Source organism: Oncorhynchus gorbuscha, linkage group LG13, assembly GCF_021184085.1.
Source record: "Oncorhynchus gorbuscha isolate QuinsamMale2020 ecotype Even-year linkage group LG13, OgorEven_v1.0, whole genome shotgun sequence".
In the NCBI taxonomy this organism is placed as follows: Eukaryota; Metazoa; Chordata; class Actinopteri; order Salmoniformes; family Salmonidae; genus Oncorhynchus; species Oncorhynchus gorbuscha.
Window position 1 is genome coordinate 37,615,043 of NC_060185.1, and position 62,850 is coordinate 37,677,892.

Here is a 62,850-nt window from a genome sequence, read left to right on the forward strand (position 1 = left end):
CTGGGTTCCTCCTGGGTTCCTCCTAATGCAAGACAATGCGAGACCTCATGTGGCTGGAGTGTGTCAGCAGTTCCTGCAAGAGGAAGGCATTGATGCTATGGACTGGCCCGCCCGTTCCCCAGACCTGAATCCAATTGAGCACATCTGGGACATCATGTCATAGCATTCCGGCGCCGACAGAGATGACTGCCTCGCTTCGCGTTCCTAGGAAACTATGCAGTTTTTTGTTTTTTTTTAACGTGTTTTTTACGTGTTATTTCTTACATTAGTACCCCAGGTCATCTTAGGTTTCATTACATACAGTTGAGAAGAACTACTGAATATAAGATCAGCGTCAACTCACCATCACTACCATCAGTACGACCAAGAATATGATTTTCGCGACGCGGATCCTGTGTTCTGCCTTTCAACCAGGACAACGGAATGGATCCCATGCGGCGACCCAAAAAAACGACTCCGTAAAAGAGGAAAACGAGGCGGTCTTCTGGTCAGACTCCGGAGATGGGCACATCGTGCACCACTCCCTAGCATTCTTCTCGCCAATGTCCAGTCTCTTGACAACAAGGTTGATGAAATCCGAGCAAGGGTAGCATTCCAGAGGGACATCAGAGACTGTAACGTTCTTTGCTTCACGGAAACATGGCTCACTGGAGAGACGCTATCGGAGGTGGTGCAGCCAGCGGGTTTCTCCACGCATCGCGCCGACAGAAACAAACATCTTTCTATTAAGAAGAGGGGCGGGGGCGTATGCCTTATGGCTAACGAGACATGGTGTGATCAAAGAAACATACAGGAACTCAAATCCTTCTGTTCACCTGATTTAGAATTCCTCACAATCAAATGTCGACCGCATTATCTACCAAGAAAATTCTCTTCGATTATAATCACAGCCGTATATATTCCCCCCCAAGCAGACACATCAATGGCTCTGAACGAACTTTATTTGACTCTTTGCAAACTGGAATCCATTTATCCGGAGGCTGCATTCATTGTAGCTGGGGATTTTAACAAGGCTAATCTGAAAACAAGACTCCCAAATTTTATCAGCATATCGATTGCGCAACCAGGGGTGGAAAAACCTTGGATCATTGTTACTCTAACTTCCGCAACGCATATAAGGCCCTGCCCCACCCTCCTTCCGGAAAAGCTGACCACGACTCCATTTTGTTGATCCCTGCCTACAGACAGAAACTAAAACAAGAAGCTCCCACGCTGAGGTCTGTCCAACGCTGGTCCGACCAAGCTGATTCCACACTCCAAGACTGCTTCCATCACGTGGACTGGGATATGTTTCGTATTGCGTCAGATAACAACATTGATGAATACGCTGATTCGGTGTGCGAGTTCATTAGAACGTGCGTTGAAGATGTCGTTCCCATAGCAACGATCAAAACATTCCCTAACCAGAAACCGTGGATTGATGGCAGCATTTGCGTGAAACTGAAAGCGCGAACCACTGCTTTTAATCAGGGCAAGGTGACTGGTAACATGACCGAATACAAACAGTACAGCTATTCCCTCCGCAAGGCTATCAAACAAGCTAAGCGTCAGTATAGAGACAAAGTAGAATCTCAATTCAACGGCTCAGACACAAGAGGTATGTGGCGGGGTCTACAGTCAATCACGGGCTACAAGAAGAAAAACAGCCCAGTCACGGACCAGGATGTCTTGCTCCCAGGCAGACTAAATAACTTTTTTGCCCACTTTGAGGACAATACAGTGCCACTGACACGGCCTGCAACGAAAACATGCGGACTCTCCTTCACTGCAGCCGAGGTGAGTAAGACATTTAAACGTGTTAACCCTCGCAAGGCTGCAGGTCCAGACGGCATCCCCAGCCGCGCCCTCAGAGCATGCACAGACCAGCTGGCCGGTGTGTTTACGGACATATTCAATCAATCCCTATACCAGTCTGCTGTTCCCACATGCTTCAAGAGGGCCACCATTGTTCCTGTTCCCAAGAAAGCTAAGGTTACTGAGCTAAACGAATACCGCCCCGTAGCACTCACTTCCGTCATCATGAAGTGCTTTGAGAGACTAGTCAAGGACCATATCACCTCCACCCTACCTGACACCCTAGACCCACTCCAATTTGCTTACCGCCCAAATAGGTCCACAGACGATGCAATCTCAACCACACTGCACACTGCCCTAACCCATCTGGACAAGAGGAATACCTATGTGAGAATGCTGTTCATCGACTACAGCTCGGCATTCAACACCATAGTACCCTCCAAGCTCGTCATCAAGCTCGAGACCCTGGGTCTCGACCCCGCCCTGTGCAACTGGGTACTGGACTTCCTGACGGGCCACCCCCAGGTGGTGAGGGTAGGCAACAACGTCTCCACCCCGCTGATCCTCAACACTGGGGCCCCACAAGGGTGCGTTCTGAGCCCTCTCCTGTACTCCCTGTTCACCCACGACTGCGTGGCCACGCACGCCTCCAACTCAATCATCAAGTTTGCGGACGACACAACAGTGGTAGGCTTGATTACCAACAACGACGAGACAGCCTACAGGGAGGAGGTGAGGGCCCTCGGAAAATAACCTCACACTCAACGTCAACAAAACTAAGGAGATGATTGTGGACTTCAAGAAACAGCAGAGGGAACACCCCCCTATCCACATCGATGGAACAGTAGTGGAGAGGGTAGTAAGTTTTAAGTTCCTCTGCATACACATCACAGACAAACTGAATTGGTCCACTCACACAGACAGCATCGTGAAGAAGGCGCAGCAGCGCCTTTTCAACCTCAGGAGGCTGAAGAAATTCGGCTTGTCACCAAAAGCACTCACAAACTTCTACAGATGCACAATCGAGAGCATCCTGGCGGGCTGTATCACTGCCTGGTACGGCAACTGCTCCGCCCACAACTGTAAGGCTCTCCAGAGGGTAGTGAGGTCTGCACAACGCATCACTGGGGGCAAACTACCTGCCCTCCAGGACACCTACACCACCCGATGTTACAGGAAGGCCATAAAGATCATCAAGGGCAACAACCACCCGAGCCACTGCCTGTTCACCCCGCTATCATCCAGAAGGCGAGGTCAGTACAGGTGCATCAAAGCTGGGACCGAGAGACTGAAAAACAGCTTCTATCTCAAGGCCATCAGACTGTTAAACAGCCACCACTAACATTGAGTGGCTGCTGCCAACACACTGACTCAACTCCAGCCACTTTAATAATGGGAATTGATGGGAAATGATGTAAAATATATCACTAGCCACTTTAAACAATGCTACCTAATATAATGTTACATACCCTACATTATTCATCTCATATGCATACGTATATACTGTACTCTATATCATCTACTGTATCCTTATGTAATACATGTATCACGAGCCATTTTAACTATGCCACTTTGTTTACATACTCATCTCATATGTATATACTGTACTCGATACCATCTACTGTATCTTGCCTATGCTGCTCTGTACCATCACTCATTCATATATCTTTATGTACATATTCTTTATCCCCTTACACTGTGTATAAGACAGTAGTTTTGGAATTGTTAGTTCGATTACTTGTTGGTTATTACTGCATTGTCGGAACTAGAAGCACAAGCATTTCGCTACACTCGCATTAACATCTGCTAACCATGTGTATGTGACAAATACAATTTTATTTTATTTTATTTGATGTCTCGCTCCATCCACCACCACCAGGTTGCCCAGCCCGGCGGTGATACAATCTTCGGCAAAATCATTCGCAAGGAGATTCCTGCAAAAATATTATTTGAAGATGAAGATGGATGAAATGGATGCCGCCTCTGCTGTAAAAATAAAGAGAGGTATTGATAGAACATCAGACCTCATTATCCTTGGGTTGCCATGTAAAACATCTGAGCAAGATTTGAAAGACTACTTTGCCACTTTTTACACATACAGAGATCACCCGTTCACCGACACTGTGTCTCACAAAGACACGGCCGTTGGAACCAAAAATCTCAAATTTGGACTCATCAGACCGGTCTAATGTCCATTGCTCGCATTTCTTGGCCCAAGCAAGTCTCTTCTTATTATTGGTGTCCGTTAGTGTTGGTTTCTTTGCAGCAATTCGACCATGAAGACCTATTTCACTGTCCCCTCTGAACAGTTGACGTTGAGATGGGTCTTGCACCACAGACTGTCCAGGAGTTGGCGGATGCTTTAGTCCAGGTCTGGGAGGAGATCCCTGAGGAGACCATCCGCCACCTCATCAGGAGCATGCCCAGGCATTGTAGGGAGGTCATACAGGCACGTGGAGGCCACACACACAACTGAGCCTCATTTTGACTTGTTTTAAGGACATTACATCAAAGTTGGATCAGCCTGTAGTGTGGTTTTCCACTTTAATTTTGAGTGTGACTCCAAATCCAGACCTCCATGGGTTGATAAATTTGATTTCCATTGATAATTTGTGTGTGATTTAGTTGTCAGCAAATTCAACTATGTAAAGAAAAAAGTATGTAATAAGAATATTTCATTCATTCAGATCTAGGATGTGTTATTTTAGTGTTCCCTTTATTTTTTTGAGCAGTGTATATATTCCTTGCAGATCTGAGGGAGTAGGAACTAGGGAAGGGGACTAGGGGTATGAATGGAATGTGGCCAGCCTAGCTGTGGGTTCTGTCTAAGAAGGGGACTATTGGGTTCTGTCCTGACAGGAAACATTATCTCCACATGTCAAAATCACTACTACTACAGAGGTCCCCTCCATATTCATCTCTATCGCTCTCATTCTCTCTCTTTCTCTCCCCTCTTTCACATACACTTCATCTCATTTGCTCTGCCTGTTTGTTTTAATTCTGTCTCACTTCTCCATACTACCCTTCGTTCTATCCCACACTCATCGTGTATCAATCTCACTCTTTGTACAGTGCATTTGGAAAGTATTCAGACCCCTTGACATAACATTTTATTACATTACACCCTTATTCTGAAATGTATTAAAGTGTTGTTGTTTTTTCCCCCTCAATCTACACCCAATACCCAATAATGACAAAACAAAAACAGGTTTATAAAAAAATAAAAAATAAAGTGAAATATCACATCTACATAAGTATTCAGACCCTTTATCAAGTACTTTGTTGAATCACCTTTGACAGAGATTACAGCCCTGTGTCTTCTTGGGTATGACGCTACAAGCTTGGCACACCTGTATTTGGTGAGATTCTCACATTCTTCTCTGCAGGTCCTCTCAAGCTCTGTCAGGTTGGACGGGGAGCGTCGCTGCAGAGCTATTTTCAGGTTTCTCCAGAGATGTGAGATCGGGTTCGAGTCCGGGCTCTGGCTAAGCCACTCAAGGACATTCAGAGAGTTGTCCTGAAGTCACTCCTGTGTTTGTCTTGGCTGTGATTAGGGTCATTGTCCTGTTGGAAGGTGAAACTTCGCCCCCAGTCTGAGGTCCTGAGCGCTCTGGAGCAGGTTTTCATCAAGGATCTCTCTGTACTTTGCTCCATTCATCTTTCCCTTGATCCTGACAAGTCTCCCAGTCCCTGCCACTGAAAAACATCTCCACAGTATGCTGCCACCACCATGCTTCACCGTAGGGATGGTGCCAGGTTTCCTCCAGACGTGACGCTTGGCATTCAGGCCAAACAGTTCAATCTTGGTTTCATCAGACCAGAGAATCTTGTTAATCATGTTCTGAGAGTCCTTTAGGCAGTGGTGTAAAGCACTTACAGTACCAGTCAAAAGTTGACACACCTACTCATTCAAGGGTTTTTCTTTATTTTTACTATTTTCTACATTATAGAATAATAGTGAAGACATCAAAACTATGAAATAACACATATGAAATCATGTAGTAACCAAAAGTGTTAAACAAATCTAAATATATTTTAGATTCTTCAAAGTAACCACCATTTGCCTTGACAGCTTTGCACACGTATTTAATTTTTATTTAACTAGGCAAATTAGTTAAGAACAAATTCTTATTTACAATGAAGGCCTAACCTGGACTACGCTGGGCCAATAGTGGGCTGCCCTATGGGACTCCCAACCACAGCTGGTTTTGATGCAGCCTGGAATCGAACCAGGGTCTGTAGTGACCGCTGCGCCACTCGGGAGCCCACGGCTGTATTGTTGTCTCTACCCTTTTGCCCTTTGTGATGTTGTCTGTGCCCAATAATGTTTGTACACTGTTTTGTTCTGCTACCATGTGCTGCTGCCATGTTGTGTTGCTACCATGTTGTTGTCATGTGTTGCTGCCATGCTATGTTGTTGTCTAGGTCTCTCTTTATGTAGTGTTATCTCTCTTGTCGTGATGTGTGTTTTGTCCTATGTTTTTAATCCCAGCCCCCGTCCCCGCAAGAGGCCTTTTGCCAGGCCGTCATTGTAAATAAGAATTTGTTCTTAACTGACTTGCCTAGTTAAATAAATAAATAATGGAGCGAGCGTCACATTAGTCTGTAACAATCAGCTAGCTACTCGAACCACAACACCAACCCAATGTTAGCGGAGGGTGTGACTGGCATGGTGTGAGGGTGTTCTCAGGCAATAACACCGAAAGACATGGTACAGACTGAAATGGCAGAGACAAACTATACTACAACGTCTCTTTGTTCACAGTTCAGTCCCCATTTAACATACTCAAGAGTATAGGACTGAAAAGAATATTTGAGTCCTACATGACTCATCAGGCTTTAGAACTTGTACTGAGGAGAAATGAGTTGGGGATGGAGAGAGAAAGTCAGGATTCATAACAGACCTCCACAGCCTGGGGCAAAGGTAGTAGCTCTGCTCAGTAAGTCTAAACACATTTTACAGACTGCAGCTACTGGGGGGAAAGAAAGTGTATGTTCTGCTTTCCTGCAAGTGAGCTAAGCATATCAACCACACCCACAAATAGATAGTAGACTATTGAACTGAACTAACGTCAAAACGTGTTTGTTTTATACTTTCTGAAGACACAGCAGTTGGTAGCCAAGTAAAACTCAACTCCACGATGTACTGTACTTCACATCAACGGAGTTGCGCTACATCTAGTGTGGGCTTCGACATCACATAAAATGCATATTTTTGTATTTTTCTAAAATACTGCTTTTGTCCTGTGTAAATGTGGGCTATTTTTAGGGTTGCTGAAATACGTCGTTTTTTTATTTAAAAAAAAAAAAATATATATATATATATGTAACTTCCGAGCTCCAGTCCGCATACTCGCGTCTTCACTCGTCTTCGCTCAACTCCGTTGATGGTCTACATCGTGGAATATAATTTAACTGGGCTAGCAGCTGGTAAAATCGTATGCTCTAACAAAAGTTGAAATACATTCACACAGAGACAAACATATGCATAATTGCTGTGGGCTATGCTCTACAAAAGATTAAATAAGTTCATTCATCATCATTCATTTCCGTAAAACCGACTGGCTGCTTTAGTTTGGGGTAGTTTACCTTGGAAGAGTTGACTCCCTCGGTGACGTATTCGTTTCTCTCCGGTACTACTGGGGCTTCAGTCGGTGAGACCCCTGGTTCGCTCCTGGAGGCTGCTCTTCTGATGCACGAGCTCCCCAGGGCTCGCTGTCTCTTTCTCACTCTTTCTCTCTCACACACAGGGGAGGGCTGAGTCTTACGGCGGGAGCTGAGCTCTGGCTACTCCTGTTCCCTGACCATGTTGATCAGAATCATGTGGTCCATTTTAGTGTCGACTAGACCTACTGCTCCAATGACATGATCAAGTTGAATCAAAGCTCTTGAAAATATTCATTGGAGCCTACTGCTCTTCACATAAACCATTTGAGAATAAATCCACGTCTCTTTTGGAAAGTGCCTATTTCAGCTAATTTCCAAACAGTAATCTATTTCTGCCTTGTCATTAAAAAAAGTGTGATGTTAAAGCAATAAGGCACGAGGGGGTGTGGTATATGACCAATATACCATGGGCTGTTCTTACTTGCGACGCAGAGTGCCTGGATTCAGCCCTTAGCCTTGGTATATTGGCCATATATCACAAACCCTCCAGGTGCCTTATTGCTATTATAAACTGGTTACCAACGTAATTAGATCATAAAAATAAATGGTATATGGTCTGATATATCACGGCTGGCAGCCATTCAGCATTCAGGGCTTGAACCATCCAGTTTATAATTATATTTTGATTCTGGGCAAAACTCCTCACCTTACTCTTCATAAAGAATTGTAACTAAAGCAACTTCGCAAACTCAATATTTTATTTTTCTCCAGAATTAGGTCTAATTCGTTTCAAAACGCACAAAGAAAGATAGAATGTTGCTGTACAATGTTTTTGAAGATGTATGTCTGATGGCACAGTGGCATGCGTTTAGGCTGGGTTCACACAGGCAGCCCAATTCTGATCTTTTTCACTAATTGGTCTCTTGGCCAATCAGATCTGAAAAAGCTCTAATGTGAAAAGATCTGATGTGATCGGTCAAAATAAGAATTAGTGGAAACAATTAAAGAATTGGGCGGGCTGTGTGAACAAATCAAATTGCAGCCAGTATGCAGCAGATCAATCAATTTGCCAGTCTGGAAACACTTTCCCTATCCCAGTCTGCTGTCCCCACATGCTTCAAGATGGCCACCATTGTTCCCGTACCCAAGAAGACAAAGGTAACTGAACTGAATGACAATCGTCTCGTAGCACTCACTTCTGTCATCATGAAGTGCTTTGAGCGACTAGTCAAGGATCATATCACCTCCACCTTACCTGTAAACCTAGACCCACTGCAATTTGCATACCGCCCCAATAGGTCCACAGACGATGCAATTGCCGTCACACTGCCCTATCCCATCTGGACAAGAGGAATACCTATGTAAGAATGCTGTTCTTTGACTACAGCTCAGCATTCAACACCATAGTACCCTCCAAGCTCATCATTAAGCTTGAGGCCCTGGGTCTAAAACCCACCTTGTGCGATTGGGTCCTGGACATCCTGACGGGCCGCCCCCAGGTGGTGAAGGTAGGAAACAACATATCAACTTCGCTGATCCTCAACACTGGGGCCCCAAAAGGGTGCATATGCTCAACCCCCTCCTGTACTCCCTGTTCTCCCATGACTGTGTGGCCATGCACGCCTCCAACTCGATCATCAAGTTTGCAGACAACACAACAGTAGTAGGCTTGATCACCAACAACAACGAGACAGTCTATAGGGAGGAGGTGAGGGCACTCGGAGTGTGGTGTCAGGAAAACAACCTCTCACTCAACGTCAACAAAACAAAGGAGATGATCGTGGACTTCAGGAAACAGCAGAAGGAGCACCCCCCCCATCCACATCGATGGGACAGCAGTGGAGAAGGTGGAAAGTTTCATGTTCCTCGGCGCACACATCACAGACAAACTGAAATGATTTACCCACACCGACAATGTGGTGAAGAAGGCGCAACAGCGCCTCTTCAACCTCAGGAGGCTGAAGAAATGTGGCTTGTCACCTAAAACCCTCACAAACTTCTACAGATGCACAATTGAGAGCATCCTGTCGGGCTGTATCACCTCCTGGTATGGCAACTGCACCACCCACAACCGCAGGGCTCTCCAGAGGGTGGTGCAGTCTGCACAACGCATCACCGGGGGGGCAAACGACCTACCCTCTAGGACACCGACAGCCACCCGATGTCACAGAAAGGCAAAAAAAGATCATCAAGGCCAACAACCACCCGAGCCACTGCCTGTTCACCCCGCTACCATCCAGAAGGCGAGGCCAATACAGGTGCATCAAAGCTGGGACAGAGAGACTGAAAAATAGTTTCTATCTCAAGACTGTTAAACAGACATCACTAACACAGAGAGGCTGCTGCCTACATACAGACTTGAAATCATTGGCCACTAACAGATGGATCACTCGTCACTTTATTAATGCCACTTTAATAATGATGTTTACATATCTTGCGCTACTCATCCCAGATGTATATACTGTATTTTATACCATCTATTGCATCTCATCTATACTGATTGGTCATGGCCCATCCATATATTTATATGTACATATGCTTATTTCATCCCTTTATTTAGATTTGTGTGTATTGGGTAGTTGTTGTGAAATTGTTCAATTACTTGTTAGATATTGCTGCACTGTCGGGAACTAGAAGCACAAGCAATTTCACTACACTCGCAATAACATCTGCTAACCATGTGTATGTCACCAATACAATTTAATTTAATCGGCATAAGGTTACAGTTTGTTTAGAAACAACACGTTTTTCACGTCTCTGCTATTTACAGTACTGCAGCGCCCACCTGTGGCCACCGTGTAAAAGGACCGCAGCGTAACGTACTGCCAGTGGCCGTGACCGAGGTGGCGAAGTGTCTGTCTGTCGCGCTGTGTCATTAATGTTTAACACTAAGGGACTGGAGTCACCGGAGTCATGTGAGAAACTGCACTTTACTGAACTGAAGAAAGACAACATTCACATCAGACAACGGGAGAGATGGACATGAAACATCTAACGTGTTAGTTAAAATGAAGACGGTTTGTTGTTTAAGGAGATACACTTACAACAAACTATACAGTAAGTTATAATGATATTATGATGAGGAGCAATGTATTGAAATATAATTTTTCACACAAGGCTATTACTTATTCGCCCTGTGTGTTTTAATTAAGGAGTATACCAAGAGAACCCATGTCAGATACTTGATTGTTTAATTTATTGATCGGTTGATTGCTTTATTATTTCTCTGTGGAATATAAAAACATGTTACTCAACATGGGTCCTCTGGGAAACATTATCCTTACTCTGTGTTTGTGTGTAGTGGTGGGGATGGGGAGAATTCCGGGGTATGTACTGATTGGCTCAGCACTCTGTATGGGTGTGGTCAGTCAAACCCTAAGCTACACCTCCAGGGTCAGAGTTCACAAAGAGAGGAGCCTCACACTGTCTTGCATGAACACAACACATGCAAGTGAGATAATGCACACAAAAAAAGACTACCTTTTTGGAATGTCCCCATACCCCTGTTTATACTGGTGTGTGTGTGTGTAGCAGTTCAGTACTGACAAACCCCATTTGGTCAGGTCCTGAACAGCAGTCTTCATGCCGACCAGAAAGATGTTGGTTACTATGCAACGAGATGGTAGCCTGCGGATCACATTGCCTCTCCTCACCACAGCAGCCTGTACTACTGCCTCCTACTGACCGGAGGACAAACTACACTCATCCTACCAGCTGTAAGTACTGTTGTAAGGCATCCATGTTGTGTTAATAAGACATGCACTATATAATAGGTTGCCATTTGGGACTCACACATGCATTCACTCCCTCATTTAATCATCATCAACATTAAATACAGATACAATTTCCCACACTCCTAAGGTGTGTGAATTGGGAGCGGTCGCTAGGACAGGGACATCGTAACCATGGTGAAACAGTCAGCGTGGCATTCCGGCAGAATGTGGAACAAGAGGATGAGGATAACTCTGCCTCGACGACAATCATTATCATGGACAAAGTCAGCCCATCTCCACCGGCCAAAACTCAGAGAAGCTTCAGGAGCAAATGTCATGAAGAGAACAGTACTTATCCCCCGCCCAAGCAGTGCTCGCTGTCCCTCACCAGGCTCAACACCATCATGGCTGCTGCCAGCGCCAGCCCCCTCGACACCCAGAGCCCCCCGGGTAGAGACTCAGACCCTGACGAAAGGGATACAGCCAGTCCATCCCAGGGCCAGGAGAAACCAGTCTTTCAACTGGAGATGTGACAGTATTCATAAAGCGTCTCAGTATGGCAGCTGATAAATGATCCCATCCTGACCGGTTCATATAAATCTTAATCATTACGAATTAAATCGCGAAACCTTTTCTAGGTCAGCCCTCCTAGTCTTGATAGATGCAGCCCCTAAGCAGGAAGATCAGGGTCATGTTCAATAGGGCATACAGACACACCGTACCAAAATAGTTTGGAACAGAAAAAAATGAGTTTCTTACTGGACAACTTTAACAGATAGTGCCTTGCCATTTCACTCCATTGTAAAACATTTACTCAATCACAAATTCCCAGACAAATTTAAGATTTTGACATGTCATCAAATCCAGCAGATTCCATTAATATTTTGTTAAAGGAATTGGAAATAAAACATTAAAAATACGTGTTAACTTTGGATGATTGTGTTGTTAATCCCAGTGTATATGGTTCTAACCTTGTCCCCAGGTTATAATTGTGCAAAAATCTAATAAGCCTGGAATAACATCTATAGTCTGGTCTATGTAAGAGTGAACAAAAAAATATGATTTATTTCATCATTATTTGAGCTTAGCGAATCACAGGACTGCAAGATAGGGCTCCAAATTAGAGGTACACAATATGTGAGGAAGTGTTCAGAGGGAAGTGATTGATTAAATATAAAGCCGATGGCTATTGCCTCGGGACTTTTTCGTGTTCTTTCTATTGGGTTAAAGGCCCAGGGCAGTTTAAAAATAACATGATTTCCCTGTGTTCTATAGACACTGAGTGTACAAAACATTGACCAGGTGAAAGCTATGTTCCCATATTGATGTCACTTGTTAAATTCACTTCAAATCAGTGTAGATGAAGGGGAGGAGACAGGTTAAAGAAGGATTTTTAAGCTTTGAGACATGGATTGTGTATGTGTGCTATTCAGAGGGTGAATGGGCAAGACAAAAGATAGTAGTAAGTGCCAGGCGCACCATTTTAATTGTCAAGAACTAACACTGCTGGGTTTTTCCAAGCGCAACAGTTTCCCGTGTGCATAAAGAATGGGTCCACCTCCCAAAGGGCATCCAGCCAACTTGACACAACTGTGGGAAACATTGGAGTCAACATGAGCCAGCAATCCCTTTGGAATGCTTTCAACATCTTGTAGAGTCCATGCCCGACAACAAATTGAGACTTTTCTGAGGGCAAAGGGGGCTGCAACTCAATATTAGGACAGTTTTCTTAATGCTTTCTACACTGTGTATATTTCCATACTGAGGCTGGAGTAATACTGTGAAAATTTGGATCATGTACTTTTAGTGCAAGAACTGTTCGAAAAGACCACCTGTTTTGGTGGGATGGAGTTTTGGCCTGTCTGGTGACATCACCAGGCAGTAAATGTGTTAATAGACCAATAAGAAAGAGTTCCAAACCTTTCTGCCAATAACATAGTTCTCTCCCCACTCACACCACTTCCAGACAGACCTAGCAAAATTATTGCTTGAGAAATTGGTATTTGCTAAGTTCTGTTTCTTTTTGAGTATTTTAATTTAAAACAATCATATTAAGGTACTTAATTGTTAACAAGAAAATATTTGATATGGATATAAAAACGTCTGCGTTGGGTCTTTAACGAAGGCCATGTTGGACTTGTTGATCCACCAGACCCAATGAGCATCAAGCAAGTGTATGGTAAACAAGATTCATTTGGTCGTACCAATCACAAGCCCAGTATATTTGGTTGAATTCCATTCTTTATTCTTGTTCTGAAAACATACTATAAACAAGGTAAGACTCAAAAATGAAGGGAAAAAATGTTCAAGGAAACCGAAAAATTCCCCAGTCGAGCTTCACAACAATGGCTAGAGAACTGTGGCCACAGATGCAATATATATGAAAAATAGTTCCCCCTTTCGTTTCGTTTTTTGTTTGTTTTCTCCTTGTTGAACTTGCTTAAATTAACACTGACAAACTATCTTCAGAGAGAGAGGACTTCACTGTTTCGCACACTAAGCAGAGGCCGTCGCTGGAAGTGCATCTGCACGCCGTGACACCGTATGGGTGTGTGTGTGCACAGTCCATGGAAGGTGTGTGTGTGCCATCTCTCTATAGTGTGTGTGCCGTTTCTGTATATTTCAAACGGAGGGAGAACATCTTCATGTGAGCTTCTCTCTTTCTCCTCTTCTGCGGTTTGGCGAGTGTGTCCTCAGCTATAACGCTGCCAGCCGAGCTTTCTGCCACTCCACAAACTCATCCAATAACACCGGCCCTGCAGAGAGAGAGCGAGAGAGTGGTGTTAGACGGACTGTGTGTGTGTGTGTTTTTTTCCCGTGTGTTTTTGTATGCTTTAGTGTGTGTGTACGTACTCACAGGCTCCATCCTCGTCATAGTTACTGAGGTCTGTGCTGACTGTACGACTGAACTCTAAGACGTTATACCACTGGTCCTTATTCATCACCTTGTACTTGGACTGCTGCAGGGGAGGAGAGAAAATAGAGGAAGAGAAAATAGAGGAGCGGGGATAGGGGGAGGAGAAAGGAGATCGATATTAGGAGTCAGTGCAGGGACAACACATTTGTGTTCAGCATAGGGTGTGTGCTACCTCCAGAAACTGGTTGAAGACAGGGAAGAGTGGCCATGTTCTCCCCAGTAGCAACCCTAGCATGGACTTAGCTGTGTCCATGTCCAGACTCCTCTGATCCTTATCCTGGGGGAGGGAGGAGAAGGGGAGAGAACAGAGAGTCAGGGGGAGGGGTAAGAGAGATGATAAAGAGGAAGAGGTAATGTATGCATTCAGACCTTTTCCACATTTTGTTACGTTACAGCCTTTTGATTAAATTACATTTTTTCCTCATCAATCTACACACAACACCCCATGACAAAGGGAAAACAGGCTTTTGAATTAAAACTAATAAACAGATACCTTACATAATAAGTATTCAGACCTTTGCTATGAGATTTGAAATTGAGCTCAGGTGCATCCTGTTTCCATTGATCATCCTTGAGATGTTTTTACAACTTGGAGGCCACCTGTGGTAAATTCAATTGATTGGACATGATTAGGAAAGGCTCTACAAGAGAGCAAAAACCAAGCCATGAGGTCGAATGAATTGTCCGTAGAGCTCCGAGACAGGATTGTGTCGAGGCACAGATCTGGGGAAGGGTACCAAAAAATGTCTGCAGGATTGAAGGTCCCCAAGAGCACAGTGGCCTCAATCATTATTAAATGGAAGAAGTTAGGAACCACCAAGACTCTTCCTAGAGCTGTCTGCAACACCATCATGACTGCTGCCATTGCCAGCCCCCTGGACACCCAGAGGCCCCGTGAAGAGACTCAGACCCCAGGACTGGCTGCCCGGCCAAACTGAGCAACCGGGGGAGGAGGGCCAAGGTCAGGTAGGTGACCAAGAACCCGATGGTCACTCTGACATAGTTCCAGAGTTCCTCTGTGGAGATGGGAGAACCTTACCAGAAGGACAACCAGCACACCACCAATTAGGCCTTTATGGTAGTGGCCAGAGGGAAGCCACTCCTCAGTAAAGGAACATAACAGCCCACTTGGAGTTTCCCAAAGGGCACCTAAAGGACTCTCAGACCATGATAAACAAGATTCTCTGGTCTGATGAAACCAAGAATTTACTCTTTGGCTTGAATGCCAAGCGTCACGTCTGGAGGAAACCTGGCACCATCCCTACGATGAAGCATGGTGGTAGCAGCATCATGCTATGGGGATGTTTTTCATCAGCAGGGACTGGGAGACTAGTCAGGATCGAGGGAAAGATGAATGGGGCAAAGTACAGAGATCCTTGATGAAAACCTGCTCTAGAGCGCTCAGGACCATCAAAGTACTTATGTAAATGTGATTCCATTTTTTTATATACATTTGCAAACATTTCTAAAAATCCATTTTTTTCCCCCTGGTCTTTATAGGGTATTGTGTGTATATTGATGAGGGGGGTGATTTAATCCATTTAAAAATAAGGCTGTAACGTAACAAAATGTGGGAAAAGGTGTCTGAATACTTTCCAAATGCATCCAGACCGTCTCTCTTCTTAGGAGGTCAAACCATTGCCTGACTGTGAACCAGTGAACGAAGACTCACCCTGGCAAAGTCAAAGGCGTATCTGTAGATGTTTTTAAAGATGATCGTGTCGTTGAGATGATTGCGAAGGTAGTCCAGTTTCCCCTGTAACCTCTCTATGCAGTCACACCTATAGGGGGGGGTCACAAGCAAACATGGTTTCCCAGTCACACCTATAGGGGGGTGTAGTGTCACTAACACACACAGTTTCCCAGTCATACCTATAGGGGGGGGGGGGGTAGTGTCACTAACACACACGGTTTCCCAGTCACACCTATGGGGGGGGGGGGGGGGGGGTGTAATGTCACTAACACACACGGTTTGCCAGTCACACCTACAGGGGGGGTGAAGTGTCACTAACACACACGGTTTCCCAGTCACACCTATATAGGGGGGGGTGTCACAAACAAACATGGTTTCCCAGTCACACCTATAGGGGAGGGTCACAAACAAAAATGGTTTCCCAGTCACACCTATAGGGGGTGTAGTGTCACTAACACACACGGTTTCCCAGTCACACCTATAGGGGGGGGGGGGGGGGGGGGTAGTGTCACTAACACACACGGTTTCCCCGTCACAACTATAAGGGGAGGGGGTTGTAGTGTCACTAACACACACGGTTTCTCAGTCACACCTATAGGGGGAGGGGGTGTAGTGTCACTAACACACATGGTTTCCCAGTCACACCTATAGGGGGGGGGGGTAGTGTCACTAACACACACGGTTTCCCAGTCACACCTATAGGGAGGGGGGTGTAGTGTCACTAACACACATGGTTTCCCAGTCACACCTATAGGGGGGGTAGTGTCACTAACACACACGGTTTCCCAGTCACACCTATAGGGGGGGTCACAAACACACATGGTTTCCCAGTCACACCTATAGGGGGGGTAGTCGGCCTATATCGAATCTTCCATTCCTCTCAAAGATTTTAGAGAAGGCTGTTGCGCAGCAACTCACTGCCTTCCTGAAGACAAACAATGTATACGAAATGCTTCAGTCTGGTTTTAGACCCCATCATAGCACTGAGACGGCACTTGTGAAGGTGGTAAATGACATTTTGATGGCATCGGACCGAGGCTCTGCATCTGTCCTCGTGCTCCTAGACCTTAGTGCTGCTTTTGATACCATCGATCACCACATTCTTTTGGAGAGATTGGAAACCCAAATTGGTCTACACGGACATGTTCTGGCCTGGTTTAGGTCTTATCTGTCGGAAAGATATCAGTTTGTCTCTGTGAATGGTTTGTCCTCTGACAAATCAACTGTACATTTCGGTGTTCCTCAAGGTTCTGTTTTAGGACCACTATTGTTTTCACTATATATTTTACCTCTTGGGGATGTTATTCGAAAACATAATGTAAACTTTCACTGCTATGCGGATGACACACAGCTGTACATTTCAATGAAACATGGTGAAGCCCCAAAATTGCCCTCGCTAGAAGCATGTGTTTCAGACATAAGGAAGTGGATGGCTGCAAACTTTCTACTATTAAACTCGGACAAAACAGAGATGCTTGTTCTAGGTCCCAAGAAACAAAGATCTTCTGTTGAATCTGACAATTAATCTTAATGGTTGTACAGTCGTCTCAAATAAAACTGTGAAGGACCTCGGCGTTACTCTGGACCCTGATCTCTCTTTTGAAGAACATATCAAGACCATTTCGAGGACAGCTTTTTTCCATCTACGTAACATTGCAAAAATCAGAAACTTTCTGTCCAAAAATGTTGCAGAAAAATTAATCCATGCTTTTGTCACTTCTAGGTTAGACTACTGCAATGCTCTATTTTCCGGCTACCCGGATAAAGCACTAAATAAACTTCAGTTAGTGCTAAATACGGCTGCTAGAATCCTGACTAGAACCAAAAAATTTGATCATATTACTCCAGTGCTAGCCTCTCTACACTGGCTTCCTGTCAAAGCAAGGGCTGATTTCAAGGTTTTACTGCTAACCTACAAAGCATTACATGGGCTTGCTCCTACCTACCTCTCTGATTTGGTCCTGCCGTACATACCTACACGTACGCTACGGTCACAAGACGCAGGCCTCCTAATTGTCCCTAGAATTTCTAAGCAAACAGCTGGAGGCAGGGCTTTCTCCTATAGAGCTCCATTTTTATGGAACAGTCTGCCTACCCATGTCAGAGACGCAAACTCGGTCTCAACCTTTAAGTCTTTACTGAAGACTCATCTCTTCAGTGGGTCATATGATTGAGTGTAGTCTGGCCCAGGAGTGGGAAGATGAACGGAAAGGCTCTGGAGCAACGAACCGCCCTTGCTGTCTCTGCCTGGCCGGTTCCCCTCTTTCCACTGGGATTCTCTGCCTCTAACCCTGTTACGGGGGCTGAGTCACTGGCTTGCTGGGGCTCTCTCGTGCCGTCCCTGGGGGGGGGTGCGTCACCTGGGTGGGTTGATTCACTGTTGTGGTCGGCCTGTCTGGGCCCCCCCCCCCCTTGGGTTGTACCGTGTCGGAGATCTTTGTGGGCTATACTCGGCCTTGTCTCAGGATGGTAAGTTGGTGGTTGAAGATTTCCCTCTAGTGGTGTGGGGGCTGTGCTTTGGCAAAGTGGGTGGGGTTATATCCTTCCTGTTTGGCCCTGTCCGGGGGTGTCCTCGGATGGGGCCACAGTGTCTCCTGACCCCTCCTGTCTCAGCCTCCAGTATTTATGCTGCAGTAGTTTATGTGTCGGGGGGCTAGGGTCAGTTTGTTTATCTGGAGTACTTCTCCTGTCCTATTCAGGTGTCCAGTGTGAATCTAAGTGTGCGTTCTCTAATTCTCTCCTCTCTTTCTTTCTCTCTCTCGGAGGACCTGAGCCCTAGGACCGTGCCCCAGGACTACTTGACATGATGGCTCCTTGCTGTCCCCAGTCCACCTGACTGTGCTGCTGCTCCAGTTTCAACTGTTCTGCCTTATTATTATTTGACCATGCTGGTCATTTATGAACATTTGAACATCTTGGTCATGTTCTGTTATAATCTCTACCCGGCACAGCCAGAAGAGGACTGGCCACCCCACATAGCCCGGTTCCTCTCTAGGTTTCTTCCTAGGTTTTGGCCTTTCTAGGGAGTTTTTCCTAGCCACCGTGCTTTTACACCTGCATTGTTTGCTGTTTGGGGTTTTAGGCTGGGTTTCTGTACAGCACTTTGAGATATCAGCTGATGTACGAAGGGCTATATAAATAAATTTGATTTGATTTAGTGTCACTAACACACACGGTTTCCCAGTCACACCTATAGGGGGGGGTCACAAACACACATGGTTTCCCAGTCACACCTATAGGGGGGGGTCACTAACACACACGGTTTCCCAGTCACACCTATAGGGAGGGGGGTGTAGTGTCACTAACACACATGGTTTCCCAGTCACACCTATAGGGGGAGGGGGTTGTAGTGTCACTAACACACATGGTTTCCCAGTCACACCTATAGGGGGAGGGGGTGTAGTGTCACTAACACACATGGTTTCCCAGTCACACCTATAGGGGGGGGGGGGGTGTAGTGTCACTAACACACATGGTTTCCCAGTCACACCTATAGGGGGGGGGGGGGTGTAGTGTCACTAACACACATGGTTTCCCAGTCACACCTATAGGGGGGTGTAGTGTCACTAACACACATGGTTTCCCAGTCACACCTATAGGGGGAGGGGGTGTAGTGTCACTAACACACATGGTTTCCCAGTCACACCTATAGGGGGAGGGGGTGTAGTGTCACTAACACACATGGTTTCCCAGTCACAACTATAGGGGGTGTAGTGTCACTAACACACACGGTTTCCCAGTCACAACTATAGGGGGGGTAGTGTCACTAACACACACGGTTTCCCAGTCACACCTATAGGGGGGTCACAAACACACATGGTTTCCCAGTCACACCTATATAGGGGGAGGGGGTGGTGTCACTAACACACACAGTTTCCCAGTCACACCTATAGGGGGGGGGTGTAGTGTCACTAACACACACGGTTTCCCAGTCACAACTATAGGGGGTGTAGTGTCACTAACACACACGGTTTCCCAGTCACAACTATAGGGGGTGTAGTGTCACTAACACACACGGTTTCCCAGTCACAACTATAGGGGGGGTAGTGTCACTAACACACACGGTTTCCCAGTCACACCTATAGGGGGAGGGGGGTGTAGTGTCACTAACACACACGGTTTCCCAGTCACACCTATAGGGGGAGGGGGTGTAGTGTCACTAACACACCTCTAGGGGGAGGGGGTGTAGTGTCCCTAACACACACGGTTTCCCAGTCACACCTATAGGGGGAGGGGGTGTAGTGTCACTAACACACGGTTTCCCAGTCACACCTAGGGGGAGGGGGTGTAGTGTCACTAACACACACGGTTTCCCAGTCACACCTATAGGGGGAGGGGGTGTAGTGTCACTAACACACACGGTTTCCCAGTCACACCTATAGGGAGGGGGTGTAGTGTCACTAACACACATGGTTTCCCAGTCACACCTATAGGGGGGGGGGGTAGTGTCACTAACACCACGGTTTCCCAGTCACACCTCTAGGGGGGTGTCACAAACACACATGATTTCCCAGTCACACCTATAGGGGGAGGGGGTGTAGTGTCACTAACACACACGGTTTCCCAGTCACACCTATAGGGGTGTAGTGTCACAAACACACATGGTTTCCCAGTCACACCTAACACACACTGTTTCCCAGTCACACCTATAGGGGGAGGGGGTGTAGTGTCACTAACACACACGGTTTCCCAGTCACACCTATAGGGGGAGGGGGGTGTAGTGTCACTAACACACACGGTTTCCCAGTCACAACTATAGGGGGTGTAGTGTCACTAACACACACGGTTTCCCAGTCACAACTATAGGGGGGGTAGTGTCACTAACACACACGGTTTCCCAGTCACACCTATAGGGGGAGGGGGGTGTAGTGTCACTAACACACACGGTTTCCCAGTCACACCTATAGGGGGAGGGGGGTGTAGTGTCACTAACACACCTCTAGGGGGAGGGGGTGTAGTGTCCCTAACACACACGGTTTCCCAGTCACACCTATAGGGGGAGGGGGTGTAGTGTCACTAACACACACGGTTTCCCAGTCACACCTATAGGGGGGGGGGTGTAGTGTCACTAACACACACGGTTTCCCAGTCACACCTATAGGGGGAGGGGGTGTAGTGTCACTAACACCACGGTTTCCCAGTCACACCTATAGGGGAGGGGGGGTGTCACAAACACACATGATTTCCCAGTCACACCTATAGGGGGAGGGGGGTAGTGTCACTAACACACATGGTTTCCCAGTCACACCTATAGGGGGAGGGGGTGTAGTGTCACTAACACACATGGTTTCCCAGTCACACCTATAGGGGGAGGGGGTGTAGTGTCACTAACACACATGGTTTCCCAGTCACACCTATAGGGGGAGGGGGTGTAGTGTCACTAACACACATGGTTTCCCAGTCACACCTATAGGGGGGGGGGTGTCACTAACACACACGGTTTGTAGTGTCACTAACACACATGGTTTCCCAGTCACACCTATAGGGGGAGGGGGTGTAGTGTCACTAACACACATGGTTTCCCAGTCACACCTATAGGGGGGGGGGGTGTAGTGTCACTAACACACATGGTTTCCCAGTCACACCTATAGGGGGAGGGGGTGTAGTGTCACTAACACACATGGTTTCCCAGTCACACCTATAGGGGGGGGGGGGGTGTAGTGTCACTAACACACACGGTTTCCCAGTCACACCTATAGGGGGAGGGGGTGTAGTGTCACTAACACACACGGTTTCCCAGTCACACCTATAGGGGGAGGGGGGTAGTGTCACTAACACACATGGTTTCCCAGTCACACCTATAGGGGGAGGGGGTGTAGTGTCACTAACACACACGGTTTCCCAGTCACAACTATAGGGGGGGGGGTAGTGTCACTAACACACACGGTTTCCCAGTCACACCTATAGGGGGAGGGGGTGTAGTGTCACTAACACACACGGTTTCCCAGTCACACCTATAGGGGGAGGGGGTGTAGTGTCACTAACACACACGGTTTCCCAGTCACACCTATAGGGGGAGGGGGTGTAGTGTCACTAACACACACGGTTTCCCAGTCACACCTATAGAGGGGGGGGAGGGGGTGTAGTGTCACTAACACACACGGTTTCCCAGTCACACCTATAGGGGGAGGGGGTGTAGTGTCACTAACACACACGGTTTCCCAGTCACACCTATAGGGGGAGGGGGTGTAGTGTCACTAACACACACGGTTTCCCAGTCACACCTATAGGGGGAGGGGGTGTAGTAGTGTCACTAACACACACGGTTTCCCAGTCACACCTATAGGGGGAGGGGGTGTAGTGTCACTAAACACATGGTTTCCCAGTCACACCTAACACACACGGTTTCCCAGTCACACCTATAGGGGGAGGGGTTGTAGTGTCACTAACACACATGGTTTCCCAGTCACACCTATAGGGGGGGAGGGGGTGTAGTGTCACTAACACACATGGTTTCCCAGTCACACCTATAGGGGAGGGGGTGTAGTGTCACTAACACACATGGTTTCCCAGTCACACCTATAGGGGGAGGGGGTGTAGTGTCACTAACACACATGGTTTCCCAGTCACAACTATAGGGGGGGGGGGAGTGTCACTAACAAACATGGTTTCCCAGTCACACCTATAGGGGGGTAGTGTCACTAACAAAAATGGTTTCCCAGTCACACCTATAGGGGGGTAGTGTCACTAACAAACATGGTTTCCCAGTCACACCTATAGGGGGGGGGAGGGGGGTAGTGTCACAAACAAACATGGTTTCCCAGTCACACCTAGGGGGAGGGGGTGTAGTGTCACTAACACACATGGTTTCCCAGTCACACCTACAGGGGGGGTAGTGTCACTAACACACACGGTTTCCCAGTCACACCTATAGGGGGGGGGGGTGTAGTGTCACTAACACACACGGTTTCCCAGTCACACCTATAGGGGGAGGGGGTGTAGTGTCACTAACACACACGGTTTCCCAGTCACACCTATAGGGGAGGGGGTGTAGTGTCACTAACACACACGGTTTCCCAGTCACACCTATAGGGGGAGGGGGTGTAGTGTCACTAACACACACGGTTTCCCAGTCACACCTATAGGGGGAGGGGGTGTAGTGTCACTAACACACATGGTTTCCCAGTCACACCTAGGGGGAGGGGGTGTAGTGTCACTAACACACACGGTTTCCCAGTCACACCTATAGGGGGAGGGAGTGAGTGTCAAGCATCAGGAACAGTCACACCTATGTGAGTGTCACTAAATCACATGGTTTCCCAGTCACACCTAGTAAAGTCATTCACTTAAGCCACTCCTCCCCAGTGAAAAATCCTATATTTGGAGCTTCTAGTTTCACTATAACTAACATGGTTTATCAGTCAAACCTAAAGATGGGGAGGGAAAGAACATACATCATAATTATCAACGATGGATGGATGAAGAGAAAAGACGAGGAAGACTAACATTTTCTGGTTCCACTCCAATGTCTTCACAGAACTTCTCCATCCCCTCTGGACCCAACACCTCATCTGGACCTGGTACACAGGAAGCAGGTACAAAAACACACAAAATGGTATAAATGACTCAATACTTAGTGACCAATAATCAGCTTCAGAGTTAGTTTCACTAAAAAGAGTTCTGAGTGTGTAGCCACAGTTAATAGGCCATCTTAGTGAAAAATATGATCATTCAAGGTTTACTGCTAACCTACACACCATTAGGGGGGGGGGTGTAGTACCTAACTCTGATTTTCCCAGTCACACCTATAGGGGGACGCTAGTGTCACTAACACACAGGTTTCCCAGTCACACCTAGGGGGAGAATTTCTAGTGTCACTAACAGCTGGACAGGGCTTTTCCCAGTCACATTTTTATGGGGGTGTCTGTCACTAACAGACACGGTTTCCCAGTCACACCTTTAAGTCTTTAGTGTCTGAACACTCACACATCTTTCCCAGTGGGTCATATGGGGAGGGGGTGTAGTGTCACTGGCCCATGGTTTCCCAGTCACACCTATAGGGGGCTCTGGAGTCACTAACACCCATGCTGTTTGCCCAGTCACACCTATAGGGGGGGGGGTTTTCCACTGGTTTCTGCCAGTCACACCTATAGGGGGGGGCTGAGTGTCACTAACACACATGGTTTCCCAGTCACACCTATAGGGGGGGGGGGTGTCACTAACACACATGGTTTCCCAGTCACACCTGGGTGGGTTGATTCACTGTTGTAACACACATGGTTTCCCAGTCACACCTTAGGGGTTGTAGTGTCACTAACACACATGGTTTCCCAGTCACTTGTCTCAGGATGGTAAGTTGGTGGTTGAAGGTTTCCCAGTCACAGTGGTGTGGGGGCTGTGTCTTTGGCAAAGTTTCCCAGGGTAGGGGGGGGGTCACATAACCACATGGTTTCCCAGTCACACCTATAGGGGGGTGTCCTCGGATGGGGCCACATGGTTTCCCAGTCACACCTCCTGTCTCACTCCAGTCACACCTTATGCTGCAAACAAGTAGTTTCCCAGTCACATGTCACAAACAAAAATGGTTTCCCAGTCTAGGGGGCTAGGGTCATGGTTTGTTTATCTGGAGTACTTCTCCTGTCCTACGGTTTCCCAGTCACACCTAAGGGGCGTTGTCTAATTCTCACCTTCACACACGGTTTCCCAGTCACATCTATAGGGGGAGGACCTGAGTGTCACTAACACCAAGGTTTCCCAGTCACACTACCTGGGGGGTGATGTCCCTAACACAGACGGTTTCCCCAGTCACACCTATAGGGCCATGCTAGTGCTAACACCACGGTTTCCCAGTCACACCTAGGGGGAGGGGGTGGTGTCCCTAACACCATTTCCCAGTCACACCTGGGGGTGAGTGTCACTAACACACTTGGTTTCCCAGTCCACCTGGCCATGCTCCTGTCAGTAACAACTGTTCTGCCTTCCCAGTCAACCATGCTGGTCATTTAGTGAACATTTGAACATCACATGGTTTCCCAGTCACACCTGGCACAGCCAGGGAGTGAGTGTCACCCCACACATGCTCAGTCACACCTAATTCACTCGGTTTCCCAGTCACACCTCTAGGGAGGAGAGCCCTAGGACACATGTTTCCCCCAGGACTCACACCTGACATGATGGCTCAGGAACTTGCTGTGGTAAGTCAAGGTTCTCACTGTAGTAAAGTCATTCCAGTTTCAAGCCACTCCTCCTTAGTGAAAAATTATTTGACCATTCTGTTTCATTAACTAACATAATTATCTGAAAAAGAGAAAGATGTTCTGTTAGAATACATCATAATTATCAACATGGATGGATGAAGAGAAAAGACGAGGAAGACTAACATTTTCTGGTTCCACTCCAATGTCTTCACAGAACTGCTCCATCCCCTCTGGACCCAACACCTCATCTGGACCTGTTACACAGGAAGCAGGTACAAAAACACACAAAATGGTATAAATGACTCAATACTTAGTGACCAATAATCAGCTTCAGAGTTCTTTGCAATTTAAAAAGAGTTCTGAGTGTGTAGCCAAGTTAATAGGCCATCTTAGATAGAAAAATATGATCATCATGACATACAGAGCCTTCAGAAAGTATTCACACCCCTTGACTTTTTCCCCACATTTTGTTGTGTTACAGACTGAATTTAAAATCGATTAAATTGAGATGTGTCACTGGCCTACACACAATATCCCATAATGTCAAAGTGGAATTATGTTTAGACATTTTTACAAATGAATAAAAAGCTGAAATGTCTCGAGTCAATTAGTATTCAACCCCTTTGTTATGGCAAGCCTAAATAAAGTTCAAGAGTACAATATCCTTAATAAGTCACACAATAGGTTGCATGGACTCACTCTTTGTGCAATAATAGTGTTTAACATTACTTTTGAATGACCACCTCATCTCTGTACCTTACACATATAATTACCTGTAAAGTCCCACAGTCGAGCACTAAATTTAAAACAGATTCAACCACAAAGACCAAGGACGTTTTCAAATGCCTCACAAAGAAGGGCACCTATTGGTAGATGGGTTAAACTAAAGCAGACATTGAATATCCCTTTTGAGAATGGTGACGTTATTAATTACACGTTGAATAGTGTATCAACACACCCAGTCACTACAAAGATACAGGCGTCCTTCCCAACTCAGTTGCCGGAGAGGAAGGAAACCGCTTAGGGATTTCACCATGAGGCCAAGGGTGACTTTAAAACAGTTACAGAGTTTAATGGCTGTGATAGGAGAAAACTGAGGATGAATCAACAACATTGTAGTTACTCCACAATACTAACCTAAATGACAAGTAAAAATAAGGAAAAATGTACAGAATTAAAAATATTCCAAAACATGCATCCTGTTTGCAATAAGGAACGAAAGTAAAACTGCAAATAATTTGGCAAAGAAATAAACTATATCCTGAATACAAAGCATTATGTGTGGTGCAAATCCAACACAACACATCACTGAGTACCAGTCTTCATATATGTAAGCATGGTGGTGGCTGCATCATGTTATGGGTATTTGTATTTATTATGGATCCCCATTAGTTACTGCCAAGGCAGCACCTACTCTTCCTGGGGTCCAGAAAAATAAGGCAGTTTATACAATTTAAAAAAACATTACAATACATTCACAGATTTCACAACACAATGTGTGCCCTCAGGGCCCCTACTCCACCACTACCACATAACTACAGTAGTAAATCCATGTGCATGTGTGTGTGTGTGTGTATGCATGTGTCTGTGTTGCTTCACAGTCCCTGCTGTTCCATAAGGTGTTTTTTAAATATCTCATTTTACTGCTTGCGTCAGTTGTTTGATGTGGAATAGAGTTCCATGTAATCATGGCTCTATGTAGTACTGCTTGTCATCGTCAAGAACTAGGGAGTTTTTTTTATTATAAAAAAAGAAACAGAATAGAGCTAAGCACAGGCAAAAGCCTAGAGGAAAATCTGGTTCAGTTTGCTTTCCAACAGACACTGGGAGAAAAACGCACATTTCAGAAGGACAATAACCTAAAACACAATGCCAAATATACACTGGAGCTGCTTACCAAGACGACATTGAATGTTCCAGAGTGGCCTGGTTAGTTTTGACTTAAATTGGCTCAATCTATGGCAAGATTTGAAAATGGCTGTTTAGCAATAATTAACAACCAACTTGACAAAGGTTTAAGAACTTAAAAAAGAATGTGCAAATACTATACAAGCCAGGTGTGCAAAACCTTTAGAGACTTAACCAGAAAGACTCACAGACAATATTCCCTCTAAACTGCGTGAAGACTCGCAGCTCCCCCCACACAGAGAAGCACGAGATTGAAATGTTCCCCTTTAGTTAACTATTTCAACGTTTCCCTCTACTGTACGAATTGTGATCGAATCAAACGCAATATACTGAAACAAAACAAACTATGTAAGACATTTTCTTGTAGGTAGAGCACAGAGTAGGGTTCTATTGCATTGCCAAGCATGACTCAGGCCCATACTCTACACAGACCGGTGCGCCATAGCCAATCAGAGTTGCAGTATCCCTATATGCAAATAGACCGTTGCCATATATGGAGCTGTTCCATTCACTTTGAACTGTGTTTACAGCATAAGTGGTCGGGCGCTTGTTTTGAGATCAAAGCAAGAGCTGCATGTAGCCAGATGTGTACATTTTTTAGTAAGTCAGTTTTAGCCCAGTTATTTCGAGTCAGCAGTGAGGGAGTGGTTGCTTCCTGTAAGAGCACAAAATCTGTGCTTTTCTAGACATCTTTCAAAAGCAAGTCGCATAAAGAGCTTCTTTTTTTTTAAAGGGGCAGTGTCGTATTTTGAGAAAGGCTTGAATAAGCTAAGTAGCAAATAGGCAGAGGGTAGCATAATTTGTTTGATTATCTGTAATAATGGTAAGGGAATAGTGGTTTCTTGCATCAAACACCACAACATTTTCAGTCACCTTGTCTGAAGGACAAGTGGATAAACAGGTTAATGTCGATCCTTAAAAGTTGTTTATTTTATTTAAGTTTTATGGAATGTAGGCCTACATTGAACACCACACATTGTCTGCTACTGTAGGCTGAATGAAGGAACAGCTATTTCCATGTAAACATGTTATGGGATGTATTTTCTACATTGTTTTCTATGATAGACCACTCTGATAGGCCTACATTATGATCAAATAGCAACAGTAGCCTACTTGGAGAGAGAACATTGCTCATAGCTGTAATCGCTGCCAAAGGTGATTGTCTAACATGTAATTGACTCAGGGGTGTGAATACTTATGTAAATGAGATTTAATTTTCAATACAGATGGGTGAGAAAAATATATAGTTATTCAATTTTGAATTCAGGCTGTAACATAACAAAATGTGGAATTTTTATTTTACCTTTAACTAGGCATGGATACTTTCTGAAGGCACTGTACCTGTGTACTCGTAGAACCAGGCCAGACATTTCTTATTGGAGAACTGGTCCTCAGGGCTGATCAACCGGCCTGGAGCCTGAGGTCTGCAGAAACTACAACACACAGGATAGAACACAGTCAGAAACGACACCACACGGGACAGAACACAGTCAGAAACGACACCACACGGGACAGAACACAGTCAGAAACGACACCACACGGGATAGAACACAGTCAGAAACGACACCACACGGGATAGAACACAGTCAGAAACGACACCACACGGGATAGAACACAGTCAGAAACGACACCACACGGGATAGAACACAGTCAGAAACGACACCACACGGGATAGAACAGTCAGAAACGACACCACACGGGATAGAACAGTCAGAAACGACACCACACGGGATAGAACAGTCAGAAACGACACCACACGGGATAGAACACAGTCAGAAACTACATCACACGGAATAGAACAGTCAGAAACGACACCACACGGGATAGAACACAGTCAGAAACTACATCACACGGAATAGAACAGTCAGTAACTACACCACAGGATAGAACATGGTCACTAAACAGACTCAGACACATGCATGAGAGGAGTTCTTAGGATGTTCAGTGTCACACACACACACTCCTCCCTCTTTCCTTTCCTGTGGACTGACTGAGGTCTGTGCTGCATAATGGGACAAATATGTGCTGAGTGTTGAGTTCCCCAGTCAAGCAGCAAGGCTCACTGCACAGAGCAAAGCCAGCAAGCAGCAGCTGCAACACACACACATACGGTGGAATGAGTGAGGAGAAGGAAGGTCTACAGTAGAACGGTTGGGTGAGGCAGAGTTCCACTACAGCTCTAAATACAGTAGGTTTTTAAGGGGTGGGAATCATGAATCATGAAATGGGGTGTGTGGAGGAAAAAGACCAAACATCCAATAGTAAAGGATGGTGGAAGAAGTGGTGAGACGCAGGAAAGGTGAGAAGCAGGAGAGGTGACGGGTGGTGGGTGAGGAAGGGTTCCTCACCAGGTGATTTTACACTTCCTGAGTCCCGGGTCATCTGACCCCGAAGACTTCCTCTTTTTCTTCACAGGCATCGCGGAGTTTCCACACGGGTTAACTAGCTGGGCTGGGTCCACACACACACACACACACCGAGTCTGTCAGCTCACCGAGCTGAGAGCCATACCATAAACAGTATACTATTTACAGATAGTATATAGGAGAAGTACCTATGTATTTCTGGTCTCCTTGTCCATTCAAATCTATAAGATTCTATAATAAAAACAGTTTACAGTGAGACTTGAGGTGATAAACTACATAGTACCATAACATTATAAAGCATTCATAAAGACAAGACAGTATGGTCACATCACATAGCTAATCAACTCTCAGAATGCCCCTGATCTGGCAGTGGCTCAACTAGCTATCTAGCTACAGTACTGGGTTATCCCAACAGTTCACTCATGAGTCTGTTAACTTACAAATCTGTCCAGTGTCTGTGATACCGTCTGTAGGTCTGTCTCCTCAGCCAGTACGAACACTGTGTACTATCCTACAGCGACAGACAGAGAGAGAGCGAGCGGGAGGGAGAGGTGAGATGACATAGTAGCTAATATACTGGCAAGCTAGCTTCGTCTTGTGTAAGTGGTTTTCGGGGTTGTGCGCCAGACAAGGCGTAAACCACAAATCAGATAACTCCTATGTTTAATGTTAGCCAGTATATCGAAGGAGCTACGTTGTCTAAACAAACAGATCTCATCCAATGTATGAGTTGTTAATGATTGGCTAGCTGCTATCTGGTCCATAAGTTATGTGGACTGTAGCCCATTCAATAGACAGTAGCTGCAGTGGTGTCTGGAGAAGTGGGTATACTCTAATTACAGTGCCTTGCGAAAGTATTCGGCCCCATGAACATTGCGACCTTTTGCCACATTTCAGGCTTCAAACATAAAGATATAAAACTGTATTTTTATGTGAAGAATCAACAACAAGTGGGACACAATCATGAAGTGGAACGACATTTTTTGGATATTTCAGACTTTTTTAACAAATCAAAAAGTGAAAAATTGGGTGTGCAAAATTATTCAGCCCCCTTAAGTTAATACTTTGTAGCGCCACCTTTTGCTGCGATTACAGCTGTAAGTCGCTTGGGGTATGTCTCTATCAGTTTTGCACATCAAGAGACTGAAATTTTTTCCCATTCCTCCTTGCAAAACAGCTCAAGCTCAGTGAGGTTGGATGAAGAGCATTTGTGAACAGCAGTTTTCAGATCTTTCCACAGATCCTCGATTGGATTCAGGTCTGGACTTTGACTTGGCCATTCGAACACCTGGATATGTTTATTTTTGAACCATTCCATTGTAGATTTTGCTTTATGTTTTGGATCATTATCTTGTTGGAAGACAAATCTCCGTCCCAGTCTCAGGTCTTTTGCAGACTCCATCAGGTTCTTCCAGAATGGTCCTGTATTTGGCTCCATCCATCTTCCCATCAATTTTAACCATCTTCCCTGTCCCTGCTGAAGAAAAGCAGGCCCAAACCATGATGCTGCCACCACCATGTTTGACAGTGGGGATAGGGTGTTCAGGGTGATGAGCTGTGTTGCTTTTACGCCAAACATAACGTTTTGCATTGTTGCCAAAAAGTTACATTTTGGTTTCATCTGACCAGAGCACCTTCTTCCACATGTTTGGTGTGTCTCCCAGGTGGCTTGTGGCAAACTTAAAAACAACACTTTTTATGGATATCTTTAAGAAATGGCTTTCTTCTTGCCACTCTTCCATAAAGGCCAGATTTGTGCAATATACGACTGATTGTTGTCCTATGGACAGTGTCCCACCTCAGCTGTAGATCTCTGCAGTTCATCCAGAGTGATCATGGGCCTCTTGGCTGCATCTCTGATCAGTCTTCTCCTTGTATGAGCTGAAAGTTTAGAGGGACGGCCAGGTCTTGGTAGATTTGCAGTGGTCTGATACTCCTTCCATTTCAATATTATCGCTTGCACAGTGCTCCTTGGGATGTTTAAAGCTTGGGAAATCTTTTTGTATCCAAATCCGGCTTTAAACTTATTCACAACAGTATCTCGGACCTGCCTGGTGTGTTCCTTGTTCTTCATGATGCTCTCTGCGCTTTTAACGGACCTCTGAGACTATCACAGTGCAGGTGCATTTATACGGAGACTTGATTACACACAGGTGGATTGTATTCATCATCATTAGTCATTTAGGTCAACATTGGATCATTCAGAGATCCTCACTGAACTTCTGGAGAGAGTTTGCTGCACTGAAAGTAAAGGGGCTGAATAATTTTACACGCCCAATTTTGCAGTTTTTGATTTGTTAAAAAAGTTTGAAATATCCAATTAATGTCGTTCCACTTCATGATTGTGTCCCACTTGTTGTTGATTCTTCACAAAAAAAATATGGTTTTATATCTTTATGTTTGATGCCTGAAATGTGGCAAAAGGTCCCAAAGTTCAAGGGGGCCGAATACTTTCGCAAGGCACTGTATCTAAAAGGAAAGGCGCACTGTGCTGAAAATTCAATGTTCTCCAATAGTCTATGAGTTTTCCTCTCAAAGTTTCATTCTCAAAATCACAATTCTTGATAGAAAAACAACAAAAATGGGATGTTCCTAGTCTACAACAATGCTTAAACCACACCAGGAGACCATTTATGAGGTCTGGGAATATCAAATCATATTTTGGAAGAGGGTATAGTTGCCCTTTAATTAAATTGTACGCCTAGCAAGGGACCATTTGGCTAGCGGTGTTCCTGCACATACAATGTAGGCTTACAGTATATGCGATGTAAGAGTTTGCAAACAAATGCCCTCCCGATTGATACAAATCATAGATATCATTCTGCCAGGTAGGCATACTTTGCAGTCAACATTTAATTGGGCAGACTTTTTAGGAAAGGCTTCAGAAATGTTCATTCAAACAGCGCATGATAACTGAATTGCACAAGGCAAAGATTCAACCAGGACTTCAGACAAAATACCTGGTTGGCATACCCATTGTTTCCTTAGTTAGCATTTACTAGTAGATATCCTGGACTGAAACGTCTTTCCTACATACCAGCTACTGATGTCGTTACTTTGTGAGATGCTCCATGCGACAACCAGTCTCTTGCTGAAACTAGGCTGTGTGCGGCGGACATGTGAATACATTGAGTGAACAAAATAGTAAGAACACCTGCTCTTTCCATGACTGACCAAGTGAATCCAGGCTATGATCCCTTATTGATGTCACTTGTTAAATCCACTTCAATCAGTGTAGATGAATGGGAGGAGACAGCTTAAAGAAGATTCTTTAAAGCCTTGAGACAATTGAGACATGGATTGTGTATGTGTCATTCAAAGAGTGAATGGACAAGACAAAATATTTTATGTGCCTTTGAACGGGGTATTTTAGTAGGTTTCAGGTGCACAGGTTTGTATACACTGCCCCCACTGCTGGGGGTTTCACGCTCAACAGTTTCCTGTGTGTATCAAAAATGGTCCACCGTCAAAAAGGGTAACAAAGCTCTAGAGACTGGAAGGGAGAACTGACCAGCCAAAATGGAATGGTCTAAGTCCACAACAACGCTGAAACCACATCAGGAGACTATTTTATTTTAGGTCTGGGGGGAAAAAATGTGGGCAATGCCCACTGAAAAAAAGTGAGTATACTGCACATAGCCCCCACTACACCACTGGATAGATGGGTATACCCCCCTTGGGTTCTCGAGACCTGTGGACCTTTCTGTTTGAAGCTGATAAACAAACGTGAAATAACTGGATATTGTCAAATCAGAGCTAGCGGCCAGATTTCATCCAAGTTACTTTGATAGTCTAGTTATCTAAAGTTACATTTCTACCGGATTCTTTAATGTACAGACAGCAGACATATCAATGGTCGCTATTCTAATAGTTAACGTTAGTCACCCAGTTAACGCACACAGAACTACAACAAATAACGATATGCATCGACACACATGCAGGAGTATCTCCCAATTATTGTTGTAGGTGCTAACAAACGTCAAACAAAGCTGGTCAGAATAACTGCGTCACCGTAATGCCGAACGATGCGAAACCCACTGCACTGGGTAACTAGCTAGATAGTCTAAATATTAACTATAATACAATGCCAAAGTACGTTATAACGGTTGTTATCAAATCCAATTTAAAAAAAAGATAGGCTAGACCTGTCATACGAAATATTGTCAGAGTACTAATGTTAGCTAGCGGCTAGCCAACTTAACTGCGATTTTAAAGGCTAACTAGACAGGTAGCTTACAACATGCATTGCTTTTCGAAATAAAATGTCATTCATCACATGAGCCAAATACAACAGGTGTAGACTTTACAGCGAAATGCTTGTTTACGAACCTTTCCCAACGATGCAGGGTTTCAAATGTAAAATTACTGGATCAACGTTATTTGACAATCAATTACCTACTAACGTTAGTAAGTTAGCTAGCTTAGTGAAGCAAACAACGTTGTTGTTCTGGCTGAATCAGGACTATACATGTGATTAATCATCTTAACCACAAAATGAATTATCTGCATAAAGATTACGCCAATACACACACTGGGGCGTTGCTTTTTTGTTGTTGTCAAGAAAGATAGCTAGCTAGTTCGAGTTAACTAAAAATGTAAGCTAATTAGCTAGCTAACCAACTGACGCGGGTAGCTAACAGTCAGATACTTTAGCTAGCCAGTTCGCAGGTTATTTCTGTCACGATGACGTTCAAAAGCCAACAGTCGAATGCGTGGGACCGGCAAAGGCTGTATTTAACTAGCATGTCTAGCTAAGGTTAGCTAGAATACACTGGGTAAAGAGACCAAAACAATGGAAACGATTAGCTGGAATGCTAAACTTAGTTTCTCAACAAGTCAGAAAACATATGTAGCCGTTGTTGGCTAACGTTGCTCGCCAAATATTTGCCACAGGTTTACGTCAGTGCATCCACAACACCGTTTTGGATGTTAAAAGTATGTGAATATTTTATGCAAACCTTGGATTCCTAGAGTTGTGTTTCTTTTATGCGAGTAGATCATGTACTTTCACGGTTGCAACCTCGCGAGCTGATCACTTTCCAAGTGGTAAAGCGAACTGCTTTCTTCCGGGGCAACAGAGAGCTATGGAGCGTACCACATGATTTCAATGGGTGCGCGATCGAGTCGTACTAGCTATGGCAATAAATCAAATTGCAGGTCGAATTATTCGAATATGTATTTTACCGTACTTGATTAAAAATAATATCGAACGCATGAAATTGGTAAGAAATATAAAATAACTAACGATTATGTAGAAATAAAACGCCCCTTCCTCCCTCTACCAGAAATGACGAATACCTCAGGTCTGCCTGTTTCTCAGTTTATCTCTTTTTCCCACATGTACCTACAGTGTGAAGTATCATTGCGTGTCAAAACAGACGTCAAATAACACTATTTTTAACGTGTCAAATAATGTTATTGAGCAGTCAGGACCTGAATATGACTGCACGTCACATAATAATTTGACCCGTTCATTATTTTTTGTTCGTAGTTATTACACATTATTTACACTATCACTCGTATTTCACATGTCACAACGATTCAAAGCTGGGACCGAGACTGAAAAACAGCTTCTATCTCAAGGCCACCAGACTGTTAAACAGCCATCACTAACATTGAGTGGTTGCTGCCAACATACTGACTCAAATCTCCAACCACTTTAATAATTACAAATTGGATGTAATAAATGTATCACTAGTCACTTTAAACAATGCCACTTGATATAATGTTTACATACCATACATTACTCATCGCATATGTATATACTGTACTCTATACCATCTACTGCATCTTGCCTATGCCGTTCGGCCATCGCTCGTCCATATATTTATATGTACATTGTCTTATCAATTCCTTTACACTTGTGTGTAAAAGGTAGTTGTTGTGAAATATGTCTTTTTTAACCTTTATTTAACCAGGCAAGTCAGTTAAGAACACATTCTTATTTTCAATGACGGCCTGGGAACAGTGGGTTAACTGCCAGTTCAGGGGCAGAACGACAGATTTGTACCTTGTCAGCTCTGGGGTTTGAACTCGCAACCTTCCGGTTACTAGTCCAACGCTGTAACCACTAGGCTGAATTCAGTAGCTGTAGTTAGCTAGCTAACTATATAGCTAGGTGTCATCATCTAAAATAACCCGAATTTATAAAGCAGTTCTTATTAGATTAATGGTGGTCGGACCAATCTATGTGAAGCTAGCCACAATAGTGGATTTTGCGGTTAGCCTTCAAAATAAAAGTATGTAATTGACAGTGATGCAAATTAACACAAATAGTAGAATTATGCCATAATTGAATAGATCATGCTAAACGAGGTTGGAATGTTGTTATATAAAATCACCATAAAACAATAATTTGTTAATTTGACAAAAATCACACTGGATGTGTTATACTTTAGAATTGCATTGGGGGCATACTTATTTCACTGTACAGCCTTTACCTATGGATTGTGGATCAATGACATGGGGTATCAGTCTACTCAGTGACACCCAGAGAACATTGGCGTCGTATCTTTTATTGTGGGACTCTGAAACAACTGTGAATTGAGCCACATTTAAACTCGACACAGTTGTGTTCTGTGGGTGTCACCTAGTAGACTGGTACGCCATTTCATTTCTTCACATTCCAACATTGATAACATTATCTAGTCTAAATATGGCATGATTCCTCCAATTGTAACCGTCTGAATCACTTTCAGATGTACTTTTATTTTGAAGGCAAACTGCAAATTATATGATTGTGCCTAATCCTTAATGTGGCTAGCTTCACAACACTAGCTTCACAACACATAACCCGGTCCAGTCGAGCCAGATGAAGTTAGCTGGTTGCTTATAACGTTAGCTTTGGGCAACAGGGTTAAGTAGCTGGCTCGCTATTTATTTTTATGAATTGAAGTTCAATTTCAATAGGCGAATAACAAGTGGCTACCTAACTAATACTTAATCACAAGGATTCCTAAATCATTGCTAAGAATAATGAAAATGACTGCAGTTTCTACTGTTCATTGTTTTCAGGCTGGTTGTATGGAGCTAGCTAGGTACCAAGCTAAAGCTAGCTAGCTAGCTAGCCCAGAAGTTGCGGTTGAACAAGTAATGATTTATTACCATCGCGGTATTGTAAACACATCGTTCGTGGCCAGTGTTTGCAGACTTTTTTGTACAGCTTTGACAGTGCTACTTATAGTAGTGGTGGCGGGTGGCGCTTGGCTTGCACGTGAAAATTCAGAACACACAACATTCTATAATAGAACTGTGTTACTTGTGTATCTTTTGACACACAAAGACCCAAACAGCGTTCCATACATAGCAGGCCAATTAAACTTATATATATATATATCAATGGGCAATCATCACACTATCTTCTGTTCCATAAAGTTTCTGACTTCTTAAAAGAGGCATTGGTATGCTAACATTCAGGAGGGCTACTAAAGTACACAGAGGAAGAACAACATTTTGAATTGTGCCTGTCCTACACATGTCTATAGATAAGTACATCTGTCTATAGAAAAACATCAGAAGACAAAGGAAACCAAGAGCAGTGGAGATGACTCTCTTTACAGTACAGTTTTTATTTGCCAGGAAATAAATTATACAAAAAATAGCTCAAAGTCACAAACCAAAAAATTATAATAATGCAGCACATCTAAGTAGTTGAGCCCAACAGCCAGAATACTCCCATTCAAACAATGTACAGCATTATATCTTTACTCAAAGTAGGGTCACATTCAACTGGTAATGTTATGATTGATAAAACTTAGTTTTCAAGTTTCCACTCAAGGCTCCAGATATGCAAGTAGGGAAGAAGAGGAAGAGATACGTGTCTTATGATTACCCATCTGTTTACAATCATCACAAACACTTAAACACAAACTGAAGCAAGATGTCAGTCTCATAACACAATAAGAGTTGCTCTATCTGAATTTTTGTGCAGAGAAAAACATTAATTGTTACAACAAATATTGACTATGTCATTGTTTAATACTGTTTATTTGTTGTTACTCATAAAGTGACCTAAGTTGTGTCATCTTAAAACATTGTTGAACATGGCTAAAATCTAGAGAATAGCTAAGTGTATCAGACGGAGTTACATTAAGTACATTACTCTGATAACATCTTATGAATGTGCTAATTGAGTGTGCTAAATTACTAAAATGTAATAACACTTTGCCTACGTCCCCAAATGACACCTTATTCCTTATATAGTGCACTACTTTTGACCAGAGCCCTATGGGCCTTGTTCAAAAGTAGTGCACTAAAATAGGAAATAGGGTGTCATTTGGGACAAAGACTTCTTATCTCGGTTGTTTTGATGCAACAACTACAGCCGTGATGCGTAACCATTAATGTCAGATACCAGGGAAGGAAGACATGAAAAAGAACGTTACTAAAACCTGGGCCTGCTGGACACAATGTCATTCAGTGGACGATATCACAGCATAAAACTGTCAATAATGATACACACTTTTTATTCAAAGACAGATATCCTTCAGAGTAACTGTTCTAAAGTTGAACTAGTCAGTCGGTTGAGAAATGTAACTAGATCACGTGGAGGAGAGCCTCTTATTGCCAGTTAACAGGTAGTAGTTATCCACACATGACATTACCCAGTAGAATAAACTATTAACCGTTTTGTCAATAGTCATTGTGTGTACGTGTGTTTCTCATAGGTGTCCTCCACTGTAGAATGGTGGACTATACGGTGCTGCGTAGGTATGTAGTGTGTGTGAAATAAAGCCATGACATCATGATCAAACAATTCATAACTGCTAAATCCCAAGTAATGTTTCCATCATCTGACAATCACTTTGTCTTGAGGTGTCTAAATTGATTCCAATGTGGTTGCATTAAAATCAGAGTGAGAGAAAAGAGGACATTGACACCTCGGTTGCGTCCCAAATGGCACCATATTCCCTACATAGTGCACAACATTTGACCAGAGCCCTATAGGTCCTGGTCAAAAGTGGTGCACTATATAGGGAATAGGATGCCATTTGGGGTGCACAGTAATATCCCACAGTACAACATTATCCCAATGCCAAAAGTAAAACAAACTAAAAAGTGTAAAAGCGGGATAGTGTTATTAAGTCATCTCATACATTTAATCATGTAACATTACTCCAAATCAATAAGTGGCTATGGGTCCGGCTACAGACCGGACCTATTTATCAAACACTCGCATACAAACACTCGACAGCAACACATTTTTTTTCCTTCTATCATCACCCTCCCCACTCATATCATACTGCAACACACAGTCTTCTATAAAAGGTTGTGGGTAGGGTACATTAATAGCAAAACTGCAGTGCCGTTGCTTTAGCAACATGACGTCATCACAGGAAATGCTCTAGTAGGAGGGGCTGTCTAGCTATTGCACTGGAGGGATTTTACTGGGGCACCCTATTCCATATATAGGATATCAAATATTTTTCCCTTAGTAGGGAATATATATATATATTTTCCTACACTGCTCAAAAAAATAAAGGGAACACTTAAACAACACAATGTAACTCCAAGTCAATCACACTTCTGTGAAATCAAACTGTCCACTTAGGAAGCAACACTGATTGACAGTACATCAGGAGACGTGGAAGAGGCCGCAGGAGGGCAACAACCCAGCAGCAGGACCGCTACCTCCGCCTTTGTGCAAGGAGGAGCACTGCCAGAGCCCTGCAAAATGACCTCCAGCAGGCCACAAATGTACATGTGTCTGCTCAAACGGTCAGAAACAGACTCCATGAGGGTAGTATGAGGGCCCGACGTCCAGAGGTGGGGGTTGTGCTTACAGCCCAACACCGTGCAGGACGTTTGGCATTTGCCAGAGAACACCAAGATTGGCAAATTCGCCACTGGCGCCCTGTGCTCTTTACAGATGAAAGCAGGTTCACACTGAGCACGTGACAGACGTGACAGTCTGGAGACGCTGTGGAGAACGTTCTGCTGCCTGCAACATCCTCCAGCATGACCGGTTTGGCGGTGGGTCAGTCATGGGGTGGGGTGGTATTTCTTTGGGGGGCCGCACAGCCCTCCATGTGCTCGCCAGAGGTAGCCTGACAGCCATTAGGTACCGAGATGAGATCCTCAGACCCTTTGTGAGACCATATGCTGGTACGGTTGGCCCTGGGTTCCTCCTACTGCAAGACAATGCTAGACCTTATGTGGCTGCAGTGTGTCAGTAGTTCCTGCAAGAGGAAAGCATTGATGCTATGGACTGGCCCGCCCGTTCCCCAGACCTGAATCCAATTGAGCACATCTGGGACATCATGTCTCGCTCCATCCACCAATGCCACGTTGCACCACAGACTGTCCAGGAGTTGGCGGATGCTTTAGTCCAGGTCTGGGAGGAGATCCCTCAGGAGACCATCCGCCACCTCATCAGGAGCATGCCCAGGCGTTGTAGGGAGGTCATACAGGCACGTGGAGGCCACACACACTACTGAGCCTCATTTTGACTTATTTTAAGGACATTACATCAAAGTTGGATCAGCCTGTAGTGTGGTTTTCCACTTGAATTTTGAGTGCGACTCCAAATCCAGACCTCCATGGGTTGATAAATTTGATTTCCATTGATAATGTGTGATTTTGTTGTCAGCACATTCAACTATGTAAAGAAAAAAGTATTTAATAATAATATTTAATTCATTCAGATCTAGGATGTGTTATTTTAGTTCCCTTTATTTTTTTGAGCAGTGTATATAGGGAACATAAGCTACTTTTTTAACCCATAGAGCTCTGGTCAAAAGTATTGCAGTACCTAGGGAATAGGGTGGCATTTGGGAAGAAACCTGGGTCATGACCAGTCATGACACCCCCTCATGGTCTGACAATAACACACCTGTCATATCCTGTCCTGCACTGGCTATAGGTGGGGGAGAGAGAAGAATCAAAGATCGCTAGAGAGCTTTGTGACTTCGATCGATTGGGTGACGCTGTGCAGCATTTAACAAGCGAGAGACAACACACAAGTGTTCATAAAAATAATGATGAGCATTGAAAAGTAGAGTGTAATTGATATATAAAGCCATTCAGACACACTGAAACACAGAAAAGTGCTGATGTTCTCGTTTTTTCTCACCCAGTAACTGGCTGATATGTGAGGAGTCATGATCCTCTCTGAGGGGTGTGGCAGTTGGGGGTGAGGGGGGTGGAGGAAAGTGAGATACGCACACACGCGCGATGGGTCCTCGGGTGATTGCAAGACTTCCACAGAGCAACAAGCTGTCAAGGTGCAGACACACATAGACACACACAGTACATTTGGCAAAATACACTCCTCTCTGTGTCTACTCCATAATGATATAGACCACTAGTCCTCCTGTCTGTCTCTGTGCGGACTGCGTAAGGAGGGTAAGACAGGGAGAGTTTATTTAATAATGTCTCTACTGTGATACTGAGACTGTCAGTCAGCCCCACTGTCCTCCTGTCCTTCTCCTCCTGGACCCCGAGGGGCACCACAGTCTGAAGACTTCACCATCTATCTCATACAGCCAACCAACCAACCAACCAACCCCCCCCCAGGCCGCAGAGATATTCTCCTTCCTCTTCTTCTGAAACAACCACTCCTCCCTCCTCCTCTTACTGCATTTCTTCTTCCTCCTGCTGCAGCGAGGGCCCAGCCAGGTCAAGCAGTAGGTAGATGGTTCCAATCCAGGTAAAGGGGTTCTATGCCATGTAGATAAAGGTGTTGATGTCTGTCTCGTCCCGTTTGATGTATTTGTGTTCGATGAGCCACTCAATCTGTTCCTTGATCATCTTCTTCTGGGGCAGGAACATGTTCTTGAGGATCTCTACCAGTTCTGTCTGTAGCTGAGCATTACTGATCCTCTTCCTCATCTTCATAATCTGGATGATGGCCTCCTGGAGGGGGGGTGGGTGGGTCAAACAACGTACAGCATTATATCTTTATTCAATGTCGAGGCACACATTCAACTGGTATTGTTATGATTGATAAAAACTTGCAGGGTGGAAGGCAGTAGTGCTCCATTAAAGTATTTGGGGGGAAAAAAGTGCTGAAACTTCAGATTCCTCAAGTTGGACCTTTCAATGTGTAAAGTTACCTGGGTTCTTAATATTCTCAGCTGGACGATGCCCTCATTCTCCTCTTCTCTCATTCGCTCTGTGGTCAGCTGCAATCGACCAATCAGATTAATCTTGCCCCTTTTTTGGACCTTGGAGTTTTTACTGAGAAACAGAGACAAAAGAACTCAACATCCGATCAGCCATCACACCTGAAACTGCTCAACATTCCATCCTGGTCCTCAGTAGGAAACCATGACAACAAAGCTTTCATCAACATTCAAACTTCCCCAAAATGAATAATGAGTTAGAATACATACAGTTACATTAACTAAATAGAGCATGAATCAACATGGGAAGCCAAAAGCTGTTGAAGTGAGGTGCAATTAAGGTTGCAAAACACTGCCATCTTTCCCAAAAATCCCAGGTTTTCAAAAAATCCCTGTGGGAATATTCCTGGATTCAGGATGGAATAAGCAGGAAATTCTGGAATGCTCCAATTACTACTTCTTTGAAAATGTGAGAATTTGGGGAAAGGTACCAGCAACCCCAGGTGCATTCAATGCCTTTATTAAGGTCAGGGGGCTAACACAATGTTGTGGGTTCAAAGCTACGTACATGAGAGAGAAGTCCTGGTTGACATAGAACAGGGTGCTGTCTGTGAAGTCTTTAGGGGAGGAGACTGAAGGCTCATAGGACAACACCTGTCTCTTCAGCTTAGGGAACGCTACCAGAGACTAGAGACAGAGAGGAGACAGCAGAGAGGGAGAAAAAAAGGAGAGGTCATTCGTTTCTTCTCTGTGTATGAATTGTGTTTATATTGGCATGTGTGCTTACATTTTTCAATCCCAGAGAGTGTGAGTGTGTGTGTATAAAGTACCCAGAGTCTGTTTGTGTGTGTGTGTTACCCAGAGTGTGCGTCGTAGCTCAGCATCGGGAAGCTCAGTGGCCAATTTAAGGTTCTCGAAGCTGATTCGCTCCCGCGGCCGCTGGTTCCAGGCAAATAGGACAGCCAGCTGAAAGGTTGTGACCTCCAGGTCAAAATGACCCATTTCGTTCTTGAAGGTGATCTAAACACACACACACACACACAAACACACAGGCACACACACACACACACGGGAGAGTGGGATCATTATGCCGTTGGACATGAGGTGATAGTAATATAATCCATTGAAAAACTACTGAGTGTGTGCGTTTGCTGTGTGTGTGCGCATCTCCCACTCACGATGCCATTAGACATGAGGTGGTGCCAGTGTAGTTTCCTTCCGCTGTGGTTCCTCTTGTAGAAGTCTTCTACCTCTGGGATCAGATCCTCCAGCTCAGTAGGCAGAGACACAAACACCTTCTCACTGCTCCTCGACCAAGCACCCGCATTCAGGATCTTTATATTCACACTGTCAGCTGGAGCGAGCGAGAGAGAGCGAGAGCGAGCGAGCGAGAGAGAGAGAGAGAATTTGTGTATTACTATGGTACACCAGCTGGTGGAGTATTGTGGCTGTGTTTGTGTTTATTACCTGGTAAAGCCAGCTTGTTGTGTTTGTGCATCTCCTTGAAGACCTGGTTGAGATCATCCGATACTTTAATGTCCTGGAACATCCTCGCCAGCTTATTCACATAGTCTGCAGGCATCCCCACCTCCTACACGCATACACACAGACCCAGCGGAAAAAACTCAATCAAAAGGAGATATATAGAAAGAGAGAGAGAAAGAGTGTGTGTGTGTGTGTTCTTACCCTGAGCCACTCTACCATGTTCTCTTCTATTTCGCTGTCGGCTGAGATGTCCAGGATCAGTCTTCTGGTCAGGTGGGCTTTATGGTACCTCATAAACACATCCTTATTCTGAACATACTTCAATACCAGCAACTAGAGAGAGAAGGGAGGGAGGGAGCGAGAACACATCCTTATTCTGAACATACTTCAACACAAGCAACTAGAATAGGTGGTGGTGGTGGTGGTGGTGGGGGGGGGGGGGGTAGAAGACTATGGATGCATCCAATTTCTACGCCCTTCTCTGAAAGTGCACACTTCCTGTCATGGATTTCACATTTACATTTACATTTAAGTCATTTAGCACACAACAGCCAATGCTTACACCAATCCAATGCTTGAGAATCAGGGCTCATTCTACAGTACTAGGGGAGAGTCTCACCACTTCTTTGAGTTTGAGTTCTATCTCCTCTGATGTGAGTTTCTTGCTCAGGGTTGTTTTCCTCAGCAGCATGTCACAGTAGTTGGCTAGCAGCTCTGGACACTTCGACTCTGGCTGGGTCTTCAGACCTACCCTGTAAAGACACACACACAGATTAATAGTACACATAAATCTAATTACTAGAACAGGACTCCACATTCAAGTCTGGCTACGTCCCAATTCTCCACCCTTTTTCTGAAGTCTACATGTGCACACTTTCCTCCAGCCAATGGTTACACTGATCATATGCTTTTAAATCCATGATGTGGAGTGTGAAAATGCACCCCTCAGGAAAAGGGTGAAGAATCAGGATGCAGCTCATATTCTGTGATGGGTGGACTAGCAGCCATATTGACCCATAACCAAGGAATATAATATAAACATACAACCCAGGTTTGTCTCACCCTTTCTGTTTGAGGGGCAGCTCCAGTTTAAAAATGGTGGCATCGTTCACCACAGCTTTGTAGGCCTGAAGAGAAACACAGAACTGTCAAACCTCCCACTATCCCCCCTTTTTTTCTCCTCCTCCGTCCATCCCCCTTTTCTCTCCACCCCTCCGTTACATCTGCTCTCTTCAACCCTTTACTCTCGCTTAATGTCTCTGCCCTCTCACCCCCCTTTTTTCTCCTCCATCCCCCCTTCTCTCCACCCCTCGGTCTCCTCCCTTCACCCCCTTTTGTCTCGCGGTATGCATGTACAGTACCAGTCAAACATTTGGACACACCTGCTCTTTCAAGGGTTTTTTATTTTTTCTACATTGTAGAATAATAGTGAAGACATTAAAACAATGAAATAACACACATGGAATCATGAAGTAACCAAAAAAAGTGTTAAACAAATCAAAATATATTTTATATTCTTAAAGTAGCCACCCTTAACCTTAATGACAGCTTTGCACACTCTTGGCATTCTCTCAACCAGCTTCATGAGGTTGTCACCTGGAATGCATTTCAATTAACAGGTGTGCCTTGTTAAACGTGAATTTTGTGGAATTTCTGTCCGTCTTAATGCATTTGAACTGATGGTTTCGGATTTCTAAACATTGAATATTATTAGTCATCAGTTATACTAGAGACATAAGGGGTGCCATAGTCTAGGGTCTACACCAGAAGTTAATGGGTATCTGTAGGAGGAATGGATATAATAGATGAGTGACAGAAAGACCATCACATGTTGGCTGGCACTGATAAGGGTGGAGAACTGTGGATTAGTGAGGAAGGGGGTCAGGTCAGATTAAGGGAGAAGGAACAGTTTATTGCCGGTATCACTTAATTCCCTGCCTAACAACAAAGATGTAATGTTTAGCGAGAAGGAGACTCCACCAAATTGGAGTGTATATATACCACCACTGGTGGAACCACGTCTTTGTCTTATGTAGCTGTATTGACCCAATGGGTGAATAAAATTGGTTGGAGCTTTCATAGTGTCTATTGATTTCTTACTCTGATATATAGAACCTAACAGAGCTAATCAGTTGTGTTGTGACAAGGTAGGTGTGGTATACAGAAGATTGCCTTATTTGGTAAAAGTCCAAATCCATATTATGGCAAGAACAGCTTAAATAAGTAAAGAGAAATTACAGCCCATCATTACTTTAGGACATGAAGGTCAGTCAATCCGTAATATTTCAAGAACTTTGAAAGTTTCTTCAAGTGCAGTCGCAAAAACCTTGAAGCACTATGATGAAACTGGCTCACATGAGGACCGCCACAGAAAAAGAAGACCCAGAGTTACCTCTGCTGCAGAGGATACGTTCATTAGAGTTACCAGCCAGTGGAGGAGGTGTTGAACCTATTGAAGTCATTACCTGATGGTAAATCTACAGGTTAGGGTCTTATGGACATTTTTTGGCTTCACTGTGCTGCTCCCCAGATTGCAGTTCCACTGAGATACATATTTAATTGGTCACTGGAAAAGGGGATGTTTGCAAATGTATGGAAGCATCCCAAACTGTGTCCTATTCCGAAAGACAGCAAAGAACCCATTACTCCTGCTAATAGTTGACCAATAAGTCTACTCCCTATACTCAGTAAGATATTGGAGGATATTGTGAGTAGACAAATGTGGGAGTACATGGAAAATAATGATCTGATTACAGTCAATCAGCATGCGTATCGCAAAAACCATTCCACTACCACTGCAATGCTTGACATGAATGATCAGTGGCTCAATGCTATGGATAATGGCAAATTTGTAGGTGTATTATTTTTAGACTTCAGTGCAGCATTTGATTTATTGGATCATTAAATAATTGACAAAATTAACGTATTATGGTTTTAAGGAGGTAGCATTGAATTGGGTACAGTCATATCTAACTGACAGGAAACAGTCCACCAATAGCAATGGTTCATTTTCTTCTCCTAATGTGTTAAACTGTGGAATACCGCAAGGCAGCTGCCTTGGGCCACTTCTTTATTTAATATATACCAACAACCCTATGCCTTGGTTGAAACTCAATCTACTATATTTGCAGATGATACTACAATTTATGCAGCAAGACAATTGGTTCAACAGTCTTTACGAGGAGATTTGGAGAATATCAGGAAGTGGGTTTGCCAAAACAAACTTGTTTTAAACACCAAGAAAACCAAAGTTATGTTGGTCTGTTCAACTAGGAAAAGGCCAAAACAGCATGGGATACAATTAAGTATGGGAGGAGTACAAATTGAAGAAGTGGCAGAAACCAAACTACTGGGAGTGCAGCTAGACAACTGCTTACCATGGTTGTCTCAAATAACTAATCCATGTAAAAAGAAATATTAAAACAGCACGCATAATCAGAAGGATAGCTAAATATTTACCAGGAAAAATTATTCAGCAAATAACAAGCATTAATTGAGAGTCAGGTGAACTACTGTTCGGTGGTCTGGGGAAATGCCTTATCAAGTGAAGTTAGGAGACTGCAGAATGCACAGAATAAAGCAGCAAAGATTGTTTTAAGGTGGAGATATGGTTCTTCTGTTGCAGTCATGTGCAGTGTCCTTGGTTGGTCATCAATCGACAAGGTAATTGAAAAAAAACGTGCTTATTTTATAATATACATCATTTAAAACGGCCAAGTTCTATTCACAACGGTATTCAGTTGGTAAGAGACAGACATTCTGTAAATACTAGGAATAGATTGTCCACCATCTATGCGTTATCCAGACAGAAAAGAGAAATAGGCATTTCGATTTAGAGCAATACAGAAATTGAATAAATTAACTTAGCAAACTAGAAACCTTTCAATATATAAATGTATATATAATTGTTTTTATTTTTTAAATATAGTATATAGAAATGTTGTGGGATTATAGTAGATGAAGAATCAATATTTTTTTAGATTGAGTATTTATTGGGTCATTATGCATGTTTGTAATAGTGTGTTATATGTGAAAGTGTGTTTGTATTATAAATTGTATTTGAATGTTTAAGGACTCTTGGAAGATTAGTCCAAATGGGGACTAAAAGAGATCCAAATCAAATCAAATCAAACCAGCCCAAATAAATGCTTCACAGAGTTCAGGTAACAGACACATCTCAATATCAACTGTTCAGAGGATACTGCATGAATCAGGCTTCATGGTAAAATTGCTGCAAAGAAACCAATACTAAAAGACACCAATAAAAATAAGAGACTTGCTTGGGTCAAGGAACACGAGCAATGGACATTAGACTGGTGGAAATCTGTCCTTTGTTCTGATGAGTCCAAATTGGAGATTTTTGGTTCCAACCGCAGTGTCTTTCTGAGATGCAGAGTAGGTGAACGGATGATCTCCACATGTGTAGTTCCCACCAAGAAGCATGGAGGTGGTGGTGTGATGGTGCTTTGCTGGTGACACTGTCAGTGATTTATTTAGAATTCAAGGCTATTTGACCAAGAAGGAGAGTGATGGAGTGCTGCATCAGATGACCTGACCTCAACCCAATTGAGATGGTTTGGGAAGTGTTGGACCGCAGAGTGAAGAAAAGCAGCCAATAAGTATTCAGTATAATTGGGAATTCCTTCAAGATTGTTGGAAAAGCATTCCAGGTGAAGCTGATTGAGAGAATGCCAAGAGTGTGCAAAGCTGTCATGAAGCAAAAGGGTGGCTACTTTGAAGAATCTCAAATATAAATATATTTTGATTTGTTTAACACTTCTTTGGTTACGACATGATTCTATATGTGTTATTTCATAGTTGATGTCTTCACTATCATTCTATAATGTAGAAAATACTAAAAATAAAGAAAAACTCGAATGAGTAGGTGTGTCCAAACCTTTGACTGGTGCTGTATGTGTATGTGTGTACCTTGTCTCTGGCGGTGAGGAATCGAGGGTCATCCTGAAAAGCCTCCTTCACCAGTTTACTGAAACGGTTAAACAATGTCAGCAGCTGCTCCACGTACTTCTCAGAGTCCTACACCGGAATAAAAAGAGAAACATACAGATATACTGTATGTTACAGATACATTTTGAGTGAGTGTGTGTGTGTGTGTGTGTGTATATACAGTGGTGCAAAAAGTATTTAGCCAGCCACCTATTGGGCAATTTCTTCCACTTAAAAAGATGAGGCCTGTAATTTTCATCATAGGTACACTTCAAATATGACAGACAAAAGGAGAAAAAAATCCAGAAAATCACATTGTAGGATTTTTAATGAATTTATTTGCAAATTATGGTGGAAAATAGGTATTTGGTCAATAACAAAAGTTTCTCAATACTTTGTTATAAACCCTTTGTTGGCAATGACAGAGGTCAAACATTTTCTGTAATTCTTCACAAGGTTTTTACACACTGTTGCTGGTATTTTGGCCCATTCCTCCATGCAGATCTCCTCTAGAGCAGTGATGTTTTGGGGCTGTTGCTGGGCAACACAGACTTTCAACTCCCTCCAAAGATTTTCTATGGGGTTGAGATCTGGAGACTGGCTAGGCCACTCCAGGACCTTGAAATGCTTCTTACGAAGCCACTCCTTCGTTGCCCGGGCGGTGTGTTTGGGATCATTGTCATGCTGAAAGACCCAGCCACATTTCATCTTCAATGCCCTTGCTGATGGAAGGAGGTTTTCACTCAAAATTTCACGATACATGGCCCCTTCATTCTTTCCTTTACACGGATCAGTCGTCCTGGTCCCTTTGCAGAAAAACAGCCCCAAAGCATGATGTTTCCACCCCCATGCTTCACAGTAGGTATGGCGTTCTTCGGATGCAACTCAGCATTCTTTGTCCTCCAAACACGACGAGTTGAGTTTTTACCAAAAAGTTATTTTTTGGTTTCATCTGACCATATGACATTATCCCAATCTTCTTCTGGATCATCCAAATGCTCTCTAGCAAACTTCAGACGGGCCTGGACATGTACTGGCTTAAGCAGGGGGACACGTCTGGCACTGCAGGATTTGAGTCCCTGGCGGCGTGGTGTGTTACTGATGGTAGGCTTTGTTACCTTGGTCCCAGCTCTCTGCAGGTCATTCACTAGGTTCCCCCGTGTGGTCCTGGGATTTTTGCTCACCGTTCTTGTGATCATTTTGACCCCACGGGGTGAGATCTTGCGTGGAGCCCCAGATCGAGGGAGATTATCAGTGGTCTTGTATGTCATCCATTTCCTAATAATTGCTCCCACAGTTGATTTCTTCAAACCAAGCTGCTTACCTATTGCAGATTCAGTCTTCCCAGCCTGGTACAGGTCTACAATTTTGTTTCTGGTGTCCTGTTTGAGGTTGTGGACAGGTGTCTTTTACACTGATAACAAGTTCAAACAGGTGCCATTAATACAGGTAATGAGTGGAGGACAGAGGAGCCTCTTAAAGAAGAAGTTACAGGTCTGTGAGAGCCAGAAATCTTGCTTGTTTGTAGGTGACCAAATACTTATTTTGCACCATAATTTGCAAATAAATGTGATACAATGTGATTTTCTGGATTCCCCCCCCTCATTTTGTCTGTCATAGTTGAAGTGTACCTATGATGAAAATTACAGGCCTCTCATCTTTTTAAGTGGGAGAACTTGCACAATTGGTGGCTGACTAAATACTTTTTTGCCCCACTGTACATGCTTTACTACACTTACTAGTACCAGAAGTCCTCACAAAAATAGTAAACCAACTAAAATTGAGAGAAGTGAGGACATTTTAGGCTTAGGGTTAAAATTAGGGTTAGGCGTTACGGTTAGGTTTAGGAGTTAGGGTTTAAGAAAAATACGATTTTAAATGGTAATCAATTGTTGGTCCCCAAAAAGTCCTCACAAGTATAGTAAGACATGGCTCTGTGTGTGTGTACATACAGAAGTGATAGTCTCTGCAGCAGCCACCATATCAGCCAGCCCAGCGTTCATGATGTGATCTTCCAGATCTTTCAGCATGGGCTCTATCCCACTAGGAACCTTATCCATCAGGGAAAACATCAGGTGGAGCTCTGCAGGGTGAAGGACATTAACGTCACACAAAGAAGGACCCTCTTCTATAACCGGTCCCAAGGTTGGTAGGTAACAGTAGTACTGCAACATGTTACTCACTGTCTGTCTCATTGCGTTTGATCATGCCGGGACATTCGGCCAGGATGGTTTCTTTAAACGACGTCACCAGAGCGTTCACACAACATTCCATCAGCTGGAGAGAGACAACAGAGACTAATATTGGTCTACATGACATCATCATCTCTTGACTGTGAATATGAGTTTAAACCAGTCTATACAGCCTCATGGGTAAACCGTCTACTCACAGCTTGGACAGAGTTACATTCACGACGAGTCTCAAGGTATCGAACTGCCCTCTTCTCCTCTTCTCTTAGTTTTGTGTCTGCCTGCGAGACACACACACAGTCAGTGAATGTATACACACTGACTGAGAGACATTGTCACAACACACACACAGAGCGCAGTCCTTACATATTTCATGTAGTTCTGGACTCCGTTCTGCTGTAGGTATGATGGGGCCTGTGTTCTGTAGAACCTCTCAGTTGAGTCCAGGTAGGCCTTCTCAAAGTTATCTCTGTAGATCTGGAGCTTGTCTTCAGGGTTAGAGCACAGGTTGACTACAAAACGCAAGCACACACACACACACTTTGTCAAAATACCGAAAACATATCATACTTCACAAAAACTTCCCATATAAAATGTGTGAATATTAGCCACTCAGGGTGTATATGTCCTACCGTATGATTCTCGTACTCCTATAACCAGCTGGGAGTCAAAAGCCTCTCCCAGCCTTTCAGCATGAACCAGCTTCATAGCACTGTCCTGAAGACGGCTCTTGATGTTGGAGAAGATTGACTCGTTCCATGTGTCCAACATCAACTAGAGGAGAGGCAGAGAGGGATATATATATGTATATAAATAAGAGAAAGAAAAATCAGGACAAGACAGTTGATGAATACCATCAAAAAGAAGAGCATTGTCCATCTCTCCCCTCCCTACGTACAATGCTGTAGTCTACATTAGACTCATTGTTGCTGCCCTGCCTCTCTCCTTCCTCCTCTCCCTCATTCCCCTCTCCTCACCTTGCGTACGATGCTGTCCTCAACGTTAGACTTCTTGTTGCTGCCCTGCTTCCCCATCAGTGTGATCTCCAGCTGACAGAAGGGTTTGGGCAGGATGTCACACTGCGTGAAGAACTTTCGCCACTCCACAATGTAGGCCTTCAGCAACGCTGTGTCATCCTGGTGACTCAACACACGCTGCCATGGAAACAGGTCAGAGGTTAGGTCAGAGACAGCTTGCATAGGTAGAGGTTAGGATTCAGAGGTTTAAGGGTCAGCCTCTTGCCTACAACTGTTATCACTGTACTGGAAAGGTGTGTGTGTGTGTGCGAAGAATGGCACATTCCAACCTCAAATGGGATTTCAACCATTACCGAAACCCTTCCCCTGTAACCCACTGTTCCACTTACGTTCTGAGCTTGTTTGATGAAGTCTAGGATGTCTTCTTTGAGGGCCTGGTGGATCTTAGCTGGGCCCTTATCATCCCACAGACACACAGCATGGACGTCTCTGCAACACAAAATAACAAGCGCAGGGTTTGTGTGTGTGTGTGTGTGTGTGTGTGCGGTTGCAGTATGTGTGTGTGTCTTCTGTGCAGTTTGGTGTGGTGTGATGCAGTGTGTGTATCTTACGAGAAGAGGTCGAACCACTGCTGCTTGGTGACAGCCTCCTGTCTCAGCAGCTTGAGAACAATGGGCCTCATCAAGTCCCACTTGTCCTCAAACTGCAAGGAGCCTTTATTCTGGAGAGAGATGATACTACTGTTACTACTCACTACAACTATACTGTTACTACTCAGGGTTGTATTCATTAGTACACACAGTGGAAAATGTTTGGCAACAGAAAATGAAAACAAGCATTTCTATTTGGACAATTTAAAGTAGTCACTCTCTGTTTCAGCTTGTTTGCTTATATTTTGTGCCTAGTGAATATGACCCAGGACTCACTAGAACTACTGTCAGACTGCAATGGGACATTATTCTGGAAAGAAACTGAAACAATTACTTTTACCACCTGTTACTTAGTATCTCAGACTACAGAGTGCCTTCACTCTACAGAAAGATGACACCACTCACGACCCAGTATCTAGAGCCATTCATTCTGGAGAGAGACGGGAACAACACTGTTCCTACATACTAACCCATTACACTGTCATTTGCTACTGACGCTGTTCTGAATCAAATTGTATGTTTAATAGTAGTTTTCTATTATATTATTTTAAAACGTAACGTTACAATGGTTTAGTTCGCTAAAATAAATCCGGCTTCAACTAAAACCTTAGCTACAGACTACCTGGTCAACAGTGTAGTTGCACCCAACTTTGATCAATCTGTAGCAGTCAAGACTGTATGTACAGTTTGCTGTGCTGGAGAACTGACAAACAGAACGAATGTAATGTTAGCTTGCCAATTCAGCTGATTGTTCCACCACCTGCACAAGCCTTTGCATATTCTCTTACAGTTTGATGTGGACAGACAACCGTTACTACAATGAACTGGGAATTATATTATTGATTAACTATCAATTTAAAAGACGAAATACTTATGCCGGTGACAACTGTATTGCACGTTAGCCAGATGGCTGGCTAGCTAAATTATCTTAGCATCCCTTGCTAGCTAACTAGCAAGAAAGACCTTTATGTTGCCTTAAATGCAACAACAACAAAAAACTGTCACACAGTGTTCGTGGTCAGGTTTGTTTTGAACTCATTCATGAACTTATTTACATCCAGACTATGGGCATTGGGAGCATAATCACGTGTTCAAATCCAGGTAAAATGTTGAAGTGAAGAGGCTCTTACCTTTAACAAATTAGACGTCGCCATGTTTCCTCCAACTTGTGCCCTCCTCGCGCAGTCTCGCGAGAGTATTGTTGGAGGGAATTGGGTAACGTAGCTTCTGACTTAAAAATAAACAGAGATAAAGGCTAGATATTTGTCCAGTTTACAGTATTGTGTCATGGCATTTTCACTTCTCTTTGTCTACTAAATGCACATAAGACACTGCACCAACTAGAATATTGCAGGTAAATACAGTAGGACACAGTTGACTGGGCTGGGCCAGTGCTAAACTTAGCTGCCTTGGACTTGACTGCCATGCAACCACTGAGTTCTATTAAAGGTCAGTGCATGGTATGTACAGTAGCTATGTGACTTGGAGACAAGCAAGTAACATAGAGAAGGGATATGCGCCCAGTTCGAAGCAACACAGCCTTCTTCCTTCAAATGTTTAAAATCTTTAAATGTTCCTTCCTCTTTTTTCCTTCCTTTATTCTTTCAAGCCTTTCCTCCCACTTTCCTTCCTTGGGTAGAGTAATTACCTGGCTGAAATGAAGTAATCACTGATCTAAATACCCCCCCCCCCCACACAGTTTCACACACACCCATGTTCACCCACTTTGTACCACACACTTTCATCACTACACCTATCATCTGAAAACACTAAGTAGTCTTTGCACTTTGATTAGAGAACACTGTTAATCATTCAGCCCAGGCAGCACAGTAGACATTTAAAAGCCCCAGGACAGGCAGCACACAGCAGTGTGTTCCCCATCCCAGGATCCCACTGTTACAGAGATACAACATGGCTGAGATGGACCCAGATGGGATTATAGCTACAGACCCCAGAAATAATTATGATAGAAAATGCCTTATTATCCGGAAGCTTCTGAAGTTCAACCCTAAACAAGTGTTTACATGGTGAGTCTGGGGGGGGGGGATGTTATATCAGTGATTATCTGCATCCCATCTGGCAACCTATCCTTTATATATTGCACTACTTTTAACCAGCTCCCTATGGGCTCTGATCGAAAGTAGAGCACTATATAGGGAATACAGTGCCATGTCGGACAGATAGTGACATAGTGGAGATCTATCAATGTCTAAGAATGGAGGGTGTCCAATGTCCAGTAGTTGTGAATGTCCCTGGCGGCTACCATACAGATGCCTGGACTGAGTTGTGATAAAACCCTTATGAAGACTATAGGGCCGAAACATGTTGGTTTTACCAATAAAGACCCAGTTTTATCAACGTCTACTGTCTTCCAGAGTTGCTGAATTTCTGCTTCACTTATGCATTGTCCTAACAGGCAGCTGGCGAAGACAGTAGCCATGGGTCAGGGTTTGGCTGTTCTCATGTGTGGCACAGCAGTAACTTCCCAGTACCTGGCTTCGGACTACCATGTGGACGCGCCCATGCTCCAGAGCTTTATGAGCTATGCACTGCTCTGCATCACCTACACCACCGCTCTGCTGTTCAGAACAGGTACACACACACTCACGCACACCAACGTGCTGTTCTGAAGAACAGGTAGTCTCTCTCACACACACCACCCCAGGGCACTCCTCATCAGAATAGTGCAGTTGTGAACTCTATAAAATGTTATAATTGTGTAGCAGTGCAATAACCTCCAGGCTACCCTCTCCTAACGTACTGTAGGGGATGGCAATATGTTTCAGATTTTAAAGAAGAGGTGGTGGAAGTATCTCCTAGTAGGCTTGGTGGACGTCGAGGCTAACTACACTGTGGTTAAAGCTTACCAGTACACTACACTCACCAGTATACAGGTCAGAACTATGAGAGGGTGTGTGTATGTTTTTGTGTGTGTGCGAGTTTGCGTGCCTGCAGGCATGCATGTGTGTGTGTGTGCATGTGTGTGTGTGTGCTGAGTTATGTCAATGTATGTGACTATTCTGGTGTGTCTCTCTGTCTTCCAGCTGCTGGACTGTTTTGTGATCCCTGTGGTGATGATACTCTCCTGCTGGTTCCTGAAGACGTGCTACAGACCCGTCCACTACATATCTGTGTGTGTCTGTCTGCTGGGGGTGGGGGCCATGGTGGGAGCTGACCTACTGGCTGGACGAGACTTGGGATCCAGTAAGAACCCACTCCATTCATTTGTTAATTCATTAATTATTTAATTCAATCTCTCAATTCATATCATAATAAATAGTAACATATTAACCTCACCTATCTCGCTCCTCTCCTCCCTCTCTCCTAGCCTCAGATGTTCTGCTAGGTGATGGCTTGGTCCTGCTCAGTGCCAGTCTATATGCTGTGTCTAACTTGTGTCAGGAGTACATCGTCAAACACCTCAGCAGTGTAGAGTTCCTAGGCATGGTCGGCCTGTTCGGAACACTCATCAGTGGCATACAGCTGTAAGTGTGTGTGTTTACGTGTGTGTGCGCATGCGTGTGGATGTGTGTTGGGTGTACATGTTCGGTGAGAAGGTAGTAGAATGGGAATGTGGTTGATTTGAGTGGTCTGCTGTGTTCCTACAGGGGTGTTCTGGAACATAACAATGTGGCAAACATCCAATGGGACTGGAGAATCGGTTAGTACCACATAAAACAAAATATACAAGTAACTGGCTAAATAAAATAAACTCTTGAGTACACGAGGGATTCATAGTATATTGAAAGCAGGTACTTCCACACAGGTGTGGTTCCTGAGTTAATTAAGCAATTAACATCCCATCATGCTTAGGGTCATGTAAAAAATGCCCAGTTTCACATTATTTTGGCTACAATGACTGGAAAAAGAGAACTCAGTGACTTTAAAAGAGGGGTCTCAAAGGTGCATAGGGGGTGTAAAGTGTGTGTGTGTGTGTGTGTGTGTGTGTGTGTGTGTGTGTGTGTGTGTGTGTGTGTGTGTGTGTGTGTGTGTGTGTGTGTGTGTGTGTGTGTGTGTGTGTGTGTGTGTGTGTGTGTGTGTGTGTGTGTGTGTGTCTCATTCACCAGATCTCAACACAATTGAACACTTATGGGAGTTTCTGGAGTGGCTTAGACAGCGTTTTCCACCACCATCAACAAAACACCAAATCATGGAATTTCTAATGGAAGAATGGCGTCATATCCCTCCAATATAGTATCAGACACTTGGAGAATCTATGCCTGGTGCACTGAAGCTGTTCTGGCGGCTTGTGGTGACCCAACGACCTATTAAGACCTTTATGTTGGTGCTTCCTTTATTTTGGCAGTTACCTGTATATTTGTTGACATTTTTTTAATTAAAGAGACAGAACAGTGTAGAAGAAGGAAAGTAAGGAGAGGGTTAGTTGCAAAGTAGTTGTGGGTCCGCAGATTCAAATCAAATCAAATCAAATCAAATCGAATTTTATTTGTCACATACACATGGTTAGCAGATGTTAATGCGAGTGTAGCGAAATGCTTGTGCTTCTAGTTCCGACAATGCAGTGATAACCAACAAGTAATCTAACTAACAATTCCAAAAAAAACTACTGTCTTATACACAGTGTAAGGGGATAAGGAACATGTACATAAGGATATATGAATGAGTGATGGTACAGAGCAGCATACAGTAGATGGTATCGAGTACAGTATATACATATGAGATGAGTGTGTAGACAAAGTAAACAAAGTGGCATAGTTAAAGTGGCTAGTGATACATGTGTTACATAAGGATGCAGTCGATGTTGTAGAGTACAGTATATACATATGCATATGAGATGAATAATGTTAAGTAACATTATATAAGGTAGCATTGTTTAAAGTGGCTAGTGATATATTTACATCATTTCCATCAATTCCCATTATTAAAATGGCTGGAGTTGGGTCAGTGTCAATGACAGTGTGTTGGCAGCAGCCACTCAATGTTAGTGGTGGCTATTTAACAGTCTGATGGCCTTGAGATAGAAGCTGTTTTTCAGTCTCTCGGTCCCAGCTTTGATGCACCTGTACTGACCTCGCCTTCTGGATGATAGCGGGGTGAACAGGCAGTGGTTCGGGTGGTTGATGTCCTTGATGATCTTTATGGCCTTCCTGTAACAACGGGTGGTGTAGGTGTCCTGGAGGGCAGGTAGTTTGCCCCCGGTGATGCGTTGTGCAGTCCTCACTACCCTCTGGAGTGCCTTACGGTTGAGGGCGGAGCAGTTGCCGTACCAGGCGGTGATACAGCCCGCCAGGATGCTCTCGATTGTGCATCTGTAGAAGTTTGTGAGTGCTTTTGGTGACAAGCCGAATTTTTTCAGCCTCCTGAGGTTTGCTGCTGCGCCTTCTTCACGACGCTGTCAGTGTGAGTGGACCAATTCAGTTTGTCTGTGATGTGTATGCCGAGGAACTTAAAACTAGCTACCCTCTCCACTACTGTTCCATCGATGTGGATAGGGGGGTGTTCCCTCTGCTGTTTCCTGAAGTCCACAATCATCTCCTTAGTTTTGTTGACGTTGAGTGTGAGGTTATTTTCCTGACACCACACTCCAAGGGCCCTCACCTCCTCCCTGTAGGCCGTCTCGTCGTTGTTGGTAATCAAGCCTACCACTGTTGTGTCGTCCGCAAACTTGATGATTGAGTTGGAGGCGTGCGTGGCCACGCAGTCGTGGGTGAACAGGGAGTACAGGAGAGGGCTCAGAACGCACCCTTGTGGGGCCCCCCGTGTTGAGGATCAGCGGGGAGGAGATGTTGTTGCCTACCCTCACCACCTGGGGGCGGCCGGTGGTGTAAACGACTAGACCACCCCAGGGCACCGGTTATTACCTCTCTCTTAGGGTTACAGACATGGTGGTGGTTACTGATGTTTTGGTGGCAAGGTTACAGAGAGTACAGAATGGGTGCTGTGTTATCTTGCAGAAGTACAGTTTCCACATACAGCTCTTTGCTGCTCTTTATCTTGGGTTTTATGGGAGCTGCAACAGTTGATCTACCTCGTTAATAATACTTTCTGCCCTGTATAATGACTGTATGTGTTTTCTGTTCCGGCCTATTGTTCTCTGACTACACCCAGTACAGCTGTATAAATGAGTAGAGAGAGTAGAGTAGTGGTACTCTGTTGATTCCAACTTGGGAAATTGTTTAATCACCACAAGCATAATCAATGTTACAAAACACAAGACAAGGATCAATAATATTCAGATAATAACACATAATAAAATATTAAAAAGACAGATGCACCTGTGATAAGAGAGCCAAGTAAAATATATTAGAAATCCTGTTGTCGGTCATACTCTGCGAAAACAAGGATCAGCAAAGTATAGTATAGTATGTTCATTTTATAATGTATACTTCTTCTCTCCCCAGGCCTGCTGTTTGCTGGCTATGCCCTGTGTATGTACACCCTGTACAGCTGTATGCCCATAGTGGTCAGGAAGACCAGTGCTACAGCAGTCAACCTCTCCCTGCTCACTGAAGACCTCCTCAGCCTCTTCTGTGGCCTGTTTCTCTTTCAATACACAGTTAGTACACACACACACACATACACACACACACACACACACACACACACACACACACAGCAGAAACACTGAAGATAGTGGGTACAGCAGGTTGAGCCATTTGACAGTTCAGTTAGTGATTGTGTGTCTGAACAGATAAAGAGATGAGTTAATCAATGATTTGATGACTCCATAGATGGATGATAGATTGACTGGTTGCTGATAAACTATGTCTGTACTCACTGTAATCTCTGTCAAACTTGTCGAATCTAATCTCTGTGAGATCAAGGAGACAGTAGTGATAAGATCAGTACCCAGAAACAGAGGTAGAGCTGTCCTGATCACAGGACACAGCTGACCTTATCTTAAAACATCTTAGTCGTGCAGAGAAATACCCTGGTCACCGTGTCCCTGTTCAGTGTATTGATGACTGTTGTTAATGCGTAATCTACTATGGCCTCATATAGCTCATCTGGTGTGTGTGTGTGTGTGTGTGTGTGTGTGTGTGTGTGTGTGTGTGTGTGTGTGTGTGTGTGTGTGTGTGTGTGTGTGTGTGTGTGTGTGTGTAGTTCTCAGGTCTGTATATTGTGTCTCTGGTGATCATCCTGGTGGGCTTTGTCTCCTTCAACGCTGTGGCAACGACCCCTACCCCTGCAGACCCTATCACCCCCTCTGTGGGCTGGAAGGAGGGTGGCTATGACAGCCCTGATGACATCATCAATGAAGAAGTAGTGGTGGAGGTCTTGGAGGAGCAGGAAGAGGAAGAGGGTGAATGCCCAGGGGTATCGTGGAATCAGAGAACACAGTATGAGGAAGTACCGACGATGTGATCTGATCTACTAGACAAGCACTTCCCAAGAGTCTATAGCTGTTCATCTCCTTGTCTCCTTTCTTTCATTCTTACTATTCTAATAGATCTACAGATTCACCGGTGTACAGTTGAAGTCGGAAGTTTACATTACACTAGGTTGAAGTCATTAAAACTTGTTTTTCAACCACTCTACAAATTTCTTGTTAACAAACTATAGTTTTGGCAAGTCAGTTAGGACATCTACTTTGTGCATGGCACAAGTAATTTTTCAACAATTGTTTACAGACAGATTATTTCACTTATAATTCACTGTATCACAATTCCAGTGGGTCAGAAGTTTATATACACCAGTGGGTCAGAAGTTGACTGTGCCTTTAAACAGCTTGGAAAATCCCAGAAAATTATGTCATGGCTTGAGAAGCGTCTGATAAGCTAATTGACATCATTTGAGTAAATTGGAGTTGAATCTGTGGATGTATTTCAAGGCCTACCTTCCAGCTCAGTGCCTCTTTGCTTGACATCATGGGAAAATCAAAAGAAATCAGCCAAGACCTCAGAGAAATGGTAGACCTCCACAAGTCTGGTTCATCCTTCAGCTGTATGTACAGTATAGGTGTTTTGTATTAGTTGTAATATTTCTCCACTAGTTGACTTGGCAGGAGGAATAATAAATGTTTTATTCCACATTCATTGTGGGGTGTGTCAATTTAATGAGTGAGTCATCATTGATATCAAACATAAACCCAATTTTAAGCAAGATATTTTCACATGAAGATAGACATTTTCTATATTAATTAACTGCAGGGCTCAATGCGTGAAACATCACCTGATTAAATAATAATACATTGAGACAACAAAACAAAAAACATAGACAGTTGAAATACTTTATACTTGAAATCTTGGAATGGGGTCGCAGGTTGAGTATTTTTTTCATGTCTTCATGGCTTCGCTCTTCCGGTAGGGTAGAGAGCTGTCCGTGGGGCTGAAACCTTTAGTAGCACGCGCACAATATTGTTTGCAAACATCGGATCTGATCAGCTGATCAAATATATGGACAAAAAACGTTGTTTTTCCCGAGGTAGTGCTCGTCAAATACTTTATTATAAACAGTTAGCGAACTAATAGTCTGCTTTGTGATTCACTCAATATATGATGCTAAACAATCTGCTTTGGGACAAATAATAACTGACATGTAGACACGACCTCCGTGTGTTCACAGACAGTTGAGATATAATAAGGTAGACTGCATGCACATTTTTTTCTGTCAATCAATCTTCCATCTCTCTCCCTGAATCCTAAACGGTCTCATCAGCTCCGCGTGAATGATATATAGATAGACTACTAGGCTATAGAGCTTGCACAGCCCCATATGGAAAATAATCATGAAAATCAAATAAGAATCGTGAATGGCAGAAGAACATTATTTTTTCCAAAAATCTAAGTAATCTAATAAGAATCTAGTAAGATGTTGTATGTTTTTCCTTATATGGCAGTGTTGTATTTGTATGTATGTTACTTGTATGACATATGACAATTGTATACATGATTGTGGTGCATTTCCTACAAAGAAACGGTAAGACATATTTGAGACAAAATATATGAATTATGTCCGGAGAGTGTAACCTCTAAAAAATTAATGTTTTTCTTATAGGTTTCACATTGTGTTTTAAAAACAATGACAATTACTATTATAAAAAACAGTATTTGCAAATAAAAGTTCAGATATGAGATTCCATGGTTAAGGCTGGGTAGAACCTCCTACTGGACAGTTGATTCATCTACAGCTATGCAGGGTTTTAATCAAACCCAGCCCTGACTACTACCAATGTGCCATTGTGACAATGATCGTTGAAAGATCCCCACTTAATAGCTAAATAGACTCTGCTACTATCAAAGCCATTCCTTCTCTCCTCCTCCACCTCTTCATCCTCTACCTGTCCTCCTTTTCTCATTCAGTTGATGCCCCTAGTTTGCATTACATTTACATTTAAGTCATTTAGCAGATGCTCTTATCCAGAGCGACTTACAAATTGGTGCATTCACCTTATGACATCCAGTGGAACAGTCACTTTACAATAGTGCATCTAAATCTTAAAGGGGGGGGTGAGAGGGATTACTTATCCTATCCTAGGTATTCCTTAAAGAGGTGGGGTTTCAGGTGTCTCCGGAAGGTGGTGATTGACTCCGCTGTCCTGGCGTCGTGAGGGAGTTTGTTCCACCATTGGGGGGCCAGAGCAGCGAACAGTTTTGACTGGGCTGAGCGGGAACTGTACTTCCTCAGTGGTAGGGAGGCGAGCAGGCCAGAGGTGGATGAATGCAGTGCCCTTGTTTGGGTGTAGGGCCTGATCAGAGCCTGGAGGTACTGAGGTGCCGTTCCCCTCACAGCTCCGTAGGCAAGCACCATGGTCTTGTAGCGGATGCGAGCTTCAACTGGAAGCCAGTGGAGAGAGCGGAGGAGCGGGGTGACGTGAGAGAACTTGGGAAGGTTGAACACCAGACGGGCTGCGGCGTTCTGGATGAGTTGTAGGGGTTTAATGGCACAGGCAGGGAGCCCAGCCAACAGCGAGTTGCAGTAATCCAGACGGGAGATGACAAGTGCCTGGATTAGGACCTGCGCCGCTTCCTGTGTGAGGCAGGGTCGTACTCTGCGGATGTTGTAGAGCATGAACCTACAGGAACGGGCCACCGCCTTGATGTTAGTTGAGAACGACAGGGTGTTGTCCAGGATCACGCCAAGGTTCTTAGCGCTCTGGGAGGAGGACACAATGGAGTTGTCAACCGTGATGGCGAGATCATGGAACGGGCAGTCCTTCCCCGGGAGGAAGAGCAGCTCCGTCTTGCCGAGGTTCAGCTTGAGGTGGTGATCCGTCATCCACACTGATATGTCTGCCAGACATGCAGAGATGCGATTCGCCACCTGGTCATCAGAAGGGGGAAAGGAGAAGATTAATTGTGTGTCGTCTGCATAGCAATGATAGGAGAGACCATATGAGGTTATGACAGAGCCAAGTGACTTGGTGTATAGCGAGAATAGGAGAGGGCCTAGAACAGAGCCCTGGGGGACACCAGTGGTGAGAGCGCGTGGTGAGGAGACAGATTCTCGCCACACCACCTGGTAGGAGCGACCTGTCAGGTAGGACACAATCCAAGCGTGGGCCGCGCCGGAGATGCCCAACTCGGAGAGGGTGGAGAGGAGGATCTGATGGTTCACAGTATCGAAGGCAGCCGATAGGTCTAGAAGGATGAGAGCAGAGGAGAGAGAGTTAGCTTTAGCAGTGCGGAGCACCTCCGTGATACAGAGAAGAGCAGTCTCAGTTGAATGACTAGTCTTGAAACCTGACTGATTTGGATCAAGAAGGTCATTCAGAGAGAGATAGCGGGAGAGCTGGCCAAGGACGGCACGTTCAAGAGTTTTGGAGAGAAAAGAAAGAAGGGATACTGGTCTGTAGTTGTTGACATCGGAGGGATCGAGTGTAGGTTTTTACAGAAGGGGTGCAACTCTCGCTCTCTTGAGGATGGAAGGGACGTAGCCAGCGGTCAGGGATGAGTTGATGAGCGAGGTGAGGTAAGGGAGAAGGTCTCCGGAAATGGTCTGGAGAAGAGAGGAGGGGATAGGGTCAAGCGGGCAGGTTGTTGGGCGGCCGGCCGTCACAAGACGCGAGATTTCATCTGGAGAGAGAGGGGAGAAAGAGGTCAGAGCACAGGGTAGGGCAGTGTGAGCAGAACCAGCGGTCGTTTCACTTAGCAAACGAGGATCGGATGTCGTCGACCTTCTTTTCAAAATGGTTGACGAAGTCATCTGCAGAGAGGGAGGAGGGGGGAGGGGGAGGAGGATTCAGGAGTGAGGAGAAGGTGGCAAAGAGCTTCCTAGGGTTAGAGGCAGATGCTTGGAATTTAGAGTGGTAGAAAGTGGCTTTAGCAGCAGAGACAGAGGAGGAAAATGTAGAGAGGAGGGAGTGAAAGGATGCCAGGTCCGCAGGGAGGAGAGTTTTCCTCCATTTCCGCTCGGCTGCCCGGAGCCCTGTTCTCTGAGCTCGCAATGAGTCGTCGAGCCACGGAGCGGGAGGGGAGGACCGAGCCGGCCTGGAGGATAGGGGA

The 62,850-nt window shown here is 44.3% G+C and overlaps 3 protein-coding genes, 1 long non-coding RNA gene and 1 pseudogene across 7 annotated transcripts in view; 2 read left to right on the forward strand and 3 right to left on the reverse strand.

The window, feature by feature from the left end:
- Nucleotides 1-7,807, reverse strand: part of LOC123992827 (calpain-5-like) — a 34,082-nt gene extending 26,275 nt beyond the window's left edge. Inside the window, exon 1 of the mRNA XM_046294379.1 lies at nucleotides 7,384-7,807. The gene's annotated coding sequence lies outside the window, so the exon portion shown is untranslated. The remainder of the gene's footprint in view (nucleotides 1-7,383) is intronic.
- Nucleotides 7,808-10,287: 2,480 nt separating this feature from the next.
- LOC123992831 lies at nucleotides 10,288-12,491 on the forward strand. The gene is made up of 3 exons (XR_006831318.1): nucleotides 10,288-10,458; nucleotides 10,965-11,117; nucleotides 11,263-12,491. It is a non-coding gene; the product is annotated as an uncharacterized LOC123992831 (long non-coding RNA).
- An 846-nt stretch (nucleotides 12,492-13,337) lies between these two features.
- LOC123992829 lies at nucleotides 13,338-34,383 on the reverse strand (annotated as a pseudogene). Its single transcript, XR_006831316.1, has 11 exons — nucleotides 34,094-34,383; nucleotides 29,576-29,646; nucleotides 29,324-29,366; nucleotides 29,118-29,220; nucleotides 28,111-28,202; nucleotides 23,167-23,241; nucleotides 22,996-23,068; nucleotides 15,704-15,815; nucleotides 14,204-14,308; nucleotides 13,972-14,074; nucleotides 13,338-13,870 (listed from the first exon to the last, which is right to left on the reverse strand). The product of XR_006831316.1 is annotated as a DCN1-like protein 5 (transcript).
- A 5,716-nt stretch (nucleotides 34,384-40,099) lies between these two features.
- Nucleotides 40,100-52,719, reverse strand: LOC123992832 (cullin-5). Of its 3 annotated transcripts, none has more exons than XM_046294383.1 (19): nucleotides 52,576-52,719; nucleotides 51,407-51,516; nucleotides 51,185-51,284; nucleotides 50,796-50,972; nucleotides 50,451-50,592; nucleotides 50,185-50,306; nucleotides 50,019-50,099; nucleotides 49,813-49,906; nucleotides 49,582-49,712; nucleotides 47,612-47,719; nucleotides 43,745-43,809; nucleotides 43,302-43,434; nucleotides 42,884-43,015; nucleotides 42,665-42,788; nucleotides 42,376-42,551; nucleotides 42,056-42,217; nucleotides 41,766-41,884; nucleotides 41,189-41,312; nucleotides 40,100-40,988 (listed from the first exon to the last, which is right to left on the reverse strand). In XM_046294383.1, exons 1-19 carry the CDS (start codon nucleotides 52,597-52,599, stop codon nucleotides 40,794-40,796), a joined length of 2,319 nt encoding a protein of 772 aa, XP_046150339.1. In that variant the 5' UTR covers nucleotides 52,600-52,719; the 3' UTR covers nucleotides 40,100-40,793. The 3 variants fall into 3 exon arrangements, with proteins under 3 accessions (XP_046150339.1, XP_046150338.1, XP_046150340.1); XM_046294382.1 differs by having other exon boundaries at nucleotides 50,185-50,330; nucleotides 52,576-52,718; XM_046294384.1 differs by lacking the exon at nucleotides 52,576-52,719 and adding an exon at nucleotides 52,501-52,558 and having other exon boundaries at nucleotides 50,185-50,330.
- Nucleotides 52,720-53,266: 547 nt separating this feature from the next.
- LOC123993948 (solute carrier family 35 member F2-like) lies at nucleotides 53,267-58,997 on the forward strand. Its single transcript, XM_046296426.1, has 8 exons — nucleotides 53,267-53,472; nucleotides 53,862-54,037; nucleotides 54,212-54,339; nucleotides 54,490-54,649; nucleotides 54,774-54,930; nucleotides 55,054-55,106; nucleotides 57,808-57,962; nucleotides 58,511-58,997. Exons 1-8 carry the CDS (start codon nucleotides 53,357-53,359, stop codon nucleotides 58,769-58,771), a joined length of 1,206 nt encoding a protein of 401 aa, XP_046152382.1. The 5' UTR covers nucleotides 53,267-53,356; the 3' UTR covers nucleotides 58,772-58,997.
- The last annotated feature ends 3,853 nt before the right edge of the window (nucleotides 58,998-62,850 follow it).

Bases quoted from the DNA above. Each gene is read 5' to 3' on its own strand.
- LOC123992832 (XM_046294382.1), bottom strand. From the start codon at position 52,599: ATGGCGACGTCTAATTTGTTAAAG. The intron at 51,517-52,575 runs GTAAGAGCCTCT...ATCTCTCTCCAG, and splicing joins CGACGTCTAATTTGTTAAAG to AATAAAGGCTCCTTGCAGTT. The intron at 40,989-41,188 runs GTAACTTTACAC...CCCCCCCTCCAG, and splicing joins TGAGAATATTAAGAACCCAG to GAGGCCATCATCCAGATTAT.
- LOC123993948 (XM_046296426.1), top strand. From the start codon at position 53,357: ATGGCTGAGATGGACCCAGATGGGATTATAGCTACAGACCCCAGAAAT. The intron at 54,038-54,211 runs GTACACACACAC...AACGTACTGTAG, and splicing joins CGCTCTGCTGTTCAGAACAG to GGGATGGCAATATGTTTCAG. The intron at 55,107-57,807 runs GTTAGTACCACA...TTCTCTCCCCAG, and splicing joins CCAATGGGACTGGAGAATCG to GCCTGCTGTTTGCTGGCTAT.